At 43.3% G+C, this 72,089-nt stretch overlaps 1 protein-coding gene across 2 annotated transcripts; it reads right to left on the minus strand.

Moving 5' to 3' along the window:
• Positions 1–22,247: 22,247 nt before the first annotated feature.
• Positions 22,248–52,358, minus strand: syap1 (synapse associated protein 1). 2 transcript variants are annotated; one of them, XM_068040425.1, is made up of 9 exons: positions 52,107–52,358; positions 34,567–34,685; positions 32,684–32,750; positions 31,548–31,621; positions 30,102–30,241; positions 28,219–28,367; positions 27,062–27,117; positions 26,760–26,901; positions 22,248–23,834 (listed from the first exon to the last, which is right to left on the minus strand). In XM_068040425.1, exons 1-9 carry the CDS (start codon positions 52,354–52,356, stop codon positions 23,710–23,712), a joined length of 1,122 nt encoding a protein of 373 aa, XP_067896526.1. In that variant the 5' UTR covers positions 52,357–52,358; the 3' UTR covers positions 22,248–23,709. The 2 variants fall into 2 exon arrangements, 1 of the variants encoding a protein (XP_067896526.1); XR_010975817.1 differs by having other exon boundaries at positions 23,747–23,834; positions 26,760–26,942.
• Positions 52,359–72,089: the final 19,731 nt, after the last annotated feature.

The raw sequence follows: 72,089 nt of genomic DNA on the forward strand, positions 1-72,089 counted from the left end.
GCAGCGATGTCCTGAGGTTTCAATTATTGGTCTCCAACAACCACAACCATCTTCCTTAGTGCTAGGTATGACTCCAACCAGTGGAGAGTTTTCCCCAATTCCCATTGACTTCAATTTTGCTAGGGCTCCTTGATGCCAAACTTGGCCAAATGTTGTCTTGTTGTCAAGGGCAGTCACTTTCACCTCACCTCTTGAATTCAGCTCTTTTGTCCATGCTTGGACCAAGGCTGTAATGAGGCCTGGAGCCGAGTGGCCGAGGCGGAACCTAAACTGAGCATCAGTAAGCGGGTTATTGCTGTATAAGTGCTGCTCAATAGCACTATCAACGACCCCTTCCATCACTTTGCTGATGATTGAGAGTAGACTGATGGGGCGATAATTAACTGGATTGGATTTTTCCTGCTTTTGTGGACAGGACATACCTGGGCATTTTCCACATTGTTGGGTAGATGCCAGCGTAGTAATTGTACTGGAATAGCTTGGCTAGGGGCATGGCTAGTCCTAGGGTAGACGTCTTCAGTACTACCGCCGGGATGTTGTCGGGGCCCATAGCCTTTACTGTATCCAGTGCCTTCAGTTGTTTCTTGCTATCACGTGGAGTAAAACTGAATTGTTGGACGACTAGCATCTATGATGTTAGGGACCTCAGGAGGAGGCTGAGATGGTTCATCCACTCGTCACTTCTGGATGATAACGTTTGCAAATACTTCAGCCTTGTCTTGCACTGACGTGCTGGACTCGGCCATCATTAAGGATGGCGATGTTTGAGGAGCTTTCTCCTGCAGTTGGTTGTTAATTGTCCACCAGCATTTCACAACTGGATGTGGCAGGACTGCAGAGCTTAGATCTGATCCATTGGTTGTGCAATCGCTTAGCTGTTTCCACTGTTTAGCATGCATGTAGCCCTGTGTTGTAGCTTCACCAGGTTGGCACCTCATTTTTGGGTATACCTGGTGCTGTTCCTGGCATGCTCTCCTGCACTCGTCATTGAACCAAGGTTGATCCCCTGGCATGATGGTAATGATAGAGTGAGGGATATGCTGGGTTACAGACTGTGGTTGAATACAATTCTGCTGCTGCTGCTGATGGCCCACAGCACCTCATGGATGCCCCGTTTTGAGCTGCTAGATCTGTTCTGAATCTATCCCGCTTAGCACAGTGGTAGTGCCACACAACATGATAGATGGTATCCTCAGTGTGAAGATGGGACATCTCTCTAAAGGATCGTGCGATGTTCAATCCTACCAATACTGTCATGGACAGATGCATCTGCAACAGGTAGATTGGTGAGGACAAGGTCAGGCAGATTTTTACCTCTTGTTGGTTCCCTCATCACCTGCCACAGGTCCAGTCTGGCAGATATCTCCTTCCGGACTTCACCAGCTCAGTCAGTAATGGTGCAACTGAGCCACTCTTGGTGATGGGCATTGAAGTCCCCCCCTAGAATACATTCTGTGCCCTTGCTACCCTCAGTGCATCTTCTAAGTGGTGTTCAACATGGAGGAGTACTGATTAATCAACTGAGGAAGGTGATAATCAGCAGGAGGTTTCTGCAGGAGAAAACTGCTGTTCCCGACATCAGCACCTGTCAGCTGTGAAACTGACAGTGCGATGATTTAAAAAGCCACTCTGAAAGAAGACAATGGAAAATTTCTCATTGTTAGAATACATCCACGGGCCGTATGGAAACCTTTGGCCGGCCAGATCCTGGCCCACCAGCTGTATGTTGTACAACCCTGGTCTAAACTCTCCCAAACAGCATTGGCAAATTACCCTGCCAGGACATTGATCCAGGTTCTTTTGAAGTGCAACCCATGAGAAAATTGGAGTAGGGTAAATAAGATTAGAGATTTAAATTCATGACTCAAAGACTAGTGTGGGAGAAATGGGTTTCGATTCATGGGACACTGATACCAGTACTGGGGAAAGTGGGAGATGCACCGTTGGGACAGTCTTCACCTGAACCATGCTGGGACCAGCATTCTGGCAAGTCGTATAACTTGGGTGGTAGAGAAGGCTTTAAACTAAATAGTGGGGGGGCAAGGAATCAAATGAGGGAAGATGTGATATTTTAGAGAGAGAGGAGAAGGCAACAGAGCAATAGGGCAGTTGATAATCTGAGTGTGGCAGGAAGGGACCAAGCGTACAAAGCTAAAAGTGCATCAACAGATAGGACTAGAGGATCAGAGGATACAGTCCCAGAGTAAGAGGTAGGCCATTTAGGACTGAGATGAGGAGGATCTTCTTCTCTCAGAGGGTGGTGAATCTGTGGAATTCTTTACCCCAGAGGACTGTGGAGGCTCAGTCATTATGTTCAAGACAGAGATCAATAGATTTCTAGATATTCAAGATGTCAAGGGATATGTGGATAGTGTGGGAAAATGGCCATGATCTAATCGAGTGGCAGAACAGGCTTGAGGGGCTGAATGGCCTACTCCTGCTCCTATGTACTAACCTGTCTAACCTGTAGAGGTCCCACTACCCCAGAATTGTTCCCAAATGTCCGAGGAATCTAAAGCCCTCACTCCTGCACCATCTCTCCAGCCACAGATTCATCTGCTCTATCGTCCTAATTTTCTACTCACTAGCACATTGCACTGGGAGAGTGAAATGCACTCAGGGACTGCTGAATTACCTGCCTGGTTCTCCTTGACTGCCTGGTAGTCACCCATTCCCTCTTTGCCTGCACACCCTTAAGTTGCAGGGTGACCACATCCAGAAACTTGCTATCCATGCAGCTCTCCATCTCGCGGATGCACTGCAGTGACACCAGCTGTCGCTCAAGCTCCGAAACCCTGAGCTCAAGCTGCTCCCACTGCTGACACGTCCCGCACGTGTTTGTCCAGGACATGATAAATGTCCTGGAGTTCCCATATGGAACAGGATGTGCACTCCATGGGACTGAGGTGCCCTGCCATACATCTATTTATTAGACTAACTAAACTTAACAAAAATAAGCTAAAGATTTATTAAAGGCTTATATAAAAAAAACTCACCAGCTACTCACCAATCAGCATCTTCCCTTGTGCTGAGGTCACTTTTGGATTTTTTTAAGCTCATTCCCTGACGCTTGTGCTCACTCCACTCTGCTGCTCTGCCCTCGATCTCCTTCAGGTATGCATTCCTGACCTCCGGGCTTTCCGAAGAACCAGTCATCTACCTGCTGTCCTGTGATATCATTCCTTGATTATTTTTGTTGATTTGTTCTCGCAGTGCTCTCTCTACTGGGTCGAGCAGGACAGAGAGATTGTGGACAATATGGTTGAATTTGAGACAATGAATCATGGTGCAGAAATTTCAGTAAATTATAGCATGTCACTTGTGCCATTACTTGAGACGTGCCTTAATTTGTCGGAATTTTTCCTTAATTTGCTGGAATTTTTGCACTGCTCCACAGAGATTCTTGCTGAGAAAGTTAAACAGCTAATTATCACAGCTCCGCCCTATTAAAATCTGTGGCAAGATCGAGTTTGTGAATTGACACCACAGTCATCGTCACAGCCACTTAGATCATTAGAGAATGGCGCTGGAGGGCTCAGAATCAATAACTGTTCAATTGCTCTGCATGTTTTGACGTAGTTTGCATCAAGTTCCCACTAAATAACTTTTCCTGGGTCTGAAATGTGGGAGAGTTATACTCAAATGCAACTATTTAAGAACAATATGATTGCATGTCGAGGGATTGTAGAGATTTATTTAAAAAATGCGTGAAGATAAATATTTCAGTCCTACTCTATCAAACCACACTTTCTTTGTTATACCGTTTCAATGAAGCAACCTGCCATTTACTGACAAGCAGTCTGTTGGAAGTGGAAGAACCAACACCGAGATCTGAAACAGCAATGACAGGCTGATGCCCTTTTACACTGTCCCAATTATAAGCAATGAGAATTAATCACAAAATAAGAAATAAATAGCTCCATTTACACCAATCAATTTTTAAACTATGAATTGGAAACTTGCCCAAATAGTTTAGCTCTTTTACTGTTATGGAATCTTTAAATAACCTGTTATCCTGTTCTTTGTCAGACCTTGGATATACAGCAACCATTAGCTGCGCTGTTCCTGATACACCACTACACCCTTGTGTGTATTCTAATTATTTTTCTAGCAAATTATGGCGTGAATTCATCACTGGAGGATCAGGGAGAACAATAGTTTAACTTATGGTATTTGTCGAGGCAATTTCTGAGCCAATGGCTTTGGTCTTCCCAATGTTTAACTGAAAGAAATTGCAGCTCATCCAAGACTGGATATTGGATAACGCAGGCAGTGGAAGGGCTGAGAGGAGTAGTGGGGAGGGAGAGCCAGGTGTCATCAATGTGCGGGCAACATGTTCCCATGCCTTCTGTTATGACCGAGGTGAGAAGAGTGCACTGTCTTTTCTAGTTCCACTTCTCCACAGGTCACAACATATATTTAAATGTTTACCCAGTTACTGATACGGTCAATCATATGCTCTACTCTTTATCCCTGAATAAAATACACCAGCCAGGTTTCTTCAATAAACAACAAAACTATCAGTATATTATAAAACAAGACTTATCCAGTAATGAAGCAAAGGATCAAAACACAGACTGAAATATGAAAATTTGCTTTATAAATACCCCCCACACACACCGGTAAACTGAAAAATAGAGATTTTCTCTGCAGAGCTCGTTTACAAAAAATGAAATACTTTAGCCAAATACTTAATTCTTGAAGAAAAAAGAGAAGATATGGAAGGATGTCAATTGTCCCTTTTGGTCTGGTGTCTGGGTATACGGAGACGGATCACTGGGATCTTCTGGAGCAGTTCATTCTGGAGATGTCAAGACGTAGTCTGGTAGGCTTTCCAGGAGAAATGTGGCATCAGGGGTTCCAGTTATCCCATTCTGGATTCGTAGGTTTTTCAAAGAGATAGAGAAAGAGGAGCTGACACACTGGATTTCTGCAGGTCTCTTGGAGAGGTGCAGGAAAGATGAGCTGGGTGTTTCTCCTTTGGCAGGTTGATCTCCAACTGCTTTTCAACACAGTCCACACCCCAACCAGAAAGTCAAAACAATATCCCAAAAGCGACCTCCTGACCATCAATCGTGACAGGTCACTTCTCTGCAAACATCTCCCCAAGTCACCATGATTTCTGTTGTTTATTGAACTTAAGGCATGTGACAGCCAGTAAAGATTTGTTTTCAAACAAGACCTCCCAGTGACGCCTTGTAAAAAAAAATATCCATGGAGTCTTTTCGGTTTCCCCATGCTTTTTTTTTGAGGATTTGTATTTTAGAATCACTTTCATAACACTTCATATGATGTAGCTTGTAGATAAGGAAGGAATGGGAGGCCAAGGATGGATCCTTGAAGAATCCAGTGTTAACAGTGCAGAAAACGGGAAGAGAAGCCATTGTTAAACGTGTGTTGGTAACAACTGGGTAGATTGTAATAGTGAAACCAAGTGAGGGCAGACCCACTGAGCTAGAGAATAAAGAAGTGTTGGAGCAAGATGGTATGTTTGATGTGTAAAGGCTGCAAAGAAGTTGAGAAGGATGAGGAGGGATTGTGCATCAATCACAGTCACAGAAGTGTCTTTGTGACTTTGGTTAGGGCCATTTCAATGCTGTGATGGGGTGGAAGCTTGAATGGAGAGGTTTAAGTGTGGAGTTGTAGCACAGATGTCCATTTGCGAGGTGACAACACATTCATGGACTCTGGAGAGGAAAGGGATATTGAAGATGGGGTGGGAGTCTGCAGGAGTGGAAAGGTTTTTAAGAGGGGATTATGACACCAATTTTAAAAGGGAGGGGGACAGTACTGAAGGAGAGGGAATTATTTGCAATGTCAGTGAGCAGAGAGGCCAGGAAGTGAAGTTGGGTGGTCAGCAGTTTAGTGGGAATGGGTGAAGGAAGCAGGGTCTCATAGGCAAGATAAGAGATAGGAGAGAAACTAGAGGAAGACATGGGTTCAGGGCTAGGACAGGGGTGGGTGGGGATAGAGACCAACCAATAAGTAGCAAGCAGGAATGAAAAACACAAATTAAGGATTAACAGTTGCGAAATACAGTTTGAAAATTATATTGTCTGCTATCTTGTTTTCTCAGTAAGGTGAGAACTTAAGACTGGAAATATGTTTCTAACAGAACTTTTTCTTCTTTGGTCTCCTTGTCTTGCGAGACAATGGGTAAGCGCCTGGAGGTGGTCAGTGGTTTGTGAAGCAGTGCCTGGAGTGGCTATAAAGGCCAATTCTAGAGTGACGGACTCTTCCACAGGCGCTGCAGATAAAATTGGTTGTCGGGGCTGTTACACAGTTGGCTCTCTCCTTGCGCTTCTGTCTTTTTTCCTGCCAACTGCTCAGTCTCTTTGACTCGCCACACTTTAGCCCCGCCTTTATGGCTGCCCGCCAGCTCTGGCGATCACTGGCAACTGACTCCCACGACTTGTGATCAATGTCACAGGATTTCATGTTGCGTTTGCAGACGTCTTTAAAGCGGAGACATGGACGGCCGGTGGGTCTGATACCAGTGACGAGCTCGCTGTACAATGTGTCCGTGGGGATCCTGCCATCTTCCGTGCAGCTCACATGGCCAAGCCATCTCAAGCGCCGCTGGCTCAGTAGGGTGTATATGCTGGGGATGTTGGCCACCTCGAGGACTTCTGCGTTGGACATACGGTCCTGCCACCTGATGCCAAGGATTCTCCGGAGGCAGCAAAGATGGAATGTATTGAGACGTCTCTCTTGGCTGACATATGTTGTCCAGGCTTCGCTGCTGTAGAGCAAGATACTGAGGACACAGGCTTGATACACTCGGACTTTTGTGTTCCGTGTCAGTGCGCCATTTTCCCACACTGTCTTGGCCAGTCTGGACATAACAGTGGAAGCCTTTCCCATGCGCTTGTTGATTTCTACATCGAGAGACACGTTACTGGTGATAGTTGAGCCTAGGTAGGTGAACCCTTGAACCACTTCCAGAGTGTGGTCGCCGATATTGATGGATGGAGCATTTCTGACGTCCTGCCCCATGATGTTCGTTTTCTTGAGGCTGATGGTTAGGCCAAATTCGAATAAGTTTCTAACAGAACAGTGTTATGAAAACCCCACATGCCAAAAGGGAAATATTAATTTCATCAATTGGAACTTTGCCTGAGACTTTTACTGGAAATTGTTACAAATAACTTTTTAAAAAGAACAGCTAGCAGCCAAATTGGCCGTGAACATTTGCGTTTGAAACACCAAAGCATTAGACTGGAGACAAACATGATTGATTCAACCTAGCCAGAACAATGGGGTGTTCTCTGATTCAATTACCTGAGACAACCTTGTCAATGTGGTTGTCAGCCATCGACACACATTGATTTTGAAAGAACCAACCCCCTCACCAAGTATGTCTAGACAGCTTAAGGGGACAGCCTTGAATTTCAGGAAAAAATCCAGAAGATTCTCATTAAAACACAAAGAGGTGGTCATGTGGCCGCCTGTGCATCTCTGGGAGATTGAGAGTTGTGACTCAGAAGGCAGACTGTAACTGGAAGCGAGCAAGGGAACAGGTCTCTCCCTCTCTCCAGTTGAGATCCAGAGAAGCCTCAAGTGGCAGCTGGTAAAGCCAAGCCTACAGACCCCTACAACCAACAACTAGGATACAAGAAAGTCTGTAACCATGCAGTTGGCCCAGCGAGAACTTCAGGACTACAATTTCAACTAAAGACTTAGACTACTGAACTGTATTTCAATTCCGTTTATTACAGACTCTACACCAACCTCCCAACTCGGTTTTTCCCTCTGTAATCTATTTGTATGTGTGTGTGGCTCTTGTGTGAATGTGGGGGTGGATGCGTAGCGTATTTTAGTAATTTTAACCGGTTTAGAGTGATAAGGATAATAAACTTACATCTTTCTTGTTTTAACTCAAAAAAACCCCAGTCTGATTGGTTCATTTGCAATTATATTAGAGGAACAGGAGCAAGTGCTCACTGAGGTGGTAAATTTGATCACTGTTAAAAAAAAAGGATAAACCCTGTTGTGGTCAAACCAGAGAAGGGGCGAAAAGAGAGCCTGAGACCCCCTCCTCACCTGATCGTAACAACAGAAACATGAAAAATGTTTCATGTTTCACAAAAACAATTAAGCCTACTTAACAGTGGCCTGTTTAGTGTTTGAGACAACTCAAAACAACATTTTCAATTGGAAGCCTGTCCCGCTCTGAAAGCTTGCAGCTTGAGTACATCAGGCTTCCCACAGCCATCATCAACACCTGAATGAAGAAGTAAGCAGACTACAACTTAGAGAATGCACCAGTGGCATCCTGTGCATGCAATTCTTGTAATGCAGCTTCCAGAATTCAGTTTAAAGCTGTCCTATCATAACAAAAAAACACACCACATTTTAGAACTGGGAGGGTATGTAACACCCAGTTTTTTTTAAAAAGGTATTATTTGCCAACCATCGTGATTTTGAAAATGCTGCATAATGCCTCTAAACCAAGTATCATCTTCTTGATCCTTTCAATAATAGGCACCAAGTTGTAGTCTTCACTTCTTTCTTTCTTTTCTCTAATTTTGTTTATTTTGTCTGGATTCTTACATGACACAATCTCTTCTGACTATCCTCCAAACTCTGCTTCTTTCTATTCATATACAAGCTTTGAAATGTGCTCATTATACTTTATGCATCATACTTTGACATACATGGAAACTTCTGCATAAGAGAAACAAAGCTAGTCATTTTTTGGTGGTTTCCTCAACACTGAGGAGGAGCCAGGGATTTTTAAGCAGCTGTTAATCTCCAAAAGACATTTGGGTAGAACACATGGGCTGACCATCCGGGAGGTGCAGCATGAGGCCTGGCCCATTCTGAGGGCTGAAACTTGCTCAAATAGAACAGGCGAGCTGCCTGCCACAAACGTGCATTCAGATATAGCTTGCTGCATTTGGGCAGCCTGGAGATTCCAAAAGCTAAATCCTGGGTGGGGGCCTGGTGTGGCAGCAGCCTGGATTATTCTATGTGGAGGCTGAAGTAGCACTCCTCACCCCACAAAAATAATTTGTTCACCTACCTTTGACACCCTCCATTTTCTGACCAACAGGCTCTACAGGCCAGAGGGCCTTAAAAAGTTTTAGTATCCTATCAATGTAATAGGACCCTGAGTTAAATGTATTCATGAGGTTCGCAGCTGAATATGGTGGATGCTACAATCATCTACAAAACCAGTGGCAGGGACATAGCAGCTTGTTGGAAAACCAGTAGTATGTCCATTGCTTTGATTTTAACTCCCGTACTGCTGATATGCATTGGATGGAGGAAGTTAAAATTGCTCCTTTGCCTTCTATGTGACCTTGAGATATACCTATTTAAAGCAATTAAACATTGTGGCATTAAAGGGATGGGATAGGTAAGATACATAAAGCTTTCTTCGCAACAAAATTATGCTTTGTAAAATAGATCTCTCATTACAAAACATATCCTCCTTGAGCAATGCAACAGGAGCATCTGCTTGTCAACAATACTTATCCCGTTTCCTTTGATATCTAGTCTAAATGGCAATTACTGCTCTATATTAATTACTAGTCTTTCTGATCCTGTTCAAATACAGCCCATTTCTTATATACCAACCCAATTCATTCCAAAAACAGTTTCCATTGTCTGCAAAGCCAACACCATTTGAGCTACTCATTGATTTGTATAAATTCATTTTGTGAACTCTCTCCCATTTTTAAACATCCAAAATACACAGCCTTGCTCTGTCTCTCTAAGTTTCCTTGTTCTATGTTTAAACTTACTGTTATCTACTCTTTTTCTCTGTCTCGCTCTTTCCTGCTCTCCGCATTGGTCCATCCATGCTCTCCTCGACATTTGCAGCTAGTTTTTGGTGGATAAATCAGCATAGTATTAACTTATTACAGAAGTAACTGTCCACAAGTCATATATATTACAATAACCATACTTTCTGTTGATCTTGTTTTATTTATCTGCTCTCACTTTTAATTCTTCTTCCTTTTCCTGAATGGCAATTGTAGTGCTGGCCTGAGTCTGAAAACTATGACAGCTGTACTTCTTGATGTCTTGTTGCTTTTCTTCCTGTCTGTTCCTTCTTTACTGTAACCCAGTCTCTGCTTCAACTGCTATAGGCAGTTTTTGCAAATCAGCACAGCCACTCTTCAGCTTCCAAAGAAGGAATGAGAGGAGAAAAAAAGCAGATGATGCACCTAGTTCTGACCTAGATCATTCACGTAGATCTCATGCAGACAAGCAATATGACTTTTTGTTTGATTTTGGAAATAGATCAAGGGTTTTTATCTCTCAATAGGAGAGGGGAGCCCTCTGACATTCCAAATCATGACATTAACATGGAATTTACAGCACAGAAACCAGCCATTAATCCCAATAGATCTATGCTGGTGTTAATGCTCTACATGAGCCTCCTCCCACCTGACTTCATCCCACCCTTTCATCATATCTTCTATTACTTTCCCACTCATGTACCTATCTAGCCTCCCCTTAAATACATTTATGCTACTCATCTCAACTACTCCGTGGTAGTAAGTTCCACATTCTCGCCACTCTATGAGTAAAGGCATTTCTCCTGAATTCCTTATTGGATTTATTACTATCTTATATATATGGCCTCTAGTTTTGGATTCCCCACAAACAGAAATACCTCACCAAGTCTACCCTAACGATCTCCTTCATAATTTTAAAGACCTCTCCTCCCAGTCTTCTCTTTTCTGGAGAAAAGAGCCCCAGACTGTTCAATCTTTCAGCTCCTTTAACAAGTTGCCAAAACAAAGATTGAGTACTTCACTTTACTGGTTTGGTTATTCAGTAATATCCACAAAATGTTTTATGTCCCAGCCTGCAGCACCAGACATACTTGCATTTTAAATATTTCCTTAATTTGCTTAACTTTGCTTTTTGAAGGAAGAGCCAAAGGAAATTAGTATTTTGGTTTTCTCCCCCTTTGGAGGAAGAGAAGTTGATACACCTGGCTGGAATATGAGTTTCATAAACAGCCTCGAGTATCTCTCCCCAGGTGACTATAATTCATTGTCAGCCTTGCCAGTGAATATCAGTAGCTAATTTGATTCAGACAGCATCATATATGAACCCAACCCTGTCTTTGCTCGATGCCCATTTTCAGGAGTTGCTGGATGTTAATCAGGGAAAGGAACCCTGACTGATTTTCCACATCATTGCCCAGGGGCACTGGAGCCAATTAAAGCATACATCCGGTTGTCCTAACTGAGATGAGCTAATTCAGCAGACTGGGACTGAATTTAGAACCATCTGCTCTTTATGACTCAGCTACACAGTAGATAAAGGTACTGAACCATTAAGGGAGTGACAATTAGTCTTTTAAAATCTGTGTATATGACTTTATGTAGCCCACGCTAAATGATTAGGTATTGCATGACATTCTGTTCCAGCTTTTCAAAGATGAAGTTAACCTAACCCTGATGCTTTTTTCTTTGAAGAATAGTTTCACTCAATTTATTTAATGACAGCACTTTTACTTCCATGCTTTTTAATCCACTATTATTGAAGGTCTCTGTACTTTATTTTAGCAGAGTGCTTTCCTGTTACAAATTTCAGCTTCTGTTAGTTAATAACAATTGAGGGGACAAAAGGGCAGACTTTCTGTGGGACACATAGAGGGAAAGATAGAGGGAGGGGGAAAATGGAGAGGGAGGGATAGAGGGAGGGGGAAAATGGAGAGGGAGGGATAGAGGGAGGGGGAAAATGGAGAGGGAGAGATAGAGTGAGGGGGAAAATGGAGAGGGAGAGATAGAGGGAGGGGGAAAATGGTGAGGGAGAGATTGGGGTGGCACAGTGGTTAGCACCGCAGCCTCACAGCTCCAGCAACCCGGGTTCAGTTCTGGGTACTGCCTGTGCGGAGTTTGTAAGTTCTCCCTGTGACCGCGTAGGTTTCCACCGGGTGCTCCGGTTTCCTCCCACAGCCAAAGACTTGTGGGTTGATAGGTAAATTGGCCATTGTAAATTGCCCCTACTGTAGGTAGGTGGTAGGAGAATTGATGGAATGTGGTAGGAATATGGGATTAATATAGGAGTAGTATAAATGGGTCGTTGATGGTCGGCACAGACTCGGTGGGCCGAAGGGCTTGTTTCAGTGCTGTATCCCTAAATAAAATAAAAAAATAAACAAAGGTGCTATATAAATACAAGTTTTTGATGCAGTTTTAGGAATCCTTAATGTAAAGAAGTCTGCTTTGTTTAGTCATAGTAACTCTGCTATCAGAAGATTTCAAAACTAAGCAATCTGATCAGCTTGGAGAATGGACCCATCCACACATTTTCTGTATGGCTTTCACACAATTTTCTCACTGTGCGGTCTGTTACACCTTGCCTGATAATTTGACTTAGTGTTTCTGTGGTAAAGTCCTGTATTCAAAATAGACACCAGCAGAGGCACAGGCATATTCTTAACAAACTGCATTATGCCAATTTTAGTAGCCTTTAAACAGTCCCTTTTGAAACCTTTACTTGTTTTCTGTTTTCATTGAAATTTCTTCAAGCTGCATACCTCCCTGGTGGAGAAGGTAGGCTGGAGTTCCGCTCTCAGGACTCCAGCAGTGCTGCCCTATAATTGACCTATTTTCCTTTCCGACCTGCAGAAGAATACTTGGCCTCTCCCTCGAAGCAGTGAGTGAGAGCAGGAACCTGTGCATCATTCTAACATTGCACATTAGAGCTCCAATGTTGTGCATCATGAGTAGCTCCAAAACATGTTCCATTTATTAATAGTTATAATGGTTTTAATCTGATCTGTACTGTCTGCTTTCCCATCACATTACTCATGAGTCATAGAATGGTTACAGCACAGGAGGAGGCCATTTAGCCCATCCATGCCAGCTCTCTACAAGAGCAGTTTAGCTAGTCCCAGTTGGGGGTTACACTATTGTATGGTGACGGTATGATATCACATATAACACCATGTATTATAAAACATTTAATCTCTCAATATTGCTCACAAACAAAACATTTAATCCCCCTTCCTGCAACTATACCTGTTTTCCCCTTAGTACCTTATTTTAAAAAAAGTCACTATCTTTTCCTTCCACCTCTCTAGCTCTCTATATGTGTGCCACACATACTTCACACTGCATCACTTTGCCTGGCAGTTTTTCTTACTGTTTCCGCCTACTCTTTATTAATGCTTCGTCTCCTTTTTCTGTTGTATGTTTTCAATATAAGTGGCTCTCATGTGATCTATTACTGATATCAAGGGCAGGCCTGACGCATCACTCCCCTAATGTCATATTGCCACACCCCAGAGCCCCTCTCAGTGCTGCTAGAATCTGGGAGGGCCTCTCAGTACTGTCACACCCCAGGACCCATTCCAAGTGCTGTAAAGCTTTAAGATCTCCTGCCCCAGAATGCTGCAAGAAGTTAACCACAGTACTACAAACTCCAGAATATCCACTAGTATTGGCAGACTCCCTAAATTCTAGTGATCCAAAACCTCACATTCCACCTCTAGTTCTCCCAAATCTCAAGTACCCCTCCAATAACAACCTTGGGGCTCTTCCCTCAGTCTGTAAAACATCAGAATTCCTTCCCCAAAGTTGTCAAACTCCAGAACACCCCATGTACCTCCAGATACTGTACTAGAAACATATGCACTTTTTTCCCAAAGGGCCCCCTCCACCCTCCCACTAATTCCAAGGACCATTCATCATCTTTCTCTCATTTTGTCTCAATGATTGATTGCAAGTGATTGGTGACTTAGAACGACATCAAACCAATCTACCTAGTGAGTGTGGCAGCAAGTAAAACTTCAAGCATTTACTGTCTTAATCTACAACAATTTTATCTCCTCTCCCTGTAGCCTACCCCATTTTATTCACACTTATAGCCTCTTAAATTACTTGAAACAAATTAAAAGCCATCCCAAACTGGCAGAACAGCTGCTGAAAGCAAACAGCAGCAAACCACTTGGTCCCAATTTGTTGCAGTGGCTGCAATCTCAGTCCGAGTAAAAAGCTGGAGATCTTTGGAAACATTTAATTTTACAAAAAGATTTGGGCTGGAATTTTACACCCCCTGCAGGACTGAGCTGGTGGCGGGAGTGGGGTCGTAGAATTGAGTGGGAGGTGGAGGCTGTTCCTGCCCCCACGGCTATTTTCTGAAGGGCGGCGGTGGCAAGAAACGGCCAACCCGTCCCAGGCCAATCAAGGCCCTTAAGTGGCCAGTTAACTGCCACGTAAGGGCCACCTCCCACCGCCGCTGGTATTCTATCAACAGCGGGCAGGCGGCTGAGGTCCCAGGAGGCCAAGTAAAACCTGGCAGCCTCCTTGTGGGCTGGGGGTGGGGTCCCTCCTGATTGTGCCCCATGGAAGGCCCCCCCACAGCCCAACTGGCCCCACTATACAACACTCCCCCACTCTCAAGCGACCCCCCTTGCTTCGCCGGTGTGGCCCCAGACACTTGCTGCAGTCCCAGCAGTAGCTACCACTCCCAGTGGCACTGCTGGGACCGAGAGCTTCCAGTCCGCTGATTGGCCAGCAGCTCTTGGAGGCGGGACTTCCTGCCTCAGAGGGGCAGAAGTCCCACCCAAGGCCAATTAAGGGCCTGGGGAGAGTAAAGTCCTGGCGTGGCTTCCCAAGCCCGCTGGAGGCTGGCTCGGCCGACTATCTGGCCGGTGAGCGGAGCCTCCCGCCCAATGCAAAATTGCAACCTTGTTTATTTATGTACATTTCAGTTGAATCAAGACATGGGAGACTAGTTCACTTTCCCCGCCATGTACTTTTTTTTTTAATCCCCACGCTAACTTGAGAATGAAAACAAATTTATTTTGAATTTCTGTTGTGTTTTGCGAGTAGCAAGGAAGAAAAACACCAAGCATGAAATTCATAAAATCTGTCTATTTTTGATTTAGTCAGAAGTAGCCATCAATTCTTTCAGCCACCATCTTGGGTTCTTTGCCAAGCTGGACACTTACTGATGGAAATAAGATTTATAGCATAATAAAGAATTCCTAAACTTAGAATGAAATTATGAAAATTATGCTTATAATGGCATTGAGTATTTTCTGAATTAGTCCTACCTCAATGATGTTTCCCATTAGAGGTCTCTGCCTATGTGAGTAGCCTGAGCTTGGAGTTCCTGCCAAATCTCACATAATTGAAAGACTCAAACTCGCAGACAGCTGCTCGCAGCATACTCCAGTGCTCCTAATTTCTAGAAATTGTGATCGACTGCAAGACTGGTCATTCAAAAAATGTGATAAGACCCGCTCCTTGTGAGCCTTGCCAATGTAAAATTACTGAGGACACAACGGCTAGGGCAGTGGGTAAAGTACTTTCCTTTCATCTGTCAGACCGGAATTTAAATCCAACCCAGACTGATGGACTGTAAGTCCCCTCTGTTTCTGTGTGCAATGAGTTTGGATAGTCAATTCAGTTCTTAGTTGGTGTGGCCGACAGCACAGAACTTGCCCCAGTTGGTAGTGTCACTTGAACAGATGTAATACTGGTGGTGAGAAGTGGAAGAATACCACACTGATGCATGGGATGCCCATCTATGCTAGGGGCCTGAGGCATTGTTAGAGAAATGTGGACAGGGGTTTGCTCTGCATTGACCTGGGAGTGTTTGATGCAGACACTGTCTTCCTGAAAGAAAAAGCGTTCCAAACTCCAACACTGACATCCTTCACCTAATGAGCAGAAAAGCACCAAAAAATCCCAAAGAGAAATCATTTTTAGGAATAGTTATTTTGTATAACAGTAAAATAATGTAAAGCACAAGCTTCATCTTTTTCTGAGGTGACTTTGAAAGCAAAAATGTGCATACTAGCCAATGACCAGCAACTAGATAAAAAACATGGTAGGAATTAAACAAGTTGAGTGCTATGGAAGGGGTGAAAACCAGTCATGAGAACATGCTCTGAGATTGCAAATGTGATACATTATTCCTCCTTATCCTCTCTGCAGTCTTTGAAACAGCTGATCACACCATCCATTCAACATCATCGCTGTTGTCCAGCTCCTTGGAGCTGCCCTCATCCTGATTAATTCTCACTATTGTTGTCAGAGCATCTCACACAATAGTTTTTCTTTCCACCACTGTACTATCACTCAGAGTCCTCCAACGATCCATTCTTGGCTTCCTCTACTTCATACTGCTCGTTGGTGACATCATCCACACACAAGGTCAGCTTCCACATGTACAGTGATAAAACCTAGCTCTCCCCACCACTCCACTGTCCATGTTGTTAGACGGCTCATTTGACATCCAGTCTTGGTTGAGCTGCAATTTCCACTAGCTAAACATTAGCAAGGCCAGAGCCATCGTACTAAACGCTCGCCACAAATTCCATGCTCGTTTCCTTTCCCAGCCATTGACTCAGCATGAATGCAACAGTTTTGCAACCTCAGCATTCTATTCAACCCAAGATGAACTTCCAACCCCAAATCTTCTCCATCACAAAGACTGCCTACTTCCACCTCCATTACATAGTCTGCCTTTGTACCTTCACCATTGAAACCCTCATCTATTTTTGTCACTTCAAAACTCAACTATGCTAAATCTCTCTGGGCCAGCATCCATTTAAAAACCTCAACTTCAGATCAGCCAAAACTATTACGTCTGTTTCCTATCTTGCACCAAGTCTTGCCTGTCCATCACCTCTGACCTTGTTGACCTGCATTGCCACCCAGTTCTCCAATGCTTCAAATTTAAAATTCTCTAAATAGTATTTATAGATACATGGTTTTGCACCTCCCTACCTCTAATCTGCAGCTAACATTCATCTCCCCACCCCCCTCCTACCACTCTTCTGATTCTTTGGCATTTCTCCCTCCCTTTAACCTACCATTGGCAGTTTTTCCTTCAACTGCCAAGACTCCACATCCTGGAATTCTTTAAAATCCAACTCTTTGACCAAAATGTTGTTACCTCCCATAATAGCTCCTAGGGTTCAACGCTTTTTTTGATTGCACCTCTGAAGTGCTTTAGGGTGACTTTCCAAATAAAGGTACTTATATATAAAGGTAAGTCATTGTTTTAAGAGCAATTCTCAACATAATACTGAATTTATGTTTTCTTTCAAAAAATTCTGTCTAAGTAACATTTAGTATTGTTCCAAGTTATTTGGTAAAGAAAAAAACTGTAATAAGGAAAAAAAATAACGTTTCCATAGGACTATAGAACAATTACGACACAGGAGACGACCATTCAGCCCATCCTGTCCATGCCGACCCAAAAGTAAACTAGCCACCCAATCTAATCCCACCTTCCAGCACCTGGTCCATAGCCTTGCCGGTTACTGCACTTCAGGTATCTTTTAAAAGAATTGAGGGTTTCAACCTCCACCACCATTCCTGGCAGTGAATTCCAGACACCCACCACCCTCTGGGTGAAAATGTTTTTCCTCGAGTCCCCTCTAATCCTTCTACCAATCACCTTAAATCTGTGGCCCCTGGTAATTGACCTCTCCGCTAGGGGAAACAGGTCCTTCCTGTCCACTTTATCTAGGCCCTTCATAATTTTGTACACCTCGATTAAGTCACCCCTCAGTCTCCTCTGTTCGAAGGAAAATAACCCTAGCCCATCCAATCTTTCCTCATAGCTGCAACATTAGAACCTTGGCAACATTCTTGTAAATCTCCTCTGTGCACTCTCAAGAGTAATTATGTCCTTTCTGTAAAAGTGGTGACCAGAACTGTACGCAATACTCCAACTGTGGCCTCACCAGCGTTTTATACAGTTCCAACATTACATCCCTGCTTTTGAATTCTATACCTCTTCACCACTCTATCTACCTGTCCTGCCACTTTCCAAGACCTGTGGATATGCACTCCAAGGTCTCACTTCTTCTCCCCCTCTCAATATCCTCCTGTTTATTCTGTATTCCCCCACTTTATTTGCCCTTACCAAATGCATTACCTCACACTTCTCTGGATTGAATTCCATTTGCCACTTTGCCGCCCACTCATCTAAACTATTGATATCTTTCTGGAGTCTACAGCTATCCTCTTCACTATCAACTACACGGCCAATTTTTGTGTCATCAGCAAATTTCCCAATCATGCCCCCCACATTTAAGTCCAAATCATGAATATATACCACAAACAGCAAGGGACCCAACACTGAGCCCTGTGGAACACCACTGGAAACAGCTTTCCATTCACAAAAACATCTGTCAACTACTAACTACCCTTTGTTTCCTGTCCCTGAGCCAATTCTGGATCCAACCTGCTACATTCCCCTGTATCCCATGGGCTTTCATTTTACTGACCAGTCTGCCATGTGGAACCTTGTCAAATGCCTTACTAAAGTCTATGTAGACCACATCCACTGCACTACCCTCATCAATCCTCCTTGTTACTTCCTCAAAAAAAACTAAATTAAGTTAGTAAGACATGACCTTCCCTTAACAAACCTATGCTGACTATCCCTGATTGATCAGTGTCTTTCTAAGTAGCAGAATTTATTGAGGGATTGGATAAACTAACAATTTACCCACCACCGAGGTTAGACTGATGGGCCTATATTATTTGACCTATCCCTCACACCCTTTTTAAACAATGGTACAACGTTCGCAGACCTCCAAACATCTGGTACCTCTCCTGTATCTAGTGAGGATTTGAAGATGAACCTCAGCACATCCACTATTTCCTCCCTGGCTTCCTTTAACAACCTGGGATGCATCCCGCCCTGGTGATTTATCCACTTTCAAGGATGTCAGACCCTCTAGTACTTCCTCTCTCATTATGCTTATCGTATCTAATATTTCACACTCCTCTTTAACTACAATGTCTACATCAACCCTCTCCTTCATGAAGGCAGAGACAAAAAACTCATTAAAGAACCCTGCTCACATCTTCTGCATCCACGCATAAGTTCCCTTGTACACATTATTGAAGTCAAGAAATTATATGAAACAAAGCCATATCCTTAAACAGGCAGATAGTAAAAGGAAAAAGTGGCCTCACATTACATGCTAGATTTGTTCAGTGTGGATTATGAGAAAACATTTATGTAGTGGGCAAGGAAGATACTAAAGCTTTATTTTCCAAGAACCAATGAAATATCACTTCACTGTTTCTGGGGATATCTCTTACAAACTTTTAACACTCCCCCCACCCCCCCGCCCCCCCCCCCAATTTAAGGCAATAGATCTACAGATCTCTAGCCCAGAGTAATCAAACATTTGCTCAATGGGGGAAGATGTTGCGGGGGGGGGGGGGGGGGGGGGGGCTGCTGGGGTATTGGGGGAGAACACGAGTGTAGAGTGATCACAATATCTACTCAGGGATGGGAGGGACGAGGAACTGTTCAGTGGGATTGGGTGGAACGTTATTCCAAAACAGAATTTCGGCCACATTTGTTTGTGTCATCTGGGCATGCGCCCTGTGTGCTATTGTGTCCCTGCAAGTGTGTTTCATTTCTCCAGTCCTATATTTATGCTCAGTGGAGGGGAAAGGTAGTTGAATGAGTGTCCTAATTCCAGCCAACAAAATCGGAACTCAGTGATGCCATTGATTCTCTAGCCAGCAGAAAAGCCCCGGGAAGGACGGCATTATCCCTGAAATAATCAAGAGTGCCAAGCCTGCTATACTTTCAGCACTCTACGAACTGCTTTGCCTGTGTTGGGATGAGGGAGCAATACCACAGGACATGCGCGATGCCAATATCATTACCCTCTATAAGAGCAAGGGTGACAGCGGTAACTGCAATAACTACTGTGGAATCTCCCTGCTCAGCATAGTGGAGAAGGTCTTCACTCGAATCACTTTAAACAGGCTCCAGAAGCTGGCTGAGCGCGTCTACCCTGAGGCACAGTGTGGCTTTCGAACAGAGAGATTCACCATTGACATGCTGTTCTCCCTTCACCAGCTACAGGATAAATGCCATGAACAACAGATGCCCCTCTATGTTGCTTTCATTGATCTCACCAAAGCCTTTGACCCAGTCAGCAGATGTGGTCTCTTCAGACTACTAGAAAAGATTGGATGTCCACCAAAGCTACTAAGTATCATCACCTCATTCCACAACAATATGAAAGGCACAATTCAGCATAGCGGCGCCTCATCAGACCCCTTTCCTATCCTGAGTGGCGTGAAACAGGGCTGTGTTCTCGCACCTACACTGTTTGGGATCTTCTTCTCCCTGCTGCTCTCACATGCGTTCAAGTCTTCAGAAGAAGGAATTTTTCTCCACACAAGATCTGGTGGCAGGTTGTTCAACCTTGCCCGTCTAAGAGCGAAGACCAAAGTACGGAAAGTCCTCATCAGGAAACTCCTCTTTGCTGACGATGCTGCACTAACATCTCACACTGAAGAGTGTCTGCAGAGACTCATCGACAGGATTGCGGCTGCCTGCAACGAATTTGGCCGAACCATCAGCCTCAAGAAAACGAACATCATGGGACAGGACGTCAGAAATACTCCATCCATCAATATTGGCGACCACGCTCTGGAAGTGGTTCAAGAGTTCACCTACCTAGGCTCAACTATCACCAGTAACCTGTCTCTCGATGCAGAAATCAACAAGTGCATGGGAAAAGCTTCCACTGCTATGTCCAGACTGGCCAAGAGAGTGTGGGAAAATGGCACACTGACACGGAACACAAAAGTCCGAGTGTATCAAGCCTGTGTCCTCAGTACCTTGCTCTACAGCAGCGAGGCCTGGACAACGTATGTCAGCCAAGAGCAACGTCTCAATTCATTCCATCTTTGCTGCCTCCGGAGAATACTTGGCATCAGGTGGCAGGACCGTACTACCAACACAGAAGTCCTCGAGGTGGCCAACATCCCCAGCATATACACCCTACTGAGCCAGCGGCACTTGAGACGGCTTGGCCATGTGAGCCGCATGGAAGATGGCAGGATCCCCAAGGACACATTGTACAGCGAGCTTGTCACTGGTATCAGACCCACCGGCCGTCCATTTCTCCACTTTAAAGACGTCTGCAAACACGACATGAAGTCCTGTGACATTGATCACAAGTCATGGGAGTCAGTTGCCAGTGATCGCCAGAGCTGGCGGGCAGCCATAAAGGCGGGGCTAAAGTGTGGCGAGTCAAAGAGACTTAGCAGTTGGCAGGAAAAAAAGACAGAAGCGCAAGGGGAGAGCCAACTGTGTAACAGCCCCGACAACCAATTTTATCTGCAGCGCCTGTGGAAGAGTCTGTCACTCTAGTATTGGCCTTTATAGCCACTCCAGGCGCTACTTCCCAAACCACTGACCACCTCCAGGCGCTTACCCATTGTCTCTCGAGACAAGGAGGCCAAAGAAGAAAAGAAAGCAAAATACTGCAGGCGTTGGAAATCTGAAACAAAAACAGAAAATGCTGGACATAGTCAGCAGGTCAGGCAGAATCTGTGGAGGTTCTGACCTTTCACGATGAAAGGTCAGAACCTGAAACGTTAACTCTCTTTCTCTCTCCACAGATGCTGAGTATTTCCAATATTTTCTGATTTTGCTTACGATCATGTTGACTTACTTGGTGGGTGTTACCAATATTTTCTGTTTTCGTTTCATTTCTGGCATGTGCAATTGGTTTGCTTTTTATTAGGCTTCAGATTAGTCAATTGACAATCACAAAACTTTAGATGGCATGACGGACTGAATGGCCTCCTTCTATGCCGCAATATTTCTATGGTTCTAACTTCAAGATATGCCTATTTACAACATATTTTGAGCGTCATCAAGACAGACCTGTTACATACATCACCATTTTAACACAGTAACTAATGCCAAGGGAGATCAACTTGTAAATTGTGCTAACTGCAACCAAACTCCTCAGATTAATTACTTTGAGTCACAAATGTATAGAAAAATGGCTTTCATCTTCTCCACAGCAAAATTCCACAAGTCAGTAAATGAATAACCAATTAATCTGGCTTTTGGTGGCATTTGTTGAGAATATTTGCTAGGGCATTGGGAGGACTCCCTGCTCTCTTCAGATAGTACTATTGGATCTTAAATGTACCCCTGAACTTTTTCATATTTTTGTCGAAGTTGGTCTTCATTAGTTTTCTTAGAAAAATGAATACACTATTTCCACTAAAAAAAAACACCAGAGGGCGAAAAAACTAAAAGAAAATCACAAAAAAATCTAATAGGTCCCTCTTCCTCACTTTATAACAATATCATGTCAAAAGATTACATTTAATGCAATTTTTACATTCATCTTTGAACAGAATGTCTTGCAAAAACTGGCAATTTTAAAATGTTAGTATCAACTTACATATTGATCGCACTTAAAATAAATTCATATCTGCTCAAAAGAACCTGCAACAAAATGTAAAATAAAATTACTGTAAGAAAATCTCATTTATTAAGATTTAAATGATACATGTGAAATTCATAAGTTACATTTAGCCTGGAAGAACAACTTTGTACAACTTTAAAAAAAAAATCAAGAACTCAAGCACCCCAACCGGCGTGACTGAACTGAAAAAGTTCTAAGTCCTAATTGAGCCATACACAATCTAGACCTGGCAGCAATGCAAATACCGATCTTTGAGTAATAACTCATTTGCCCTACATTTTAGCAGCTTCCAGCCACTTGCATCTGTTATACTTTGTAACTACTGGTTAGAAGTAGCCATTTTGTAGAGCTTCTCCATCTGTGACATTATAAATGGAAGGCTGCAGTTCCCAATCATGACATTACAAGGCATAAACTTCAAGATGTCGATTAAAAGGTCAGTCTAAAATAGGGCAACACGCAACAGAGTTATGTGTAAATGAGCACGTATCCTGCATGAAATTTAGGTTTGGGTAGCAATTGAGAGAATATATTTGCCTTTGAAATCAAATGTTACAGCACAGAGTATTTGTGAAAAAGGAGGTTTTTTTAATCATTTAATCAGGCTTCAGAATCAATATTGATACAGAAATTTTGGACTTGTTTCACAAGAATATAAATAACCAAGCAAAATTATAAATACATCTAGATTGCCAGTCTTGGAGGTATGGTAATTTGTGTTTCTTGGCAAATGATACTGTATAATTTTCTATGCTTTTTGAATTTTAAACTGCCATTTTGTATTCAAACCTAATTCTTGCAAAAACCCATAAAATTAGATGACTATAACTAACATTTATTCAATAAACAAGGAATATGGAAAGATTATGCTTTATCGATATATCCTCCACAAAGAGTCTCTTTTTAAAAATAGACTTTGGTTTCTTGTGTTAATAACCAACGGGAAGGACGAGAAATTAGTGTCTGTTCCAAATTAACCTAGTCTGAATATGTTTCAGAACAGAAAACTTGTATATGGTCATCTCTTCTGTGTAATAGATACCGTATATAATTTAGTATGGTTGAATTCTGGCAGGTCCATAATCAGCTTGCGAAGAAAGTTATGCTTCCTTCAGTTCATTACATTATGGAAGTTAGAGAAACCACAGTGAAGTCCTATGCCTGCATCAAAATTTTGCTTGCACCAGGCATATTTTTTCCATATCCAACTAGAAATCACTGGTACACTGGCATTGAATGCACTAAGTAGTACCAACATATAGGTATAAATGCAGACTGTATAAATCCTTGGAACTGGAAATCCAACTTTGCTAGTCCGCCTGCTTTGACCAAAAGAAAAGTAAATTACTCTGAGTTAGAGGGGTCATACAGCAAGGCACATTTTATTCAGAATTATTCCTACAACTTTTCTCAGACGACTTTTATAGTGTGAAGAGAATTCGAGATTCATGCCAGTCATGCTGGTTTTGTGCTGGGGAAAGTAAAGGAATGCAACAGTGTTCAATTCAACCATCTGCTTGTAGCAGCTCTTCAATTTCCTTATCCCAATTTTCATCTGATTTTTCAGCCTCAACCACCACCTCATAATCCTGAAGTTCTTGCTGCAGTTCCTCTTCCCAGTCAGTGGATGCTGTTGGAGTAAGTTTAAGCAGTTTTATTATTGCTTTCCTTCACATGATCAAATGCTGCATTTACAGTGCTATACATAATTTATTCCAGGTTCTGGAGCTTTAATCCATACTCTGTAATTTTATTTTTCAATAGGAGCTGACTTTATTTTTTTTTTTAGTAGCAGCCATCCAGACACACATTTTGCCTGAGAAAGAACAACATTGCAATATGGCATACATCAGTCACTGCTTGCAAATAAAAATTACATCAAGTCCAGTATGCGATGATCAAGTCTTTCACTGCACTAGTTCCATTGTGAATTCGACCCCAAAGTTGGGTTTGCTTTATATTGGGAGAAATTTAGAATATAGATTTAAAATTTACTCTGATAACGTGAGGCTATTTTGAGTGTTCTAAACTTTTTTTCAAGTGGAAGTTGGATGGCTGCTTGAGAGAAATAGATTTGCAGCGCTACAGAGATCGAGCCAGGGAGTGGGACTGACAGCATAGCTCCGTGGAGAGCCGGCATGGACTCAATGAGCTGAATAGCCTCCTTCTGTGCTGTAAATGACTGACTCGACTGTCGGTGAAATTGCCAGGTAGATGACAGGTGGTTTAAATCTTTTGTTAGTGTTCAGTATTCCTGATTTAGTGCAAGGTCACAAGTTATGACTTTATACACACCTAGTGTTGTACCTTATTTATTGGTTTTTAAATTATCCTTTCTTTTTATTACTGCATTAAAAACATTTGGAAACCATTCAAATTATTTATTCAAAAAAAAAGTACTGTGCTAAGAGGATTAGAAAATTGGCCAAGTTTTCCATTCCAAATCACTTCCGAGTGATCCCTGTAAGGACTTCAGGTGAGGAAAGGATTGGGCTCAGCTGTGATAATCTTACAAAATGTACCCCAGCAAGTAGCCAACACCTTTGTGTTGGGGCTGGGCGGGTTGTGGGGAAATACTAGTGAAGAAAAGGAAAAAAGAAAAAGAAACACAGCTCAGGGGAGTTTTGAGGAAGCAAGATTCCTCCGTACAGGACTCGCTAGGCCCACACATCATACAGTTGGGAACATGGCTGGGTGACCCACTCACTCAGTGCTGCTCTTCTGCTGGCTACTGGGAGCTATACATGACAATGATTTGAGATATACTAGTGAGGTATACTGAGCAAAGGCCAGACACAACCCACAGTAATGTGACTGATGTCAGAAACTCATCTCTTCCCTCTGACACGCCGCATGTTGGTGCTCCAATTAGCTTTGCCACTGAAATGATTTTTAACAATATGATCAAAAGAATGAAAGGACTTGCATTTTACAGCAATTTTCACAAGCCAAGATGTCCCAAATCACTTGACAGCCAATAAAGTACTTTGTGAAGTGTAGTCATTGTTGTAATGTAGGAAATGCAGCAGCCAATTTGCACACAAATACAATATAAAAAAATAATTAGGAAATATGACCCAGGGACTGCCAATCAGTAGGGCTCAAATTCAGGATCGTAAACAGAGAAGATGCTTGGCTGAGTTTTAAAAAATTCTTTCATGGGATCTGGGTGTCGCTGGCAAGGCCAGCATTTGTTGTTCATCCCCAATTGCCCATGACAACTGAGTGACTTGCTAGGCCATTTGAAGGCAGTTAAGAGTCAACCACATTGCTGTGGGTCTGGAGTCACATGTAGGCCAGACCTGGTAAAGACAGCAGATTTCCTTCCCTAAAGGACATTAGTGAACCAGATGGGTTTTTACACCAAATCGATGATAGTTTCATGGCACCATTACGAAGACTAGCTTTCAATTCCAGGTTTTAAAAAATTAATTGAATTTAAATTCCACCACTTGCTGTGGTGGGATTTGAACCGGTATCCCCAGGGCATTGACCTGGGCCTTTGGATTACTAGTCCTGTGACATTATCACTACTCTACCTCATGTGAGAGTTAGCTTAAGCACAGTAAAATGATTATAGTTTGGTGAGCTAGTTTACAAGTGCAAGGTGCTTGAGTTTTCGTCTGCATTTACTGGATGCAATCAAGTTGGACAACTAAGTTAAATTGATCAGTACAAAAATACACTATTCTCTCAGTTCAGTTGGACCTTGAACAGAACCGAGCCACACATACCATACAGTTTAAACAGCAGCAGTAGATAAATCTGAAAGCTGCTCTGTAGAGCGATTCAGAAAGGGAACAATGGCTGATTGCCCCTTTGCGATGGAGGAGACATTGGCCAATCTCAATATCCCCCCACCTGAGAAGAGCTAATTCAGCACAGATCAGGAATCAAACATTCTGGCATACATGGCTCAGCTACATTATCGCTTCCATGAAATCACTGTCCTTTTTAATACAAACAGCATTGTGTGCTATGAGGTCACAAAATCTACTTAAATACTTTCCTACCAATGGCCATAAATTTTGGTTGAGACTAAAAACTAAATCAGTATAAATGTAGATACACCACCACTAGTACATATCACTGAAATGGAATTAAACTTGACTAACAGCTGTACAGTGAAATGGCTTAAGAATCAAAGTCTAAATCAAATCTAAAACTGCATACTTAAATATCAAATCCAAACCTAGGGTTTAAAATCTAATTAATGGTTTAAGCTCAAAGGAAATGGTAGTGCAACTAAAAACAAAGGGAAAGGCTGAAGTCACAGTCAGTCATTTACAGCACAGAATGAGGCCATTTGGCCCGAGTCCATGCTGGCTCTGCACAGAGCAATCCAGTCAGTCCCATGCTGAAGTAAATAATTATTATAAGTTAACCACAAAAATCAAGACAGACAAGTTTGGGAAATATTTTCAGAATTGTTATGTTTTGTTACACAGAGACAAAACCATATTTAAAGTCTTCATTTTTAGAAAGAGGGTTAAAGAAATATGACGTTTAAGCATAAATCTCAGGTAGAATTTGGTAATGAGATTGTTATCCCCACCTTCTTTTGCAACATCCTCTTTTTTATCCAACACCAACTGCTCAATTTCTTTCCTTAGATCTTCTTGGTTGAGATTGCATGCATCGTATGCATCGCTAATAAATTCTGTAGCACCTGGACTTGTGGAAATTTCCTCTTCCTCCTGAAAGGAGTGCCAAGGTATGAAATGATTGCTGTGCTTCTCTAGGAGGCAGTAAAAATGCAAATGACTCCACAATCTGCCCACTTACATCCTACATTATCATGTAAAATTTGAAATATTTAGTATAGTAATAAATTATGCTAGTCAAAACAAAAATTACCTCACACGATTTTGCCTGAGTTTGGATAGCGCAAGGTGGTGTTTTTGACCTTGTTTCTGAAAGGAAGTTACGAAATTCTGGTTATGAGCAATTCAGTTATCCTGAATAAGCATAGACCTAAAGGATACGATTGTCTAGAACTTCCCAGAGTGCAAACTAAAAGAATGTATGCATCTCTGTTGTCTTTGGATCAGAATGTGCATGTGTGTTAAGCCCAAGGTTAATGAACGATACCTGTGGAGATTACTGCAGAATCGCCATGTGGAAAGTTTGCAAAGTATGGCCAGAACAATTTTAATAAGTCAATCACAACTGTAAAAGTCCAGTTCTGGGTTATATTATTTGAGCTTTTTGACAGGATTCCAGTATGTTTTACAGATCCTGAAATAGGACCATTTGAAATATATTAATAAAATCTCACAAGTGAAATCTGGAGAATATTTTATTAGCTCCAAGTGACAGTAAAACTTAAAAATATACTGGTGTATACAATGTGATTATCACATTAAGGACATTGTTAATTAAGTCAACTTAGTGCTCAGAGGATCTTTGTATTTCTCCTTCCCAGCAGCTAAGTACAGCCAACGTACCAGGCTGATGCAAGAAGATGTCTGCTGTCAATACAATTGGCATGCTTCGCAGCCAGCTGCAGATTATTCATTTTTCAGTCAAGCCTGACAGTGTGTGGATTAGAATGTCCCAATTATAAAATGAGGACTGCATAAAAATAAGGACTTAACTTGGTGCAAGGAAGAGGGAAAGGCAAAAGCAGTTTACAGAAAGGATGTGATTTTGGAAATGTACTTGCATCTAGCAGAAGAGGCGTGCAAGAGTTTCTGTTTCAATCACTGATCGAATGTGGTTCTTGGAAATTACCACTTGTAGGTCTCATTACAAGACGATCTGGAAGCCTAATTTGAATGGGAACTGAATTTAGTTCCTTTCAGAAGAGCACAATTAGACCTCAGGCCGAATATTAATTATGTACTGGAGGTGCTGAAGTTATGAAAACCTTTTCCCAAGACCTAGATCAAAGTGAAATTAAACATAGCTAGAAAATATAAAGGCGTTCACAAATTACAACAGTTTACAAACAAAGTGGCTTATTACATGAATAACTTAATTTGGCTGGGCTGCCTACAGAGATGCTCATTTACCTGTCAAATGGGTATCATCTGGACTGCTATCTTCTCTGCCCTGTTGGTCAACTGTTTGCTGTTGAGCAGCCAGAGCAGTAAGCTGTGCTGACTGTTTGATAAGTGACACTCTGTAGAAATAGTTCCTCCAGAATACTTCTTCCTTCACACTGGAGGGGGATCAGCAGAGCAAAACTCAAAGTGAAGTAATTTTATACACATTTAGTATATGTTGCATTCTACCAACAGAACACCACAAGGAAAACAGTACAGTACCATACACAGCCAAGTCAAAATTAAGCTGAATTTGTGATCATGTTTCTTTTCCCAAGTCCATCATGGTTACATCACAAGAATTCTCTTTAGATTGTGTGGAGAAATATTTTGCTCAACTTATAAGGAAGGAAACTGTGTCTCTTGGAAATACACCTAGATTTGACTTTTCATTATACCTGAATTTATGGGCCCTTGCATTCCTGTAATTCTAATAAATCTCTCTTAGCACACTGTTCCAAACTGGAAATTCCCTCCCTATCTCATGTTGATGGCTGATTGGGAAGTAATCACCTGGTCCTTTTGAAATGACAAGGGAAACTCAATCGAACAGCGAAGTCATGAAATCATAACCCTATTGCTTTCTCAGAATTTCCTGCAGATCGGTGGGGGGAGGGGGAAGGAAGAGAGACCGCTTGCACTTAAGTAGCATCTTTCATGTCCTCTAAGCAGTTCATAGCCAATTAAGTACTCTTGAGGTATAATCACTATTACAACATAGGGAAATAAGGCAGCCAACGTGTACAGAAATGTTCCATCAACAGCAATCAGATAAGTGACCAGATAATTTATTTTTGAGATATTGGTTGAGGGATAAATTTAGCTTCAATTTAGGGGGAGGGAAAAGGCAGAACTTTGGTTCAGTACATCACCTGAAAATTGGCACCTCCAGCAGTGCAGCACTCCTTGAATATTATACTGACGTGTCATCTCACACTTAGGTCTCTGGAGTGGGGTTTGAACCTACTGAGTCTGACACTGATAGTAATATTCTGTGTGTTACACTCAGCATACTAAAGAGGTTGTCAACCTTGGCTCAGTGATAGCACTCTTGCTTCTGAATTAACAGATTGATGGTTCAAACCCCACCTAACAGACTTAAACATGTAATTTAGGTTGACACTTCAATGCAGTATGAAGGAGTGCTGCAGTGTCGGAAGTGCTGTCTTTTGGATGACAGATTAAACTATTTCAGCAGAATCTGATTAGTGAACCGGAATGTTCAGAAAGAACATTTTTGGTACAATGTTGAGACACTGCTTTGTGGAATTATAAAGTAGAAAGAGAGAAACTTAACCAAAAAGAACAAAATCAGACATGCCTTTTTAAAATTAGTTATACGTTCAGATATAGTACAACCTAGCTTCTTATATATACTGTTTGCTTGAATGTATAACACCAATAAATGAGGCATAGTCCCAGTCTCTAGTATAACTGTATTCAATTTTACTTCAATCCACCAGTGATATTTGCCTTCTGCACTGATCCTGTTCTAATTTCCACTCTCTCCCACTCAACCTGACTAAACCAAATGCCCAACCTTCCCGGCTACTTCACAAACCTGCACTTCATTTAAAACTAGCCTAATTTGTTCACCAGTATGTCCCTCTTTTCTTTGACTTCCAGGCAGCAGGATAGGAAATGTGTGCTCACTTCTATGCAACAATACTTTCAACTCAAACAGACAAACCGAGCAACATATATAGGAACAACATTGGTATACACTTTACATTCAAAGGAACACTCATTTAACATATATATTACGAAGGTATACAGCAGATTTTATGTTAGCCTTTACCCAATTCCAGTAATTTTATTTGGCATGCAATGTACTTTAATGTAGAACTTACAGCTTTGGAACAAGATCAAATCGCATTCGGTTAAGAAGTTCATCTTCCTGGAGCATTACAACAGCAACAGGATACATCTGATCAAAGTCAAAATTAAACTGGACTCCTGCTGGTGGATCTCGCAGAAAATTTCTCCTCTCCTGAAAACATAAGTATCTCAGGTTTACCTTTAGACAGATTTTACAAAAGAAATATGGAGAATGCACGTTAAGTAGGACTATTATTCACTGAAATATAACTACCGTACCATGTAAATACTATTGTGAAATACATTGAATAAACTTGGACTGGCTGCGACAAAACCCCTATGCCTGGTTTCAGAATAGACAGAAGCAAGAGATACTGAGACAGCCTCACCACACAGTGGCCTTTTAAAGTTTGATCTTGCATTCTAAGAATGAAAGTATAAGGAATTAGTTTTACATTTTGGATGCACATTGGGCATCTAGCAGGAAGAACCTGCAAGGACAAAGAAGCATAAGACAAAGTGGCAGGAAGGGAGAACTGATTCACACTACTGATCATTTTATATGAGAAACTAAACTGCAGAGTTAAGAGTACTGCCTGTTAAGAGTGCCACATTGCAACCTCTAGATGGCACCAGAACACAAGGTTACAACTACAGTCTGGAAATTAATGGGCAAAAAAAAACACAGGCAAGAGTGTCTATTCATGATTAATTCAAACACTCTGACCACATAAAACTTTTGAGTACTTACTTGATGTTGGGGTTAGTGTGCAAAATTGGTGGGTAACATATTTGTCATTACAAAACACCCAGTAGCCTAACATAATTGGAAACTTTAAAAAATCTTCTTTCGAATCTGTTCTCCCCGTGCATGGGCCCATACTTTTCTAGATATGGAACTCAGACTTTATGATTACCAACAGGATAATTAAATTAGTATATAGCGAAGCCATCTTTTTTCAGAGTCAGTGTTGCATTTCAATCTTATCCCTCATCATCCTTGAACTTACAACCTTCTTACTCGGAGGTGAGAGTGCCATCACTGAGCCATGGTTTTAAAACCATCCCCTGGCTCCAGATGGCAAATATGCCATCACTTCTGCACTTAGATCAACGCCAAGTGCTTGGCCCTCGTAATGCTGACTGCGTCATATTTAACCATTAAAGCAGTAAAATTTGGAGCAAGTTAGCAGCTGCAAAATTGACACTTGACGGCGCGATTTATGGTATATCATTAACCTCACCACTGCTGGAAATTCTGGTCCAAATAGAAATTTGGGATTTTGTCACTCACATTATAAAGTTGTGTCCACTCATTACTTAATTGTGCAGCAGACTGGGATATAAACTTAGTGCCCAAGTTTAATTTTTAAGGGTACATTGAAGCCTTTAGTTTCAGTCATTGTGAAATTGTCTAACCTGTACACAATTCCATCAAAATAAAATTATGTTGAAGTATTAAAGAAAAGCAGACATACTGCTGACAAGGCTAAGATTTGCTGTTGAATAGCTTCTTCTTCACTGTATCCAACCCAAGGAGGTACAGCAGCATCTGGAAAAAAAAAACCTATTATTTACAAAGAAAACTTTATTCTTTAATAAAAAGCATACCATCCCAGCTCTAAGATATTGATGTGAAGTTTAGGCAGTATATTCTACTCTCATTAGAAATCTCATTTTGCTAAGTGTAAGTATTTTAGATTGCACTTACAGTACAATTTAGCATTGTGCAAACACAAGACATGCAGAGCAGTGCTGCCTAACTGCTATCATCCGCCCACCCCCACCAGTGCTACCAAAGCGTACCACCAGTCTTTTCTTCCCCTAGCCTGAATGCAGCTAAATACTGGATACCTACCTCCAACTTCTAAAACATGTATAAAACCTTGCTGTGTCTCCTCAAAATGATAAATAAAAATGAAATACATAATAGATGAAATACATTTAAAAAGTCACTGATTTATAGTTTTCACAGAATAATGCTCAGAGTTGTGGAATTTGGTCCCCAATACAAAAAATAAGTTAGATTTAGTCACCATAAATCAGTGCTTCTAAAGTACCTTGTGTTAAATGGCGAATACTCCTATTGTTATAAAACAGTGCATTTTCCAACTTACTGGAAGCAAGGCAATCTGCTAGTATATTACAATTTATGTTTCTCTTTTCACAGTTCAATATTATTTTCAATACCAAGAATTTACATAGATTTTTTAACCTGGTCAGAAATTACATTTAATTTCTGTTTGCATTTCTTAAGTACTATTGGAATCCCTGTCCATATTGCTAATAGTAAACCCAATGCAGCAGTCAATATCATAGTGGATTAATACAACTACAAAAAGAACATAGCACATAAAAATATCTGGCTGAAGAAAAGCAACGGACAATGAAAATAAATGTTATTTTAGTGCGTACAGATTTTTCACTATCAATGCAAATCCAAGGATGTCATGATTTTGGCCATATTTGATTAAAAAGAGAAATTTCCATCACATTTCTGAAGCATGTAGAATTTCAAAAGACCAAGAAATAATTAAATATCAGTTAATGTTTAGCTATCCTAAAGCACACACATACACACAAAATTCCACAGTATGAGAAAAGTAGGCAGTACCTGTTTTCTTTATCAACTTTTCTTGTACAAACTTGTCTTGTTCTTTTTTGAAATCTCCAATTATAGTCTAAAATGTGGAAACATAATTTGCTTACACCCACACTACATAGGGAAAACTTATGACTTGAGCATTAACAGCTGACTCAAATTCACTGACACAAAGGAAATACACTTTCATGTAGATAAAATAGTTGATGTATTGCTGAAAAGAGACATGCTGTCAAAGCAGTTTGTTTTGCACTCATCAGGACAGACGCAAGAATGCCAAATTTCAAAGGGATCAACAATTTATACAGCATGAGAAAAGGGTTGCCAAGTCAATTCTGATTGATCAATGCGCTGCCATGGAGAATGCACCAGGGAACTATTGTCCCCCATGCTTTTATTTAATTCAAAAAAGGTGCAATGCCTAGACATGTTCCTTTTGCCTGTAGAGGGCAGGTCCCTGTGTATGAATATATGCAGCTTCTGCAAGCGTAGGTGAACCACATTGGGAGCGCGACTGATGATCTGAAATTGGTTGTTAGTGTAATGCTCAGGATTGTTCAATAAGAGCTGTCCAATCGTGGAATCACATCTAATCTTTGACATTCTGTTCTGAATTTTGCAAGTACTGGCTGGTTGAGTACGGTCAGTATTCTGTCTATTGTGAACAGCTAAAGGGACGTGCTGTTTGATATGATCTAACAGTCGTTGGAATGTACGGCCTACATACCTAGCATCACATCGGCACTGGGATTCATATACCAAATTACTCATTTGTGTGGTCGGCAGAATGTCTTTTTGGCTTGATGGCAGCATCCTGTTAGTGGAAAATACCACTTGTGTTGCTGCACAAATGGCTGTTAGCAAAACTAAAAATACATCAATAATTATTTTGTTAAAATGCACCTTATTTTGTTGCAAATTAGATACCACAAACTGATTGCAAAGCATTTCCCTCATCATAAACTCAGTCAAGTTTGAGCCAAAGTCATACTCGGAATACAGATTCAGCAACAGCAATGAAACCACTCTCCGATATGTTATTGGTCTTTTACATAGTTGTAGGTTTAGTTGACTGTTTATTCTAGTTTTAAGTCAGCACATGTAGGTTTGATAAAAAGTACCCAGATGTTCAACAGGAAAGCATATCTAGTGAGTTTATTATGCAGAAATTATTGAGTAGAGTTTCTGCTAGTTTTATCAGTGTAATCCAGATGAAATCAGCCAAACCAGTGCAAAAGCTTGCAGAAATAAGCATAAATCAAGTTTCCACAATCTAATACGGATTTAAAAATTATTCTGCCGGAAGCTTGCCCCGCCCACACAGCTGGCCATGCCTCCAGATTGAAATAACGAGGTTGGCGAGTTTCTGTTGATGAAACTAGTAAAAAGATTCAGCATAATTTTCTTTTAAGTCCTTTTCAGTGATTTAAAATCTGGTTACTCACAGGTGGAGGAGTCAACACTTTGTAAAATGCTTTTTTTTGCGATACATACAATTTCAGAAGTATTAATAAAACTACACCAGGTTTCCACTGTTAAATACAAATTATTTTTTAATATGAAAAACAATTATCTTCTAATACGCCACCTGACTGGTTGATGCAACGTTTTATGTGTGATCATGCAAATGAAATTTAGCAGAAACATGAACTGTAACCTCACTGGTGCAATTTGTGCCCAATTCCCCGATTGGCCCCAAAGCAAAAATTCTACCCCTACAGCTTTATGAATTACTGGACTTTATGGGCATAAGACCACCATAATTCTTATACATCTTGCTTCATTCCTTCAACTCCCTCCCCCATGGCAGTAATGCATCAACATAGTTTCAGTACATATCATTTGTGCTTTCAGGAAATGTAATTCAAAATGTATTTCTGTAGAAAGATACAAACCTTGTCAATCACATCATCGATATTTCTTTCTTCTACAGATTTCTTAATAGTCTGTGCAGTCTCAACCACTGATTCAGATATCTTTTTGGTAGCAGCAGTGGCAAAACTGAACAGATAATCTGTACAAGAAAAGAAAAGAAAATGTCAGATACTGTAATGCAACTTGCTAGGTACAGAGCCAGTAGACAACCAAAGTTAACTTAAACCTCTTAAGCAATGAAAAGGGTGTGTAACATTATCTGCTTATTTTTTGTTTCTGTTTTGAGGCCTTCAATGAAATGTCCCACACACTTTGGTCCTTGAAGTCAGGCTTTTATAGTATTGAAAAATGTGGATTCTACAGGAATACAACTCGTTCACTAAATGAGTACAAAATATCTATTATGCAAGAGATTCTACTAAGCAGCATGTGGCTAAATATTCATGCAACATTACAGTTGTGAAGTTTTTAATCTAACAATCTGTACCCATTAACTAAATAGATTAATAATGACCAAATGGGTGTCACCAGAGGTGTTGCACCTTAACAGTAGCTGTCAGGGTGCAAACTCAAACGATTGTGTCTCTTCAAGTTCTGAAGCTATTGACTCTCAGGACATCTGCCAATTAAACCATTGTGCTGAAGGGAAGTTACAAAACGACCTCAAATGGTCCAATGACCTTCATTCAATCATAAGGTCAGAAGTGGGGATGTTCGCTGATGATTGCACAATGTTCAGCACCATTCGTGACTCCTCAGATACTGAAGCAGTCTGTGTAGAAATGCAGCAAGACCTGGTCAATATCCAGGCTTGAGCTGATAAGTGGCAAGTAACATTCGCGCCACACAACTCCCAGGCACTGACCATCTCCAAGAGAGAATCTAACCATCTCCTCTTGAAATTCAACAGAATTACCATCACTGAATCCCCCACTATCAACATCCTAGGGGCTACCATTGACCAGAAACTGAACTGGAGTAGCCATATAAATACCGTGGCTACAAGAGCAGGTCAGAGGCTAGGAATCCTGAGACGAGTAACTCACCACCTGACTCCCCAAAGCCTATCCACCATCTACAAGGCACAAGTCAGGGGTGTGATGGAATACTCTCCACTTGCCTGGATGGATGCAGCTCCAACAACACTCAAGAAGCTCGACACCATCCAGGACAAAGCAGCCCGCTTGATTGGCACCCCATCTCCAAACATTCACTCCCTCCACCACCGACGCACAGTGGCAGCAGTGTGTACCATCTACAAGGTGCACTGCAGCAATGCACCAAGGCTCCTTAGACAGCACCTTCCAAACCCGCGACCTCTACCAACTAGAAGGACAAGGGCAGCAAATACATGGGAACACCACCACCTGCAAGTTCCCCTCCAAGTCACACACCATCCTGACTTGGAACTTTATCGCCTTTCCTTCAATGTCGCTGGGTCAAAATTCTGGAACTCCCTTACTAACAGCACTGTGGGTATACCTACCCCAAATGCTCTGCAGCGGTTCAAGAAGGCAGCTCACCACCACCTTCTCAAGGGTAATTAGGGATGGGCAATAAATGCTGGCCTGTCCAGCGTCACCCACATCCCATGAATGAAAAAAAAAATGATCAATGGATCAATAAAACCCTTCCATCGAATGAAGGAATATTACCTACTTACCGCCCGACTTCATTGCTCACAGGTGTGGCCTTGTGGGATTGTTTTTGTAAATAGGATAATTTAACAGTTCGTGTTATAAACAAGGTTGTATTTCCTGTAATTTAGAAGGTCAGGGAATGATTTGACTGTCACCAATGTCACTCAAAATCTAATAGCCGCCATCTTAATTCTAAAGCTGATGTACTTATTGGGACAGGCTTTGACAAACGCATGCTTTGCACCAAAATTTACATGACCAAAATATCATTGCATTGCTTGCAATTAACAAATGGTATGTGGTTCTTGCAATCCCTTTTCCACCTTGGTGACAGTCAGTACCCCTGAACAGAGGAAAATTGAGATTGTAGACAAGATTTTACAATTCATTTGATCTCCTGTTGAATCATGGTCTTGTGTCTCCCAAATCGCTCCTTCACTGTCCAACTCAGTGGAACTGCCTTCATTCATTTCAACCCTTACCAATACAGTCATGGTCAGTAATGGCTTCCCTTCTTCCTTCTCCTTCTTTGGCCTCCTTGTCTCGGGAGACAATGGGTAAGTGCCTGGAGGTGGTCAGTGGTTTGTGGAACAGCGCCTGGAATGGCTATAAAGGCCAATACTAGAGTGACAGACTCTTCCACAGGTGCTGCAGAAAAAAATTGGTTGTCGGGGCTGTTACACAGTTGGCTCTCTCCTTGCGCTTCTGTCTTTTTTTCTGTCAACCGCTAAGTCTCTTCGACTCGCCACACTTTAGCCCCACCTTTATGGCTGCCCACCAGCTCTGGCGATCGCTGGCAACTGACTCCCACGACTTGTGATCAATGTTACAGGACCTCATGTCGTGTTTGCAGACGTCTTTAAAGCGGAGACATGGACGGCCGATAGGTCTGATACCAGTGGCGAGCTCGCTGTACAATGTGTCCTTGGGGATCCTGCCATCTTCCATGCGGCTCACATGGCCAAGCCATCTCAAGCGCCGCTAACTCAGTAGTGTGTATAAGCTGGGGATGTTGGCTGCCTCGAGGACTACTGTGTTGGAGATGCGGTCCTGCCACCTGATGCCAAGGATTCTCTGGAGGCAGCGAAGATGGAATGAATTGAGACGTCGCTCTTGGCTGACATATGTTGTCCAGGCCTCGCTGCCATAGAGCAAGGTACCCTTCTTATTCCTGCATTTTTACCTCCAGAGACCCCTAAAGGATCTCTCCTTGCCCCTTCCTCTCCTCCATCTGCATGACAACCCCTGGTGCTATCATTTATTGGCATAGAGTCAGCTTCCAGTGTATGCTGGCAACACCCTGCACTACATCTCCACCTCTCCTGACCCCTCTACCACATTGTTTGCTTGACTTCCAGACTAGGATGAGCTCCAGTTTAATGTTGTCAAGACGTAGACCAACATGTTCAACCCCTGCCACAGACTTGTAGTCTTCTTACTGATTCCACCCCTCTCTCTGGCTATTGTCTCAGGCTGAAGCAGACTTCTTATAACGTTGGTGCCCATAGCTCATATCCTTTCCATAATACTGTTAACTTCCACCTTTGTGACATTGTGCGTCTCTCACTACTGATTCTGATGGATGCTGCTGCTGATGGAATCATCTCTGCATGTGTCTTCTCTAGACTCGACTAATCTAAACCAACTCATCCAAAACTCTGAAGCCCTGTAATATCCTGTTTACCTGCTGCTCATGTCCTTACTGGCCAAAATTGACTCCCAGTCCTCCAATGTCTCATTTTACTTACAAGCACAAGATGGGTATTACAATGGAACACGTAACTATCTTGCATTTGTATACTATCTTTAACATAATAAAACATCTCAAAGCACTTCACAGGAGCATTATCAAACAATATTTGACACCAAGCCACATAAGGAGATATGATGGATGACCAAAAGCTTTGTCAAAGAGGAAGGTTTAAGGAGTGCTTTAAAAGGAGAAGTAGAGAGCATTAGAGAGGGAATTAGAGAGCTAATGGCCAAGACAGTTGAAAGCACAGCTACCTGTGGAGTGATAAAAATCATGCAAGTGCAAGGCACCAGAAATGGGAGTACTGTAGCAATCTCAGAGGGCCGTAGGACTGCAGAAGGTTACAGAGACCGGGAAGGGAGAAGCTGCAGGAGGGATTTAAAAACAAGGATGTGAGTTTTAAAATTAAGGCATTGCCAGACTAAATACCAAGCATGAATGATACTGATCTGTTAAGCCACATTTCTAGCAATGAAACACATCATGAAGCACACTTAATAGTCGATTGATTCCAACAGTCTTTTAATTTGGAAATATAGTGTAGACAGCTACGTAACGAGTAGTATTTTATGAAGTTGAAGAAGAAATATTTTCTAAATTCCTCACTGAACGAGGGTTACAATTTGGGATTGCTCCCAACATTCTTTAACAGCGCTCACTGCAAAAGGGCACTTGCATAAACAGACTTATGCTTTCCCGAAATGAAACTTCATGTAACCTTGTGTTGTAGTTACTATCGTTATGTAGGCAACTATGGAAGTCTTTTTCCACACAACAGGATGCTGCAAATAGCAATAAGATGAAGGAGAATGTAATCTGTTTTCGGTGGTGTTCATCGAGGGAGGAATATTGACCAGGAAGTGGAGAGAACTCCCTGCTCTTCCAATAGTACTGCAGGATCTCTGGCCAGAGCACTAGGCGACCTTTCCACTCTGAATAGTACTTTGAGATCTTTTAACATTTGGTTAATGGGATACAGATTACCTCAAGATTAAGAGTATGGTCTTTCACCACAGAGTTACAGTACTGATTGCCCACAGTATAGTCTAATCCTCCAATAGGCAGACTAACAAACCATGTAACTCATGCTAAAACTAAAGATTATTTTGAGAGAACCATACACAGAAGCAAGATAAGTTAACAGGCATAAACACTCTTGCCTGAGTCACAAGGTTCGAGACCCATCCTAGGACTTCAGCACAAAAATCAAGGCTGACACTCCAGTGCAGTACCAAGGGAGTGCTGCACTGTTGGAGGTACCGTCTTTCCGATGAGATGTTAAACTGAGGCCCCATCCATCCTCTCAGGTGGACATAAAAGATCCCATGGCATATTCTGAAGAGGAGCAGGAGATCTATCCCCAGTGTTCTGCCCAATGTTTATCCTTCAATCAACATCACAAAAACAGATGATCTGGTCATTATCACATCACAGTTTGTGGGAGTTTTCTGTGCACAAATTGGCTGCTGCGTTTCCTAAATTACAACAGTGACTACACTTCAAAAAGTGCCTCGGGATGTCCAGTAGTCACGATAGGCGCTACATAAATGTAAGTTTTTCTTCCCCCACCCACCCAACCCACCCCGACTCAACTACTTTGAGTCCAAATTTGAGTGCAATATTAAATCCTCTTTCTCGCCTGGGGTTTTAGATGTTTAGATGCAGCAAAACATAGGTCCAGGTAATGTGGAATCTCTTCTCATTGCAGTAACATGTGTTTTGTAAGTGAACTGAAGGCAGTAGGACAAGCACTCAGATTTTCCAGTGTTCAGACAGCTTGTTCATCTCAGTTTTTTCCTAAGCCACTTTGTTTGAAACAGGCTGAAATCCTTCAAAAGGCATGTTTTTAAAACCAAGTTTTTAATCAATTATATTGCTGACTTAATACCTGGAAGAATCATCTAACACTTGGTAGAAATCATAAGAGCCATGTCCTTTGTGTCATATTAATTTTTTTTTACAAGCCAGAGATATTTGTCTGAACCTAAAGAAACAATTTGATTAGCTATAGCTGAAAAATCAATGGGGTCTTTACGATTCAGGAGAAATTCCTGTTGCAATTTAACATGGGGGTATCCCTTGATAAAGTCATGTACTTGTAGTAATGGATAACAAGACAAAAGGACACAGGAACCCATTAGAGAAAGCATTGGACAAAAAAAATGAAATGGTTAATTTTGGCCCAGCTAAAAGTTATATAATATTGAAATTTAAAACATGTCAGATCGCAGTTCCATCAGTGAGTTCTTGACTTCAACAGTACAAGATGAGGCTAATTGCTTTCTTTCTACAAGGGAAAGGGAAGGCTTCCAAAGAAATCTCAAGACTTGCACACATCTTAATAACCAGATCAATACTTGGAACAGAGCAACTGTTTGTTCTCGGCTCTATGGTTCAAGGTTCATTTCAGGGGAAAAACCAAAAAAAAACAATGTTACAAAATGCCATATAAATATATGCTATGCTGAAAACAAATCAGCAACTAATTGGAAACATGACTAGTGTCTCTAGTTCTCAGGTTTAACTATTACGTCCACCAAATTGCTAAAGTTTCAAGTTGCTGCTTGTGTTAAAAATACCAACACAACAGAAACCAATTGGAATCTTTTTCACAAGGATTTCCATAAACGGCATCAGGGCAAACAAGAGATTTGTCTTTGTTAGTAACAAAAGAGTAACGTAGAATGTGGTGAAACCAAAAAGACGGCTAAAAATAAACAAGTCAGAAAACTAAACGATTTGGTGCTGTTGTCAAGTTACATTAGCACTGCAGTTACCACAGTATTTGTAAAGATTTTTAAATGTATCACCACTGTAAAGTAATTCACCATCAAATTCCATCCAATCGGTTGGGCTGCCTTGCCACTGACTTCATCCCCAGCCATTCGCCAGGCTCAGCCAGACCATACAAAGCCTGTTAGACCTCGGGTTGAGCTTGAAACCCCACATTTTGTGTCACTAAGACCACTTACTTAGAATTCTGCTCAAACTCTTATCCATGCATTAGTCAACTACACACTAAATTCCTCCATCCTAACTGTGAAGATCCCACATCAACTCATCTCAGGAGCTTTGCCTTGGGGTCAAAGTCTAGTGAATTGTTCAATAGCAGGCTCGAGGGGTCGAGTGGCCTACTCCTGCTCCTAATTCGTATCTTCGTACATTCTCGTGTATGGTATGAACTTAAATTCAATACTAGAAACCAAGACAAAGGAATTAATCCCAGTGTTCAAATGACGTTCCCAGTCATGTCATCACAGGATTCCTTCAATAGATTTCATGGCTGATAATTCTGACCCTATGTATTTTTAACACACAGCTTAAGATTGTCCAGATCCAGTTAGGGGCAAGGATTGACACGTGGAATTGTGATATAGTAGCCATCACGGAGACATGGTTGAGGGAGGGGCAGGATTGGCAGCTCAATATCCCGGGATATAGAATCTTCAGGCGAGACAGAGGAGGGGGTAAAAGAGGAGGGGGCATTGCAATATTAGTTAAGGAGTTAGTTACTGCAGTAAGGAGAGATGATATCTTGGAGTGGGCATCAAATTAAGCTTTATGGGTAGAGTTTAGGAATAAAAAAGAGACAGCACATTGCTAGGTGTTTATTATAGACCCCCAGATAGTCAGTGGGAAATTGAGGAGCAAATATGTGCGCAATTCGCAGAGGTGTGTAAAAATAATAGGGTAATGACATTAGGTGATTTCAACTTTCCCAACATTAATTGGGATAGTCATCATGTTAAGGGCTTAGATGGAGTGGAGTTCTTAAAATGTATGCAGGAGAACTTATTAGCTCAATATGTAGAGGATCCAACAAGGGAGGGTGCAGTGCTGGACCCAATTCTGGGGAATGAAGCCAGACAGGTGGTTGATGTGTTGGTGGGGGAACATTTTGGTGACAGCGACCACAACATGATACAATTTAAGCTCGTTATGGAGAAAGAAATAGACAAGTTGCAAAAAAAGGTTTTGGATTGAGGGAGAGTGAATTTCAGTAAAATAAGGCAGGATCTGGCCAAGGTAGACTGGAAAATAAAAGCAAAATACTGCGGATGCTGGAAATCTGAAATAAAAACAAGAAATGCTGAAAATACTCAGCAGGTCTGGCAGCATCTGTGGAGAGAGAAGCAGAGTTAACGTTTTGGGTTAACGTTTCTTTCTTCCGAAGAAGGGTCACTGACCCGAAACGTCTGCTTCTCTCTCCACAGATGCTGCCAGCCCTGCTGAGTAGACTGGAAAGAGTTATTTGTCGGGAAATCTACAGAAGAGCAGTGGGGGGGGCATTCAAAAAGGAAATGGGGAAGGTACAGGCCCAACATGTTCCCTCTAGGGTAATAGATAGGAGCAACAAGCCCAGAGAACCATGGATGACCAGAAACATTCAGGGTACGATGAGAAGCAAAAAAGAGAGGCTTTTAGCAAATACAAGGAGAGCAAATCAACGGAAGCACTAGTGGAGTACAGAAAGTGTAGGATGGAGCTTAAGAAAGCAATTAGGAGAGCAAAGAGGGGATATGAGAAAGCTCTGGCTGGTAAAAGTAGGGAAAATCCCAAGATATTCTACAAGTATATCAATGGGAAGAGGATAACCAGGGAAAGAGTAGGACCCATTAGGGAAAAAGGGGGAAATCTGTGGGTGGAGCCAGAGGACATTGGTAGGGTGTTGAATGAATACTTCATATCTGTCTTCACCCAAGAGAACGAGGATGTAGATATGGAACTGAGAGAGACTGTGAGGTTCGAGCAAATTCTCATAGGGAGTGACAAGGTATTGGAGGTTTTGGCAGGCTTAAAAGTGTACAAATCTCCAGGTCCGGACGATTTGAGTCCCAGGATGCTGTGGGAGGCGAGGGTGGAGATTGCAGGGGCTCTGACCCAAATTTTTAATTCCTCTCTGGCCACGGGGGAGGTGCCAGAGGACTGGAGAACAGCTAATGTGGTCCCACTATTTAAGAAAGGTCGTAGAGATAAGCCAGGGAACTACAGACCAGTGAGTCTCACGTCAGTGGTAGGGAAACTATTGGAGAAAATTCTGAAGGAGAGAATCTATCTCCACTTGGAGGGGCAAAATTTGATTAGGAATAGTCAGCATGGCTTTGTCAGAGGGAGGTCATGCCTAACAAATTTGATTGAATTTTTTGAACATGTGACCAGGTGTGTAGATGAGGGTAGTGCAGTTGATGTAGTTTACATGGATTTCAGCAAAGCCTTTGACAAGGTCCCACGTGGGAGTCTTATCAAGAAAGCAAATGCACATGGGATACAGGGTAACTTGATAAGGTGGATTCAAAATTGGCTTAGCTGTAGGAGACAGAGAGCGATGACAGACGGCTGTTTTAATGACTGGAAGCCAGTGTCCAGTGGCATACCACAGGGATCTGTGCTGGGTCCCCTATTGTTTGTCATTTATATAAACGACATAGATGACTATGTGGAGGGTAGGATCAGTAAGTTCGCGGATGACACAAAGATTGGCCGAGTGGTTAACAGTGAGGTGGAGTGTCTTGGTCACAGGAAGATATAGATGGGATGATCAAATGGGCAGAAAAGTGGCAGATGGAATTTAACCCTGAAAAGTGCGAGGTGATACACTTTGGAAGGAGTAATGTGACACGGAAGTATTCAAAGAATGGCCTGACACTGGGACGTTCCGAGGAACAAAGGGATCTTGGCGTGTTTGTCCATAGATTCCTGAAGGCAGAAGGGCAGGTTAATAGGGTGGTGAGAAAGGCATATGGGACACTTGCCTTTATCAATCGAGGCATAGATTACAAAAGCAGGGAGGTCATGTTGGAGTTGTATAGAACTTTGGTAAGGCCACAGCTGGAGTACTGTGTGCAATTCTGGTCGCCACATTAGAGGAAGGATGTGATTGCACTGGAGGGGGTGCAGAGGCGATTCACCAGGATGTTGCCTGGGATGGAACATTTAAGGTATGAAGAGAGGTTGGATAGGCTTGGGTTGTTTTCACTGGAGCAGAGAAGACTGAGGGGTGATCTGATCGAGGTGTACAAGATTATGAGGGGCATGGACAGGGTGGATACGGAGCAGCTGTTCCCCTTGGTTGAAGGGTCCGTTACTAGGGGATACAAGTTAAGGTGAGGGGCAGGAGGTTTAAGGGGGATTTGAGGAAGAACATTTTTACCCAGAGGGTGTTGACGGTCTGGAATGCACTGCCTGGGAGGGTGGTAGAGGCGGGTTGCCTCACATCCTTTAAAAAGTACCTGGATGAGCACTTGGCACATCATAACATTCAAGGCTATGGGCCAAGTGCTGGCAAATGGGATTAGGTAGACAGGTCAGGTGTCTTTAACGCATCGGTGCTGACTCGATGGGCCGAAGGGCTTCGTCTGCACTGTATTATTCTGTAATTCTGTGATTATTATATTACCTGAGGTCCATTAACTCATCATACTATACATATCCTGCAACTGGTAAAGATCTGTGAATTCAGTAAGCAACAGTGAGGAGGCAGTGTTACGACCAAGGTGGGAAGAGTGCACAGTTTATTCTAGTCACACTTCTCCACAGGTCACAACATATATTTAAATTTTCCCACTTACCGATACGGTCAATCTTATACTCTATTTTTCCTAGAATAAAACAAAACAACCAGGTTTCTTTAATAAACAACAAAATTATCAGATTATAAAACAAGTCTTAACCAGTAATGAAGTAAAGCAGAAACACGCATTGAAATATTACAGTTCCCTTTTTACTTAACCCCTCATACACACCCATATACCAGTCAACTGGAAAAATAAAAGGGATTTTTGTTTAGATTTCTGTTACAGCCAAAAAAACACTTGGGCTGAATACTTGCTCATTCTTGAAGAACCAGATGAGATATGTTGTGTTCCAAAACTGGCATATAGTCTGGCCTGTAGACAGGTCACTGGGATCTTTTAGAACAATTCTTTTCAGGCAGCATTTAGCAGGCTTTTCTTCAAAGACTGGAGATGAGATGAGTTGTCACAGGGTCTTTTAAGGATCTTTTAGAGAGGTGCTGGAAAGCTGAGCTGGGTTGTATGTTCCCTCCTGCCCTTGGAAGTTCCCTCCCTTTTCTGCAGGCTTTTTAAAGAGATGGAACAGGCTGGGCTGAGATGGGATTCTGTCCTTCAGCTTTTTTTTATATATAAACAGTTCATTCCCAACTCCAAACAATTCAAAAGTCAAGCCGGAAACAGAAAGTCCATCTTCTAACATTCCACTTCTCTGCACACATCTTTCCCCAGTTAGAATGGTTTCTGTTCTATTTTTAAACTTGTGTCCTTTTGACGACCCTCGGGAAAAAACTGGTCCAAATTTCTTCAGTTTGACTATGAATTCCTCAAAAAATATATTTAACTAAAACAGAAGCACTTTCATAACAGCAGTGAGATATCACTAACTAAAGGCAACCTTTTAAAAAAAAGTCAGCATAACTCAAATTGGGAATATCCAGTGCAGCACAGTTTCACAGACATCCTTGAACTGTTCTTTCATGCAAAGAAAGTCTAAATGCATAAACCACACCACGTTAATATCAAATCACAGAAAGTTTAAGGCAAAGAGGCCACTTGGCCCATCATGTCTGTGCCGGCCGAAAAACGATCCACCTATTCTAATCCCACCTTCCAGCATTTGGTCCGTAGCCCTGCAACTTACGGCACTTGTGGTGCATATCCAGACTCTTTTTGAATGAGTTGAGAGTCCCTACCTCAACTACCCTTTCAGGCAGTGAGTTCCAGACCATCACCACCCTCTAATTTTTCTACCAATCACTTTAATTCTATGCCACCTCGTCACAAACTCTCTGCTAAGGTGAATAGATCCTTCACCTCCACTCTATCCATCATAGAGTCAGAGTCATAGAGAGATACAGCACTGAAACAGGCCCTGTGCTGACCAACAACCACCCATTTATACTAATCCTACATTAATCCCATATTCCCTACCACCTACCTACATTAGGGGCAATTTACAATGGCCAATTTACCTATCAACCTGCAAGTCTTTGGCTGTGGGAGGAAACCGGAGCACCCGGCGGAAACCCACGCGGTCACAGGGAGAACTTGCAAACTCCGCACAGGCAGTACCCAGAACCGAACCCGGGTCGCTGGAGCTGTGAGGCTGCAGTGCTAACCACTGCGCCCCTCACAATTTTGTACATTTCAATCAGATCTCCCTTCAGCCTTCTCTGTTCCAAGGAGAACAACCCCAGCCTATCCAATCTTTCCTCATAGCTGCATTTTGCCAGTCCTGGCAACATCCTTGCAAATCTCCTCTGTACCCTCTCTGCAATTATATCCTTTCTATAATGAGGTGACCAGAACTGCACACAGTACTCAAGTTATGGCCTGACCAATGAATTATACAGTTCCAGCATAATTTCCCTGCTCTTGTATTCTATACCTCGGCTAATAAAAGAAAGGATTCCATATGCCTTCTTAATCACCTGTCCTGCTACCTTCAGGGATCTGTGGACATTCACTCCAAGGTCCCTTACTTGCTCTACACTTCAGTATTTTCCCATTAATCATGTATTCCTTTGCCTTGTTTGACCTCCCCAAATGCATCACCTCACACTTCTCCAGGTTAAATTCCATTTGCTACTTTTCTGCCCATCTGACCAGACCATCAATATCTTCCTGCACCCTACAGCTATCCTCCTTGCTATCTATCACATGGCCAATCTTTGTGTCGTCCACAAACTTCTTGATCATGCACCCTACATTTACATCCAAATGGTTAATATACACCACAAAAAGCAGGGGACCCAGTACTGAGCCCTGCAGAATGCCAGTGGAAACAGCCCTCAAGTCGCTAAAACAGCCATCAACAATTACTCGGTTTCCTGCCACTGAGCCAATTTTGTATCCACCTTGCTGCATTTCCCTGAATCCCATGGGATTTAAATTTTTTTTAAAAACAGTTTGCCATGTGGGACCTTGTCAAAAGCCTTGCAAAAATTATTGTAAACCACATCAACTGCACTACCCTCATCTATCTCCCTTGTTACATCTTCAAAAAATTCAATTAAGTTGGTCAAACAAGATCTTCCCTTAAATCCATGCTGACTATCCTTGATTAACCTGTACCCAAGTGACAGTTCATCCTGTCTCTCAGAATAGATTCCAATAATTTGCCGACTACTGAGGTTAAACTGACTGGTCTATAATTATTTGGTCTATCCTTTTTAAACAGAGGTACAATGTTAGCAATTCTCCTATCCTCCAGCACCACACCCGTATCCAGTGAGGACTGGAAAATGACGGTCAGACCCTCTGCTATTTCCTCTCTTGCTTCTTTTAACAGCCTAGGATACATTTCATCCAGCTCTCATATATGCTTTCAATTTTGGTGGCAAGTAGTTGGCCCTCAACATTAACATTCATGTGTTTCAGGCAACAGAACTTCTTATATCCACTTACTTCATGGGATAGCTAACTGAACTGGTCCCCTAACCTTTACAGCAGTATTTGAAAACTTTTAATGCATGGATACATACACCATTAGGCTTTCAAGCCACGTGGACACTTTCCAACTGTAAACTGGGCTAGATGGCATATATCCTCAGAAGCAGATTGGACAAGAAATCCGAGATATGGGTAAGAAAATAATGGAAGTTTCATTGTTTACTAAAAAGGGTCTGAAGGATTGCAAGTGAGCAAATGCTGTACCCATATTTTAAAAAAGAAAACAAAATCAGAGGCGTCTCTAATGTGGGCCCACTTGGTCTCAGCATCCCCTGTGGGAGTGTTTTGAAGGGCTGTTACAGGTGAGTTTAGAAATTTTTGCAACAGCTGTGGATGAGAAATTCTGTTCGTGTTGATGCGCGGGTGGCCCTTCTGCTTGGAATGATGCAACTTCTTTGGTCTGAGTCTAACCTTGATGCACACTAGGGAGTGGTCGGTGTCGCAGTCCGCGCTGTGGAAGCTGCGTGTGATTTGTACACTGTTTAAGGAGGCTTGCCTTGTGACGATGAGTCTAGCTGGTGCCAACGACGTGATCTTGGGTGCCTCCATGAAACCTGGTGACAGGGTTTAGTGTGAAAGAACGAGTTGGTGATGCAAAGGTTATGATAGGTACACAACTCAAGCAGTCTCTGCCCATTCTCATTCATCCTTCCAACGCCATAGCACCCAAGGCAGGAGGGCCATGAGTCATGGTCGGCCCCAACCCTGGCATTAAAGTCCCCCAGCAGGAACAGGTATTCGGTGTTGGGGATGCTACTAATATTATGGAATTCCTCGTAGAACTGGTCTTTAGCTTCAGGTGGGGAGCAGAGTGTTGGAGCATAGATGCTGAGTAGGTGAGCAGTCGGATGGACAGTATGCGTTCCGTGCCATTTGAGGGAGGCTCTATCATGCTGAGCAAGGAGTTTCTGATGGCGAAGCCCACTCCATGCTGTCTTGGTTCTTCAGGATCCCTGCCCGGCCAGAAGATGGTGTAGTCTTGCTCTGCTAGAGATCCACTCGCGGGGAGGCGTGTCTCCTGAAGTGCTGCAATGTTCACATTGAGTCTGCTGAGCTCGTTGTTCATGATGGCGGTCTTCCAAGAATCGTTGATTTGTGTATGGTCTTCCGACAGGCCAGGACACATAGTTCTGACGTTCCAGCTTGCAAAGCGAAGGGCTGGTACCTTCTTTCCTTTTTGTCATGCTGTTTGGTGCGGTGTTGCAGTCCACTTTTCAGGCAGTGACCCTGAGCTCCAAGCACCCATTGAAGCAGGTGGACTGTGGCAGGACAGAACCTTATTGACCGGGGGCTGCCCGGTTTGAGGCAGGCGGTAGCTGTCCAGTGAGGGCGATGACCTCTCCCACCGACAAAGGCAACCCGTGGCGCCCAATCTCTACGCCAATTTAGCTGGATTTATAACCCGTAACTGCTGCCTTCCGTGTTGTTTTGGTCGCTGTGAGGCGACTATGGAGTGACCTCTCCATGGCGCATGCCTGGAGGTTGAGAGTTGCCCAAGCGTCAAAACCCCCCTCTCGGCTTTTCTGGAGGGGTCCAAAGTAGTGCAGAGCACGACGTTTGGCACCGGTATGGCTTCAGGAACTGCCGGAAACATGCCAAAGGTGACACATGACCGCCTACGTGGTTCCGCTCCGGATTTTCTGTTAGGGTTTACTCCCTTAGCCTTGGTCTCTCCTGAGACGCCCACAAGGCAGTGAGGTTGTTAGGGCCCCTACACAGGTGTAGGAAGATGCCGGTGGGAGGAGGGGGTGCGAGGGGGAGGGGTGGAGGGAAGGGGGTGCGAAGGGGAGCTGGTAAGGGGGCTGTAAGGGGGTGGGGGGGGGGTGCAGGGGAAAGATGGTGCGGGGGGGGGGGTGCTGGGAAGGGGTTGTGAGGGAGGGGGTGGGTGCGGGGGTGGTGAGCTGAGAGAGTGGAGCTGGGAAGGAGAAGTAGTCGAACACTACTTTCCTTTAATAAATCCATGCCGGCGCTCCTTGATTAATCCATGCCTTTCCAAATTAAAGTTTATTTTGTGCTGATAATGGTTTTGAATAACTTCCCCACCACCAATGGCAAGCTCACTGGCCTGTAGTTTCCTGGTTTATCCTCTCCCTTTTCTTGATCGCTATGCTTTTATAGCAACCCTCCAGTCCTCTGGCACTACTCCTGCATCCAATGAGGTTTGAAAGGTTGTGATCAATGCTTAATGCTATTTCAATCTGCGCTTCTTTTCAGCAATCAAGGACACATTCCATCTGGACGAGGTGACTTACCAACTTTAAGTAATAATTGATAAAGACATTCTAAAAAGATTAACTTCTCTAGATTAAATCATATAAAACAAAATTTAAAATGCTGCAGTGAAAATGTCTTAATTCACTAGGTGATTAGGTATTTGTAAGTGCCTACCAAGTAAGATAGTTTTCTCAAACATCAACAGAACTCAGAATGGGTTCTGATCTCAGCATCTTTAAACCCTGGAGCTTCCAGGGCAATCCTGGAGAGCTGGTATAAACTTGAATGGTTTGAAATTGATAAAGGAGGTGGTATTGGATAGGATGGCTGTAATTAAAGTGGATAAGACATCAGGACAGGATGAGATGCATCCAAAGATACTGAGGGAAGTGAGTGTGGAAATTGTGGAGGCACTGGCCATAAATTTCCCAGTCTTCCTTAGGTTCAAGGGTAGGACCCGAGGACTGGAGAATTGCAAATGTGACAACCTTGTTCAAAAAAGGTGTTAAGGTAAGCCCAGCAACTACAGGCTAGTCAGTTTAACCTCAGTAGTGGGAATCTTCTAGAAACAATAATTTGGGACAAAAATTAATAGTCATTTGGGCAAATGCAGGTTGATTAGAGAAAGCCAGAACAGATTTGTGAAGGCCAAAACATATTTGTGGAGGGCAAATCATGTTTAACTCACTTGGAGTTTTTTTGATGAGATAACAGAGAAGGTTGATCAGGATAATGCTGTTGATGTGGTGTACATGGACTTCCAAATAACATTTGATAAAGTGTCGCACAAGAGGCTTGTGAGCAAAATTATAGCTCATTGAATAAAAGGGACTGTAGCAACATGGATACAAACTTTGCTGAGTGACAGGAAATAGAGTGGTGGTTAATGGATTTTTTTTCGACTGGAAGAATGTTGGTAGTGGAGTTCTTCAAGTTGTTGTGTTAGGACCCTTTCTGTTCATGATATATATTAATGACTTAGACCTTGGTGTATAGGGTAAATTTCAAAATTGGCAAATAATACAAAACCTGGAAGCATTGTGAACCGTTAGGAGGATAGTGTAGAACTTCAAAAGGACAGACACAGGTTGGTGGAATGGGCGGAAAAGTGGTAGATGAAATTTAACGCAGAGAAGTGTGAAGTGATTCATTTTGGTAGGAAGAATGTGGAGACACACTATAAAGGGTACAATTCTAAAGGGGGTGCAGGAGCAGAGGAACCTGTGCGTATATGTGCATAAATCATTGAAGGCAGCAGGACAGGCTGAGAGTACGGTTAATAGAGAATAGGGGCAGAGAGTACGGTTAATAGAGAATAGGGGCAGAAAGTACAAAAGCAAGGAAGTTATGTTAAACTTGCATAGAACACTGGTTTGGCCTCAACTGGAGTAGTGTTCAGTTCTGGTCATCACACTTTGGGAAAGATGTGAAGGCATTAGAGACAGTACAGAAAAGATCCAAGAGAATGGTTCTAGGGATGAGGAACTTCAGTTACATGATGGATAGACTGGAGAAGTTAGGACTGTTTTCATTAAAGAGAAAAAGGTTAAGAAATGAGATTTAATAGAGGTGTTCAAAATCATGAGGGATCTGGACAGAGTAGATAGGGAAAAACTGTTTCCATTAGTGGACAAGACAGTACATATTTAAAGTAATTGGCAAAAGAAGCAACAGTGACATGAGGAAAAACTTTCTCACGCAGCGAGTGGTTAGGATTTGGAACGCGCTGAGAGTGTGTGGTGGAGGCAGGTTCAATCGAGGCATTCAAGAGGGAACTGGATTATCTGAAAACAAACTTTGTGCAGTGGTACAGGGCAAAGGCAGGACTGGCACTTTCAGAGAGCCAGCGTAGGCACGATGGGCTGAATGGCCTCCTTCTGTGCTGTAACGATTGCGGTATATACATAATCTACTCGTCAAAGTTGCCTTAAAAACTGTTATGCAATAATGCAACAACATTCGCAAACTGCAGGTAAATGTCAGTCACATGATCAGACCTCCGTGACTATCTCAAACTACAGTTGACCCCCCCCCCCCTCCCTAAGCGGCAACTGATAGCTCAGTTTAACACATCCAAAAGACACCACCCTTCAACATTCCTTCAATACTGCACTGGAGGTCAGCCTAGTTTGTGCTGAAGTCTCTGCAGCAGGGCGTGCGCCCACAAGCCTTTGACAGAGGCGAGAGTTCTACTGACTGAGCCAAGGCTGAAAACATCTGCACTGTATTTACGGTGGGACATACTCACTAGCTATACGCTGGATGTTGCAGGGCGTGCACATTTGCTTTACATTATTCTTTTTTTCTTCCAGCATCATGAGGTTACAGATGTACACCCAGGCCTCCGACAAAGGCGAATGAGCGCAAGTAACTAGGACAGCACCTTCTCGGGAAGCGGCACCGCCACTGTCCGGTGCACAGACTGCGGCCTGGCTCCCCTCCCATTCCCCACCCCACCGTGAGGAGCGGAGGCTCCGGCTCGGACTCACCGCCCAACCCCTTGGCTTGACTCATCATCTCGGGAGCCGCATCTTGGCCAGTCGCTTCTTTTTCTTCGCCTTCGCCGCCGCCCTCGCCCGGCAGCCGTTCCTCCGAATTGTGCTGGGTCGACTCCTTTGCCTCGTCCAGGCCGAACCAACTGCCGACCGCTCGGAACATTTCCGTCTCTCGGTGACGCAGTACAACACGGAAGCGCCTGGAATCCCTGCCGTGCGCTGAGCGGAAGGCACCGCCACGCATGCGCCCTTCCTCGAGTGCCCACAGGTGGCGCTGAGAGTCAGAACTGAAGGCAGGTGAGAACACCTGTGGTAAAGGGACGATAACGTTTCTCAGGCCAATAACCTTTCAGCAAAACGAAAGACTACATTAGAGTGGCTGACCCAATGTCACAAAAATAAATCACAGCGGCACAGTGGTTAGCACCGCCGCCTCACAGCTCCAGCGACCCGGGTTCAATTCTGGGTACTGCCTGTGTGGAGTTTGCAAGTTCTCCCTGTGTCTGCGTGGGTTTCCTCCCACAAGCCAAAAGACTTGCAGGTTGGTAGGTAAATTGGCCATTATAAGTTGCCCCTAGTATAGGTAGGTGGTAGGGAAATATAGGGACAGGTGGGGATGTGGTAGGAATATGGGATTAGTGTAGGATTAGTATAAATGGGTGGTTGATGGTCGGCACAGACTCGGTGGGCCGAAGGGCCTGTTTCAGTGCTGTATCTCTAAACAAGTGCTGCTCCCTCCTCCCTCAGGAGTGAGGGAGGCATTACGAATACATGACTTAAAGCTGGTGGATCCAACCTGAGACAAGCATAAATAAAAGGCTCAATAGAGTGACAGCACAGCGGAAATATTATGGGCTTTGCTAGAGTGGATTTGTTGGCGTATGGGTAATTTAATTAGGCGGGAAGTGTTTTTTCGGATTCCCGACAGCGGGATATTTTAGAGAAATTAAGTTGGCTGTGAGTTTGCAGCGTTCCGGGATTCCCTCCACAGAGTGGCAGATTGCAGCTTTGCATTCATTTACATGCCATGAATGCTCATTGCCCGACACTTAGTTACAATTCAGTCCAGCCTGCCAGATTAAGTGAATGGCGAGCGCTATTTCTGTGCCACCCTATTCACATTTGTTTCACTGTGGCATGCAGCAGTCGAATTTGTGCAGTTGAGCTTCAAGTCTGTGTTGTTTTCTATTTATCTCATCGGCAAAACAAATGCCAGCATTGGAATGAATGTTTGCCTCCAGGCTCAGCACCAGCAAGGGTAATTCTTTTATGGGGATGGCAGCAAAGGCATAGGGGAGCAAGGGAGGGAGGAGCAGAGGACAAAGGGTGGGGTGATCAGGTGCATGGAGGAGCAAAGGATGTTCTCGGGAAGGACAAAGAGTGTAGTGATTGGGTGCATGGAGGAGCAGGGGAGGGTGGAGCAGAGTGTCCAGTGTGTGTCTTGGTTGTTATTGCTGCTGAAGCTGGATGTGGGCGGCTGCAGGGGCAGTGGGTTGATTAGAGCGTTACAGTCAGAAGATAGTCGGCAATGGCCTAAAGGGATGGATGAGTGCTGTCAACATCGGGGACCTGTGGGGCAAATTGAGGGTACTGGCTGGCAGAGGGAACGGTCACAGTCAATGGGGGCAAATGGAGTCTGTAGTGGGAAGGTCAAGACTTATGGTTAGGTATTCTGCAACTTCATAGGGAGGGCAATGAGATTTGGCAACAATGTTAAGTTCGATTTGAGGAGGCTCAAGAGTCAGAGTTGGCATATTGATGGTCATGGGAGTAGGAACAGGGATGGATGGAATGAATAAATGGATTATTACACTGTGCATGGTAATGTGGGGAGGTTCAATGGTAACGGAGGGAAGGGTAATGGTAATGTTGGGTGGGTCAAGGGTGATGGGTTCAGGCTGGAAGATTGCAGGAGGAGTTTGGAAGGTGGGGAGACTTGCCCTGAATTCTAAATACACCACTTTCTCCTACGATAATACAAATCATGTGTCCACTCAAGGATTGCAAGGAGAGTGGGAGGAGACAAACAATAGTGGGTGTGTCTTTCACCTGTAGCAAGTCTAAAGGACCTGCTCATTGCTTTGATGTTTTAGCTCACTGGTAACAGAGGGCTGAATTGCCACGCTCTGCTTATTTATTGTTCAGAAAAACTGCAGCGATATGGGTCTCATGCACCCAATTTGTCGAGTACCATGGGAAGAAGTGCAGAGGAAGCAACTAAAAAGGGGTCTTTTCCCTCAAAGCATGATGCCTGATGCCAGCAACAGACAGAACAAGAAAGTGAGGATGCTTCAAATGATAACATCCAGAAACGGCATTATCAAAGACGAGCACTGGCACGTCAGTGCACCCTCAGGACAAGGACAAATTACCTTCAAATGTCAGAGAGGCAATGCCAGAGCCGCCAAAGGGTGTCACATGAAATGGTCACAGAAATTGGTAGGATCCTGCGGCATGACCTGCAAGCGCTTGAGTTTGATGGGAATCCCATATCAGTTGCCCTCAAGGTGACTGCTGCACTCAATTTTTTTGGTAGTGGGTCCTTCCAGGGATCCATGGTGACATATTTGGTATATCACTATCTGATACATCAAAAAGGTGACCAATGCCCTTTTTCAACATGCCAATGATTTCATCTACTTACCTGTAGACGAGAATAGGCAGGCAGCAAGGTCTGCGGCTTTTGGCGCCATCGCTGGATTCTGTAGAGTGCAAGGGGCGATCAACTTTACTCAAATGGCCATTAGAGCTCCCTGGGACCAGCCTGTCATATTTGTGAAATGCAAAGGCTTCCTCTCTTTAAATGTACAATTGGTTTGTGACCACAGGAGAAGAATCAAGCAGGTTTGCACACGTTTCCCAGGGAGCTGTCATGATTCATACATTTTGAGGAACTCCCAGCTGCCAGCAGTTTTCAAGGAACCAGTTGAAATAGATGGCTGGATTCTGGGTGACAAGGGTTACCCACCTTGCACATGGTTGATAACGCCAATGCGGCATCCCCAAAGTGCTGCTGAGAGAGGTACAATTCTGCTCATGCATCCACCAGAGCCATCTTCGAATGCAGCATTGACATGCTGAAAATCCCTTGACTGGTCCGGAGGGGCTCTTCAGTACGTGCCACAGAGGGTCTCACGAATAATCGTTGTCTGCTGTGCCTTGCACAATGTTGCAATGAGACGTGGCAACATTTTGCAGGCAGAGGAACAGCAGTCCTCTTCAAAGGAAGAGGACTATGAAGAGGATGAGGAGGACAGCAATGCCAACGATGCTGTTACAGGTATGAGGGCCTTCAAGGGACATCAGGGAGAACCTCATATTTGCACGTTTCAGCCAACAATAAGCCACTTCATAAAGGAACATTGCGAGGGGAAACATAAAATAATTCCCCACATATATTCACATAAACCTGAGGTCTTATTCAATGCTGTAATCTAAAAGAAACTTTGCTGCACTGTGACTAGCAGATGAAATCTCCTATGGGTTACGATAGAACCGAATACACACCACTGCAAACAAAGTTAAGTTGTGACCACAGACCACAAATGTAAGGCATGTCAGTAGTGAAAAAAGTGAATAATCATCAAACGACAAAAGCCATCATTGTAGACTAAAGGCTCAAAGAGCAATGATAAGTGGGAACTGGACATTTTCTGAGATGCTTTGCAAGCATGAATGTGTTCCTGCAATAGGCCTCCAATGATCGTTTTCATCTGAAACCAAGCAAATGATTTACGACATTGCATCAAATGTTAAAGTAAGTTAAGGTATATATTCGTGCTCAAAACTCTTCCTTTTTCTATTTTCTCCCACTACGTCTAGGTATTACACCGACATTAGAAACTGAGGTGGAGGCAGTCTACTCAGTGCACTGCTCCGTTGCTATGGATGACCGTGGCAGGTGTCCTTTGGAGGAATGGGGACTTTGATGGCTCCATCCTCCTGGGGGTCTGCAGCAATGGTGCTTGAGTATCCCCCATCTACTTGCCTGCTGGAGGTAAGGGGGTCAATGTCAGGGGGGAGGACGAGATGCCGCTCACCCTAGGGGTGACCTGAGAGGAAGGCCCCAGGGCAGCAGGCACACGCTTCTCTTTCATCTGTGTGCACGATGGCGCCTGCCTGTCTCCATGAGGGGAAGAGGCTCAGGTTCCACATCCCCCTCCTGCTTATACTCTGTTGCATGGAGCCCACAGCAACAGTGATAGAGTGCAGGCCAGAATGTATATGGCTCAGGTGCTCAACCAGATTTGTCATGGAGCTCGCCAGACTCTCAACTGAGGAAGCCATATGTTCAAATGCCTGGGACATGGCAGATTTCATGGCTTGTATGGACTTCTCCACGGCATGTGGGAAGCCATCATGACCTCAGGCATCTCTGATATATTTTCCACATGGCTTTGCTGCACATCCAGCAGACCTCTCGTAGCAACAAAAGGAGGATCATCATGAGCGTGGGGCTGAGCAGGGCTCCGATTGTCAGGGGACCCGGCTGGCACATACTCCCTCAGCTGCTGAGATGTGTCGTGACCAGATTGTGACCCAGATTCTAATTTTAAACCCCCTCCGACAGTGTGGATGTATCTGCGATGGCGGAGGTGGAGGAAGAGGCAGGTGACAGTGCACCCTCTGTGGCATTTTCCTCCTCTTCCTCCCTAGAGGAGGAGTCTTGGGCCTCGCAGCTTTCAGATGCTCAAGTAGGGCCACCTGCAGTGGAGACACTAGCAGAGGCACATAAAGCATCTGCTGCACATGAGTTCGCACACTTTCATTGGGAGTGCACGCATGGCTGCAAGACTGAAGATGACATTTCATCCTTACACCTTGAGGATCCTGCCTCACCATTTGGTATTGCCCTGTCACCCTCCTCTCTTGCAATTTGTGCAGCCTCCTCTTTAGCTGGTGTCAGGACTCTGATATCTGGGACACCTACCCTGTCTTGGCACGCTTGCGGTAGTTGTGGGTGCGGGAGACAGTGCAGATTGAATGAGATTTCAAAAGATGCATCTTCTTCTTCTTCTTTGGCCTCCTTGTCTCGGGAGACAATGGGTAAGCGCCTGGAGGTGGTCAGTGGTTTGTGAAGCAGCGTTTGGAGTGGCTATAAAGGCCAATTCTAGAGTGACAGACTCTTCCACAGGTGCTACAGATAAGATTGGTTGTTGGGGCTGTTACACAGTTGACTCTCCCCTTGCGCTTCTGTCTTTTTTCCTGCCAATTGCCAAGTCTCTTCGACTCGCCACACTTTAGCCCCGCCTTTATGGCTGCCCGCCAGCTCTGGCGATTGCTGGCAACTGACTCCCACGACTTGTGATCAATGTCACAGGACTTCATGTTGCGTTTGCAGACGTCTTTAAAGCGGCGACATGGACGGCTGGTGGGTCTGATACCAGTGATGAGCTCGCTGTACAATGTGTCCTTGGGGATCCTGCCATCTTCCATGTGGCTCACATAGCCAAGCCATCTCAAGTGCCGCTGGCTCAGTAGTGTGTATATGCTGGGGATGTTGGCCGCCTCGAGGACTTCTGTGTTGGAGATACGGTCCTGCCACCTGATGCCAAGGATTTTCCGGAGGCAGCGAAGATGGAATGAATTGAGACGTCGCTCTTGGCTGACATACGTAGTCCAGGCCTCGCTGCCGTAGAGCAAGGTATTGAGGACACAGGCTTGATACACTCGGACTTTTGTGTTCCGTGTCAGTGCGCCATTTTCCCACACTCTCTTGGCCAGTCTGGACATAGCAGTGGAAGCCTTTCCCTAGCGCTTGTTGATTTCTGCATCGAGAGACAGGTTACTGGTGATAGTTGAGCCTAGGTAGGTGAACTCTTGAACCACTTCCAGAGCGTGGTCACCAATATTGATGGATGGAGCATTTCTGACGTCCTGTCCCATGATGTTCATTTTCTTGAGGCTGATGGTTAGGCCAAATTCGTTGCAGGCAGCCGCAATCCTGTCGATGAATCTCTGCAGACACTCTTCAGTGTGAGATGTTAATGCAGCATCGTCAGCAAAGAGGATCCCCAAGGACACATTGTACAGCGAGCTCGCCACTGGTATCAGACCCACCAGCCGTCCATGTCTCCGCTTTAACGACGTCTGCAAACGCGACATGAAGTCCTGTGACGTTGATCACAAGTCGTGGGAGTCAGTTGCCAACAATCGCCAGAGCTGGCGGGCAGCCATAAAGGCGGGGCTAAAGTGTGGCGAGTCGAAGAGACTTAGCAGTTGGCAGGAAAAAAGACAGAAGCGCAAGGGGAGAGCCAACTGCGAAACAGCCCTGACAACCAATTTTATCTGCAGCACCTGTGGAAGAGTCTGTCACTCTAGTATTGGCCTTTATAGTCACTCCAGGCACTGCTCCACAAACCACTGACCACCTCCAGGCGCTTACCCATTGTCTCCCGAGACAAGGAGGCCAAAGAAGAAGAAGACATTCCTCTGATGTTTCCGGTGTCAGAGGCCAGCTGAATATGACTGCATAGGTGTTGCCAGTAGTCATTTGCGCAGCACCTGGCTGTTCTTTGTGCAGCACTTCTGGCTGCTTTAAGTGCTATGGATGTTAACTCACTGGGGGCTTTCTTGTAGTTCAGCAATGCAATGCGCTTAGCGGCTATGACAGGTTCCAGCTCTTCGAAGTGAGATTGAAACCAGTCTGCATTCTGCTTCACGCGTTTGCCATAGGTGGTCATTGCTGAGTCATAGATGGCGTCTCTGATGTGGGCCCACTTGGTCTCTGCATCCCCTGTAGGAGTGTTTTGAAGGGCTTTTTCAAGTGAATTTAGAAACTTATGTAACAGCTGTGGATGAGAAATTCTGCTCGTGTTGATGCGCGGGCGGCCCTTCTGCTTGGAGTGATGCAGCTTCTTTGGGTTGAGTCTAACCTTGCTGCACACCAGGGAGTGGTCGGTGTTGCAGTCCGCACTGTGGAAGCTGCGTGTGATTTGAACGCTGTTTAAGGAGGCTCGCCTTGTGATGATGAGGTCCAGCTGGTGCCAACGACGTAATCTTGGGTGCCTCCAAGAAACCTGGTGACAGGGTTTAGTGTGAAAGAACGAGTTGGTGATGCAGAGGTTATGATAGGTACACAACTCAAGCAGTCTCTGTCCATTCTCGTTCATCCTTCCAATGCCATAGCACCCAAGGCAGGAGGGCCATGAGTCATGGTCGGCCCCAACCCTGGCATTAAAGTCCCCCAGCAGGAACAGGTGTTCGGTATTGGGGATGCTACTAATGATATTATGGAGTTCCTCGTAGAACTGGTCTGTAGCTTCAGGTGGGGAGCAGAGTGTTGGAGCATAGATGCTGAGTAGGTGTACTGGACCAGAGGTGGTGAACAGTCGGATAGACAGTATGTGTTCCGTGCCATTTGAGGGTGGCTCAATCACGCTGAGCAAAGAGTTTCTGATGGCGAAGCCCACTCCATGCTGTCTTGGTTCCTCAGGATCCCTACCCTGCCAGAAGAAGGTGTATTCTTGCTGTCTTAGAGATCTGCTCGCAGGGAGGCGTGTCTTCTGAAGTGCTGCAATGTCCACATTGAGTCTACTGAGCTCGTTGTTCATGATGGCGGTCTTCCAAGAATCGTTGATTTGTGTATGGTCTTCCGACAGGCCAGGACACATAGTTCTGACGTTCCAGCTTGCAAAACGAAGGGCTGGTACCTTCTTTCCTTTTTTTCTCATGCTGTTTGGTGCGGTGTTACAGTCCACTTGTCGGGCAATGACCCTGAGCTCCAAGCACCCATTGAAGCAGGTGGACTGTGGCGGGATAGAATCTTACTGACCGGGGGCTGCCCGGTTTGAGTCGGGCGGTAGCTGTCCAGTGAGATGCGATGACCTCTCCCACCGACAAAGGCAACCCGTGGCGCCCAATCTCTACGCCAATTGAGCTGGACTTATAACCCGTAACTGCTGCCTTCCATGTTGTTTTGGTCGCTGTGAGGCGACTATGGAGTGACCTCTCCGTGGCGCGTGCCTGGGTGGATGTATGGAGGTTGTGAGTTGCCCAAGCGTCAAAACTCCCCTCTCGGCCTTCCTGGTGGGGTCCAAAGATGCATCACAACCATTGTAAACATGCATTGACATCAGTCATTCAGGACTGGGTTTCGCACGACCCATCCAAGCACATCAATGTAGTATAAGTATGTAAAGGGTTAATATCGAAGATCGTGAGGGAGACCCCTCCCACTGCATGAACGATGATGTAACAGTCACATGAAATACGTTTGAGAAAAAGAAGGTATAGCAGTACAAAGGATGCTAGCTTAGGTGGCTTGCTGAGAGTTTATACAGTAACTGTAAGTAATAAAGAGTTGTTACTTAACCTTTACCAGAGTCTGAGACTTTCTCTAGAACAGCCTACAATACTACTAATACAAACCCAACAACGCAACATTGTGTCAACGGTGAAAGCGATAGGAGAATTTGAAGATCTCCTTACCTTTGGAAGGAAGCAACAGAGAAATTTAAAGATAAATACTGGCCCAGTACAGTAAGAAAACTACTTACCAGCAGAAGAGGTTGTGAAGAGCTTTGCAGCCTCTAAAATCACACCACAATAGCGTGGGGCTCTGTGTCACTATTTCCTGCACATCCAGCGGTCGGGTCCGAATCTTCATACTGGGTGGCAATCCAGGATTGGTGAGACAGTGGAACTGGCCATTTATTTAAATAGCACACTGGGAAAGAAAATCAGATACAGAACGTGATCTCAGTTGAATCAGCAACTAGGGAAGCGAGTGCAGTCGACAGCCATTGCTCAGCCTTGTCGAGGAAGAAAAGCATGGTAGTCATCAGAAAAAGCAGGAAAAGACAGGGAGTGCAGGAAAGCCTTGAACAGAAGACGAACACCTCAACCCAAGCCTGAAAAATTTGAAATTAAAGGGGAACACCCTAGCAAAGCCTTGTCCAATGCCTGTCCAACTGGTTAAGCCAAAGCCAGGGAAACACATTGAGGAACAGAAAAAACATACAGGTGAGAAGGCGCATGAAATAGGAAAACCTTGCCAACGTTGTGGAGCGAAGAAGACCCACAGAGGAGAGCAGTGCTCAGCAAGTAAAGCTGAGTGTTTTAAGTGTGGAAAAGTTGGACACTATGGGAAGGTGTGCCACAGCAAAATTTCTTTGCTTAAGGGTACAACGCAGAAGACCTTCACGCAAACAGCAGTTAATTGAGTACAGCAGTTCCCACAAGAGAAAGAACCAGGAGAGTTCTTGGGAGAAATCAGTCACCCAGACCAAGATTTCTGGACAGCAGACATCTACTATAATGAACATCTCATGAATTTTAAGCTTGACACAGGAGCGAGCATCACGATATTGTCTGAGCAAGAGCCTTGGGTGAAGAGACATTACCTGCAATCGACAGATACACAGTTGCATGGTGCAGGCAGGACACAACTGCGAATAAAAGGCAAACTCCAAGCAACTCTTCAGCATTGAGGCAGACAACTGGTAGAGACCTTATACGTCTCACACGATCAAGCATTCTCTTTACTGAGCAGGAATGAATGCTTGGAAATGCAGTTGATTAAAAAGGTAGCCGAAGTCAAGCAAACAAAGATAAACAATTCCTTTCAAACAAAACAGAAGCTGTTCCCAGGGCTCGTAAAACTGAAGACTGAGTACAGGATCACACTGAAGGAAGGGGCCAGACCAGTGTGTATCTTCACACCAAGAATACCTCATCCCTTATTAACCAAAGTCCAAGAACAATTGGAGATGACAAGAATGGGCATTATCTCTCCGGTAACACAACCAATGGACTGGTGTTCAGCCTTGGTTCTTGTCCCAAAACCAAAAGGAACTCTGCAAATATGCATGGACTTAACACAGCTCAACAAAGCAGTAGCGCGTAAGATTCACCCAATGTCTACGGTGGATGACAGTTTCTCAAAACTTTCTCAGAGCACCATGTTTACAAAACTCAATGCCAATCATGGGCTTTGGCAAGTACCCCTGGATGAGACCTCAAGGTTATTGATGACCTTCATAACACCTTCTGGGCGGTTTTGTTTTAATAGGTTACCGTTCGGAATAACCTCTGCACCAGAGATTTTTCAATGATCAATGTCCAATATCCTAGAAGGGCTCGCAGGAGTGATATGCCGCACAGATGATATCCTGATACATGGGAAGGCAGTGGAGGAACATGACCAGAAAGTGAGAAAGGTTCCACAAAGACTTCAAGAAGCTGGACTGACTTTAAATGAGAAGTGTGAATTTTCCAAAACTTCAATTTGTTTCTTGGGCCACATTGTGAGTGGAGAAGGAATAATGGCAGATCCTCAGAAAACAAGGGCCATTAAGGAATTTCCTATCCTTACAACAGTTCAGCAACTCCAGAGATTTCTCAGAATGGTAAATCAACCAGGAAAGTTTTGACCTCACTTGGCACACATAACTGATCCACTGAAACAACTTTTAGGAAAACAGCATACGTGGATTTGGGATGCCCAGCAGAAACAAATGTTCCAGAAAATTAAAGAGATGCTAATTTCTTCAGACATGTTGGCACACTACAATCCTACACTGCCTGCAACAATAGCAGCAGATGCCTCTTCAGATGGCTTGGGCACTGTTCTTTTTCCGGAGCAACCTGATGGTCCCTGTAGACCCATTTTCTATGCATCAAGAGCACTGTCAGATACAGAGACATGCTACGCAGTTATCGGAAAAGAAGCTCTAGCTGTCACATGGGCATATGAAAATTTTTCAGGCTACATCATTGGAACACTTGTGGTAATCGAGTCACACCACAAGCCATTGGTTTCCTTATAAGCTGAAAAAGAAGTAGCAAAAACGCCTCCACGTATACAAAGGTTTCGTCTCAGATTAATGAAGTACACATATGAATCTGTATATGTTCAAGACAAGATCCAGTTGTCAGCTGAAGCATTGTTGAGGGCAATCGTAGATCATCCATCACAGGAAGATGAAAATTTCATAGGTGACATAGAGTCATACTCGCAACACACAGCACAAAGTTGGCCAGCAAGCACACAGAAATTGCAAGAAATACGACAAGCACAGAAGAATTTTTTTTAATTCATTCATGGGATGTGGGTGTCGCTGGCTATTGCCCTTGAGAAGGTGGTGGTGAGCTGCCTTCTTGAACTGCTGCAGTCCTTGTTCCATTTCCAAGATTTTGACCCAGCGACAGTGAAGGAATGGCGATATAGATCCAAGTCAGGATGGTGTGTGGCTTGGAGGGGAACTTGCAGGTGGTGGTGTTCCCATGCATCTGCTGCCTTTGTCCTTCTAGATGGTAGAGGTTGTGGGTTTGGAAGGTGCTGTCGAAGGAGCCTTGACGAGTTGCTGCAGTGCATCTTGTAGATGGTGCATACTACTGTTACTGTGCGTCGGTGGTGAAGGGAGTTAATGTTGAAGGTGGCGGATGGGGTTGTTAATTGTGTGATTATGTGTGTTAATTGTGTGATTATATGCAGGTGAAGGGAGTTAATTGGGGTTTTAGTTGAGCACTTAAAAGCAGACATTCACTGGGCCTGGAGAGGGATTTGTGTGAAGAGTTACATATTTGTAATCTTTTTTACTCTGCACAATATATGAGAAACTGAGTAAATATAGGCTCCAGCCTTATCCTTCTACAACAAGCTTTCTGGAGTTGAACTTGGCAGCAGAGGATGGTTGCCTGAAGCTGAAGGTTGGAAAATAGGAAATTATTTTTGGTTAGAAAACTAAAATCTCAAGGGCCATTGTGAAAAAATATGGCAGAATGCATGTACAAATTGTCAGGGTATGCTTACCCTCTGGTGTTTTTGGAGCCTGAACCATATGACCAGTGGAAGAATGAGGTGGATATGTGGACACTGGTTACATTTCTACCAAAAAGGAAACAAGGTATGGCCTTGGCGTTATCACTTGCTACCAAAAGTAAAATCCGAAGTAGTGTTTTCTGAACTGGATGCTCGTCAGTTGGATACTAATAAAGGGTTTGATCTTCTGTTAGACTTCTTGGATGCGATTTACAAGAAAGATGACCTATTGAATGCATTTGAGACATGGTCAGATTCTGATAGATTTCGGAAAGCAGATGGTTATTCAATGGAGGAATATATCATAAGCTTTAACAGACTGTATAAAAGATTGAGGAAATTCAATTTGTTGATCCCTGGTTCAGTGCTAGCTTTTAAATTGCTAGATTGTGCTAGGGTGTCGCATATGGACAGGCTCCTGGTTCTAACTGGAGTTCACTTCTTGGACAAAGACTCCCTGTTGGAGTCTGTAGCCTTAAAAAAATTCCTAGGGGAAACAGTCATTTCCTGCAGTCCTGGTAGAACAAGGGGAACACGCTGTGGTGACGCAATGAGTGGAGGACTCAATGTCTACAAGATGTAGAAATAATCCAGGTACTGGAAGCAGGTGTAAGTATAATGGAAGAATTAAAGACAGGAGGAATGAGGATGAAAGCAACTTTAGCAGACTGAATATTACAGTGGAAGACGGGATTGGAACAGCAATCAAAGATGAATGAATCCCAGGGATGCCCAAGGAACAGTTAATAGGTGCTTCAGATGTGACTCAAAGTATCATTATGCAATGAACTGCTCTAAGTGGGGGACAGAGTCTTTGAAATAAAACATGATACAGAAAATTGAGTCGGAAGCGGAAGTTACTGATGGATCTGAAGGGATTGTACTAGTCACAAGGAGTTTTAGTCCTGTGATGAATGTGTTGGTTGCGGATTCGTTCAACTGTGCAGTACTGGATGTTGCTTGTACATCGACAGTATGTAGAACTGATTGGTTACAGTGTTATCTAGATTCACTCAGTAATGAGGATCGACACAAAGTTAAGGAGTATGAAAGTTCCATCACCTTTAGGTTTGGTGATGACAACAATTGAAGTCACTGAAGAGAGTAGTAATCCCATGTAAAATAGCTGGTGTAAGCCACTTTATCAGTACTTTTGTAGTCTCCAGTGAGATACCTTTACTCTTGAGTAAGCCTTCAATGAAAAAGGCACTAATGAAACTTGATATGGAGCATGATAAGGCAATTGTTTTTGGGAAGCCATTTACCCAGTCAGGGCATTATTGTATCCCCTTAACCAAACCTGATATTTCTATTCAGAGTGTTAGAGAAGTGTTGATGGCATCAGGTGTTAGGAATCAGAGATAAAAGGCAAATTGTCTTTAAAGTTGCACAGGCAATTTGCTCACCTTTTCTTGTCAGAGATTAAAAACCCTACTAAAAGCTGCAGCTGTGATTGATGAAGAGCATACACAAGGATAATAGAAGAGATTAGTGAAAAGTGTGAAATCTGTAACAAATATCAGAGGACACCATCACGTCCTATTATAGACCTTCCATTGGCACACGACTTTAACAAAGTAGTTGCCATGGATTTAAAGGTATGGGACGAAGACAAGAATATTTTCATTCTATATTTTATAGACCTAGCAACTAGATTTAGTCTTTCTACAATAATAAATAGTAAGGACAAAAGGGTGATTATAGACAAAATTATGGAGAAATGGATAGGGATGACTTGGGGCACCAGCTAAGTTTCTGACTGATAATGGAGGGGAATTTGCCAATGATGAGTTCAGGGATATGTGTGAAAACATGAACATTACGGTTATGAATACTGCAGCTGAAAGCCCTTTCAGCAATGGGCTTTGTGAAAGGAATCACGCAGTGGTGTATGAAATGTTAAATAAAATATTGGCTGACCAATCAAACTGCAAGTTGACAACTGCCCTGGCATGGGCGGTTCATGCAAAGAATTCACTTCAGATGGTGGGAGGATATAGTCCCTATCAATTGGTCTATGGGCGGAATCTCAAATTGCCTTCTGTACTGTGTGACAGTCTTCCTGCTCTAGAAGGTACTACAATTAGTTCCATTTTGTTCCTACACATTTGAATGCTTTACTTGCAGGGAGACAGGCTTTCACAAAGGCTGAGGTCTCTGAGAAAATTCAGAGCTCTGAGGCATCATATGAGGCCATCTGGGGCGGAATTTAGTTCGGGAGATTTGGTCTAATATAAAAGAGAGGGCCATAGGGAATGCAAGGACCCTGGTAAGGTAATCGGTCGGGATGGTATGACAATAGTTATCGAGCATAGAAATCAAACTGTTAAGGTTCATTCTTCACCATTAATCAGGGTTGATTACAAAATCTCAGAATCTGAGCAGCTGATAGAGGGAACAGAGGCACTTTGTACCTCATACTCATGTGTTTTGTGTTGAAGATCCTGAGGCACAGGCAGATCAAGAGTTGGATAGTAATGAAACCGATCATGATGCTCAGGAAAGAGCTATCACATCCAAAGGCCAATTGCCCCGAGTAGGCACTCAGGTGACATATATTCCAGAAGGCTCTGATAAATGGAGGGATGAGACAATTATGGAGCATGCAGGAAAATCTACAGGCAAGTTTAAATATTGGTTAAATGTTCAAGATGATGGCCAAGAAGCCAGAGCCATGGACTGGCAGAATGGGGTGAAAGAGTGGAGGGTAAGAAAGCACAGTGTAAGTTTTAATAGTGGGTCAGGAAGTGACTCTTGCATAAGGAAGCAATCACATACTGGAGAAAGAGCCTCCAATAAAGTGCGAGGGAGAACTTCTAGCAGTAGTTCCGAAAGGCATCAAAGTGCTAATAGAGGCTGTAGTATGAACAGAGTACACAATGAAACAAAGGCTCGAGGGCAGTCTTGGAATAGAACTAGAAGCAGAAGTCCTCATGATCGTGAAGTTTTAGTGGCTACCAATAAACTTGAGAAACTAATGTTACGACCACGTGAGAAAGAGATCTAGGGTTCCTTTTCAGCCTTCATCTGGTCTTCTTGTAACAGGGTTTAAATTTAAACACACTGTTTTTAGCTCCCTCTTGGTGAGTCCTTGTTCACTGCTTTCCAATTATAAGGCAAACAAACCAGCACAAACAGGCTTTCTTAGGTTTAAAGAAGAAAAGTTGAATTTTATTAAACTTAAACTCTAATTCGGTTAATGCCTACACGCCCCATGCTCGCGTGCATACGCGATACATGCAAATAGAGACAGAAAAAAGCAGAAAAATAAAGTGGAAAGGTTTGAGGCAATATCTGAAGAGTTGTTATGGTTCTTCGAGCTCACTGTAGTGTCCTTGACTGTAGGTAGATCTTGCTTTTTGTTGAGGCCCAGTATTCTTCTTAAACCTTGTTTGCTGTAGGAGACTTTTCTCTCTTGGGGTTCATATATCTTCAATGGATTCAGAGGCTTGTGAGAAAGAGATGGGAGCAGACAGAAGAGAGATCTTCTCAGTCCAGGAGCAAACAGCTTTCTGCCCAAACTGTTTGCACAAATTCAAAAAACTCCAGTTGCCCAGCAGGTTAGTCATGTGACTGGCTGGTTTGACCATGTCTGTCTGTGTATTCAGCCACCTTAGCAGTCAACCTGGAATGCAAGCTTCCCCACCTTCAACGTCTGGTGATCAAAAGTCCATTATGGGTTGAATGTCAGGGAATGGTTGCTTTGTCCTTCCAAACACTGTCTGTCAATATGCAAACATCCCTTCCAGGCATAGCCAATCTGTTCATGTCCTCCCCTCATTCCAGTAACAGTTTAAAATCAATGTGCCTCATTCTTGGCAGGTGGGGGCCTGGCATGGCACTAATAAGAGAAACAAAACATAAGGAATTGGAGAGAGTTTGGAGTCTATTCTGAGGTACCAGATAGGGGACAGCCGATCTTGTCACATAGATGGGTTTGTACTGAAAAAGTCCTTCCTGATGGAACTTATAAGGCTGAAGTGAGATTAGTTGTGAGGGGTTTTGAAGAGCAATTGGGGGATACCGATGTTCAAGTGGACTCTCCCACAGCTGGAAAAGTAATCTTGAAATTTTTTTTGGCTCTTTTGGCCACATATTCATGGGACTGTAGATCCATTGACAAAAAAGCTGCATTTCTGCACGGTGATACACTTCTCTCTGAAAAGTATCTGAAACCACCTAAAGAGGCAGCAGATACACAACAAAAATTAAGAAAACTGAACAAATGTGTCTATGACCTTAATGATGCTTCCAGGGTATGGTATTTCTTGGCGAGATCTGTTTTATTGAAAATTGGTTGTGTTCAACTAAAACCAGATCCTGCAATGTTTTATTGGTATCATAAAGGGAAACTTTCAGGCATCTTCATGATGCATGTTGATGATTTCTTATGGGGTGGTACAGCAGATTTTGAGAAATGTGTTATTAATGAGATTAAGGCAGAACTTAAGATTGGGAGTCAGGCTTGTGGGGCCTTTAAATATATTGATTTAGATATTAAGCAGACTAAGTCTGGAATAAGTTTGAATCAACAATCCTATTTAGAGAGTGTTACTCCCATCCTTGTTAATCGTGTTAGGTCATCACAGAAAGATGACGATCGATCTAAAGCAGAGATTGAGCAATTGCGAAGCCTGGTGGGTCAATTAAACTGGTTGGGCTCTCAGACTAGGCCTGATGTTAGTTTTGTTGTGCTGGAGTTAAGCACGATGATGAAACATCCAAAAGTTGAGAATGTTGTAAGAGCAAATAAAACGTTGAAAAAACTAAATCCGGAGAAATGTGTACTGAAGTTCCCATCCTGAGGTGACCCAAAGAACATGAAGCTAATAATTTTTAGTGATGCTTCACGTGCTAATCTTGCTGATGGATATTCAAGTGCAGCTGGCTTCATAATATTTCTGATGGGTGAAAATGGGAAATGTTGTCCTTTAGCTTGGGAGGCTAAGAAAATAAAACAGGTTGTTAAAGGCATGTTAGCTGCGGAAATACTGGGTCTTGTGGAGGCAGTGGACATGGGGTTATATTTGTCAAATATTTTGGGTGAAATTCTGAACAAGGGACATCCTGAAGACAGGATGCCCATTGAATGTTATGTGGATAATCGTTCTTTGTGGGACAATGTATACTCTACAAAAAGTGAGTGAGAAAAGACTACGTATTGACCTCGCTGGATTGAAACAAATGCTGGAGAGAAAGGAAATCTCCAGACTCAAATGGGTAGATACAAGTCATCAGCTATCTGATTGTTTCACAAAGAGAAATGCGAGTGCAAAGCAATTGTGAGAGGTGCTGGATGAGGGGCATCTCACAATTAAAAAAAAACTTTGTGCCCAATATGGAATTTAATTTTGATTTATTTTGAAATATTCTTTGAGCATGTTAATCTAAGTTGTATTGTAAAAGAAAGGGAATCTGTTAATTGTGTAATTATATGTAGGTGAAGGGAGTGAATTGGGGGTTTTAGTTGAGCACTTAAAAGCAGACACTCACTGGGACTGGGAGAGGGACTTGTGTGAAGAGCTACACGTTTGTAATCTTTTTATTCGGCACAATAAATGTGAAACTGAGTAAATATAGGCTCCATCCTTATCCTTCTACAACAAGCTTTGTGGATTTGGACAGGGGTGCCAAGCAAGTGGGTTGCTTTGTCCTGGATGGTGTCCAGCTTCTTGAATGTTAGAGCAGCACTCATCCAGGCAAGTGGAGAGTATTCCATCACACGTCTGACTTGTGTCTTGTAGATGGTGGACAGGCATTGGGGAGACAGGAGATGAGTTATTCGCCACAGTATCTATGTGGCTGCTTCAGCTCAGTGTCTGGTCAATGGTAACCCCCAGGATGTTGATAGTGGGGAATTCAGCAATGGTAATGCCGTTGTGCATCAAGGGGAGATGGTTAGATTCTCTCTTGTTTGAGATGGTCATTGCTTGGCACTTGTGTGACATGAATATTACTTGCCACTTATCAGCCCAAACCTTGGATGTTGTCCAGGTTTTGCTGCATCTGCACACAGGCTGCTTCAGGTTCGAAGGAGTTGCGAATGGTACTGAACATTGTGCAATCATCAGCAAACATCCCCATTGCTGACCTTATGATGGACGGAAGGTCATTGATGAAGCAGCTGAAAATGGTTGGGCGTAGGACATTACCCTGAGAAAGTCCTGCAGTGATGCTCTGGGACTGGGATGACTGACCTCCAACAACCACAACCATCCTTATTTGCGCTACGAATGACTCCAACCAGCGGAGAGTTTTCCCCCTGATTCCCATTGACTCCAGTTTTGCTAGGGCTCCTTGATGCCATACTTTGTCAAATACTGCCTTGATGTCAAAGGCAGTCACACTTTCCCCTCTGCTCTGGAGTTCAGCTCTTTTGTCCATGTTTGGACAAAGGCTGTAATGAGATCAGGAGCTGAGCAGCCCTCACAGAACCCAAATTGGGCAGCACTGAGCAGGTTATTGCTAAGCAAGTGCCGCGTGATAGCCCTGTCGATGACACCTTCCATCAGTTTGCTGATGATCGAGAGTAGACTGATAAGGCGGTAATTGGCTGGGTTGGATTTGTCCTGCTTTTTGTGCACAGGACATACCTGAGCAATTTTCCACATTGCTGGGTAGAAGCCAGTGTTGTAGCTATACTGGAACAGCCTGGCCAGGGGCACGCCTAGTTCTGGAGCACAAGTCTTCAGTACTGTTGCCGGAATGTTGTCAGGGCCCGTAGCTTTTGCCGTATCTAGTGCCTTCAGCCATTTCTTTGTCACGTGGAGTGAATTGGATTGGCTGAAGACTGGCATCTGTGATGCTGGGGACCTCAGGAGGAGGCTGAGATGGATCATCCACTTGGCACTTCTGGCTGAAGATGGTGCAAGTGCTTCAGCCTTGTCTTTTGCACTGATGTGCTGGGCTCCCCCATCATTGAGGATAGGGATATTTGTGGAGCCTCCTCCTCCTGTTAGTTTTTAATTGTCCACTGCCATTCATGACTGAATGTGGCAGGACTGCAGAGTTTAGATCTGATCCGTCGGTTGTGGGATTGCTTAGGCCTGTCTATCGCATGCTGCTTCCGCTGTGGTGTTGCATCTAGTTCTGATCACACTTTAGGAAGGGTGTGGAGGAGATTTGCCAGAATGGTTCCAGGGATGGGAGATTTTAGTTGCAAGGTTAGGTTTAAAAGCTGGGTTTTTTTTTAATGATCTGGAACTTGCTGTCCATAAGGATCGTGGAAGCAGAGAAAATCAATGCTTTCAAAAGGAAATTGATGGGCACTTGAAGGAAATAAACCTGCAGGGCAAGGAGGATCAAGCGGGGTACTGGGACTGACTGGATTGTTCCATGGAGAGCCAGCATAGACTCGCTGGGCTGAATGGCCTCTTTCTGTGCTGTAAATTACTCTATGAATCTGATAATTTTCAGACTCAATACAAAGTCAGGCTTTGTTTACCTAGCATGGAGTGTCCCTTTGATGAAAGTGAGCAAATAAAAAAAACAATTTTTCAGACTAATATTATATAGACTAATATCAGACTAAGCAGATCTATTCATTGGCAAGCTTGATGCCTGAGATTTAAACTCAAATGTAGTACAAGAACCTGAATAACAGGCTGCAGTTACAGTCCACGGAGGCTAGTAGTTGTAGAATGCAGCTCGCGACTGGTAAGACTGGAATTATATTGTGTGCTGCAAATAACATTTGACACATAAATTCACCTCCACCTATTGCAGCTAATTTTAATACCTTTTAGAAGTAAAGGGAATGACTGGTTAAACTGGTGGGGAACAGTCTTGAGGTTTCAAAAAGAAAGACAAAATGGAAAAATGTGGGATGTCACCCTAATAATAAATGATGTAAGGACAAGAGTGAGGAAGGATCTTGGTTCTGAAGAGCAAGAAGTAAAATCACTATGGGTTGAAAAAAGAAATAAGTGGCAGAAAACACTGGGAATAGTTTATAGGCCCCTAAAAGTAGCTATACTGTTGGACAGAATATTAATCAAGAAATAAGGGGAGCATGTAACAAAGGCAATACAATAGTCATAGGGAATTCTAACCTTCATATAATCTGGCAAAAATGGTTTGGAGGACTAGTTAATGGAATGTATTCAAGACAGTTTACTACAGCAATGCACCATGGAGTTGACCAGGGAAGAGGCTGTTTTAGATTTTATCTTATGTAATGAGACAAGAGTAATTAGTAATCCCACCGTAATGGA

This window comes from Heterodontus francisci, chromosome 10 (assembly GCF_036365525.1).
Source record: "Heterodontus francisci isolate sHetFra1 chromosome 10, sHetFra1.hap1, whole genome shotgun sequence".
In the NCBI taxonomy this organism is placed as follows: Eukaryota; Metazoa; Chordata; class Chondrichthyes; order Heterodontiformes; family Heterodontidae; genus Heterodontus; species Heterodontus francisci.

Coding starts and splice junctions, on each gene's coding strand:
- syap1 (XM_068040425.1), bottom strand. CDS start 52,356: ATGCGTGGCGGTGCCTTCCGCTCAGCGCACGGCAGGGATTCCAGGCGC. Junction 32,751..34,566: donor TCGATGATGTGATTGACAAG/GTTTGTATCTTT, acceptor TCCACATTTTAG/ACTATAATTGGAGATTTCAA. Junction 27,118..28,218: donor AGATGATACCCATTTGACAG/GTAAATGAGCAT, acceptor ACTTCCTTTCAG/AAACAAGGTCAAAAACACCA.